Source organism: Pyrus communis, chromosome 16 (genome assembly GCF_041283825.1).
Source record: "Pyrus communis isolate YQ-2024b chromosome 16, ASM4128382v1, whole genome shotgun sequence".
NCBI classification, from domain to species: Eukaryota; Viridiplantae; Streptophyta; class Magnoliopsida; order Rosales; family Rosaceae; genus Pyrus; species Pyrus communis.
In genome coordinates, this window is record NC_142580.1 from 29212973 (window position 1) to 29285061 (window position 72089).

Consider the following 72089-nt stretch of genomic DNA (forward strand, 5'->3'; position numbering starts at 1 on the left):
ACAAGCCATGGAACTTCGGAATATGGTGTAACAAACTGGATTTGAGTTCAAATTCATCGGTCTTGCCTTGGGCAGCCGTGGGGTATTGGATACAAAGAGGCAATGCATTATCCAGACCCGAGGCCGAAAGCTCCTTGATGGTTCTATTATCTGCTGCCATGGCTTGTTCTTCTTCAAAAATCTGATCCGTGGGCTTTTCTTCTACACCTACTTCGTCTTCTTCAAGCCCAGGTTGTGGTGGAGGTTGTGGTGGCTCTTGTTGACTCCTCGTTCTCCTCAAAGTGCGTTCAAAATCACCGTCAAAGTCGGAGATGTTCTCTATAATAGGCCGAGAGCTACGAGTCATACACAGTACCTAAAAAAAAACAAGGAAACAAACAAACTAAGAATTTGAAATAAGAATGCACGAAAAACAAAATATAAAAATAAAGACAAAGGATTAGCAAAGTTGCTAATCCCCGGCAACGGCGCCAAAATTTGATGCGAGAATTACTTGACACTCAAATTAAACCCTCGTTTGACAATTGTAGTAGAATGGATAAGTGAGGGATCGTTCTAGACCGGGGATTAGGAGGGCTTGCTAAAACCTTCTAAATTGACTTAAAAACATAAAAACTAAATTAAAATACTCTTAACAAGACTACTATGACTCAAAATGGCTTTGAAAAACTCAAATTGTCTAAAACAATCAAATTGACTCAAATAGAAGCTAGAACTTGATTTAGATGAATTTGCAATTGTTTATGACTCCAAAAGCTTAAAGATACAAAAATAAAACAAATACGAATGATTAAGACTTAACAAAATAGGGGGGGAATTGTGGTTGGACGATATTAAATTAAAAAGACAGAATATAATTAAAGGCAAAATGTAAATATGAATGTGATAAAAATATGGATGATGGAATAGCCAAGGGGTTCTTCTCCACACATGTTACACTTGCAAACAAAATTGATTCTCAGTTGGTCTTTCGATAAGTTGTGAAACTCAATGCTCCAAGTTAATTAGATCCGCTTAGATTAACTTTCAGATTTCCCTAAATTCGTTGGATTGAATGGAATACGCATTACAACCAAATTATTCTTAATCAAAGTCCCTAACTATGGAATACGCATGATAGAGACATTTAACCAAGATCATTAAGTTCAACGGAAATCATAAACATCGACGAGGCATTCGTTACTATGGAATACGCATGAAACTTATGCCAAGAATTCGTTTAACGCGATTGTTTATAAGCAACCTCTACTACTTGTGAATATAAGTTCATAACGATTAGGTGAAATTCACTTATATTCTAGCGTCATATTTATGCATGAAAATTAAGCTTGCAATCTCAATGAACATACATAAATAAGTTATCAATCAAACAGTTAAACGAATTGAATCCACAACTTATGAAATTCCAACCAAACGTAATCAATTCAAAATGCAAATATAAATATAGTTTCGAATCACCCCCTAGCTAAAGGGGGTTTAGTTCCTCATAACTTTGAAATCAAAGAAACACCTAAACATTCCAACAACTCAAACGTGAATTGTATGAACGTTTAGGCACTCTTCTCTTCCCTTCTCATACGTACAAAACAAAGAGAATTAAATTTAAACTTTGAAATCAAAGAAACACCTAAACATTCCAACAACTCAAACTTGAATTGTATGAACGTTTAAGCACTCTTTTCTTCCTCGTTGTTGTAGCACAAGGTCTAAGGTGAGCTTTGGGGATTATGTGAATTGTTTTGGAGGGATGGGAAGTGGTTGGATAGTGGCTGCAATGAAGGAGAAAAACTGCACAGAAAATGGAAGTGTTTGTAACTGAAAATGTGTATGGAAGAGTGAATGAATTTTGAGGAGTGTTGGATGCTTATTTATAGGTGAAATGGGGGAACAAAAGAGGGAATATTGCAGCTAGGAGGGGATGAATGATTATGGGTGCATGTGTTTGGAATAATGAAGGGGGAATGTATGTAATAAAACAACTAGGAAAAGTTATGGAAAGTTGGAAATGGGAGTGGGAACTCACGGCATTGTTGGGTTGTTTATGGGAGAATAAATGTATGATAATGGCTAAATAATTAAAGGGAATGAATGGGAGTGACACTAGGTTGGTTATGCATGTGAATGCAAGGAGGAAAGCTGAAAATGCAAGGGAAGCTCACGGCACAATGTTGTTTTGCTTCTTGAAATGCATGTGAATGCATTTGAGTGTAATATGAAAAGAATGACTAATTAATGTATGTAGGGTTGATATGCATGTGAATTAGGTTGGAAAGAGGTGGAAGTGGAATGTTATGTAATGATAATGTCTTGTAAAGATGCTAATAAATAATGCATGTAGGGTTAGCTAGGTTGGCTTTGTTTGGGTGCATGTATGTTAATGGTGGTTTTGCATGTGAATTGATGGATTGTTTTTGATGGAATGGATGGTTCTTTGCATGGCTATAAGGGATAGAATAAGAGAGAATGGGCTAGGCCCTTTGTTTTATGTCCAAAATGAAAATAAGGCCTTCAAATTCGTCCAAACTTTGGCTCCATGGATAAGCTATCCAATCCATGCCCAAAAATGCTCCAAATGGCCTCAAAATGCACTTTCTTGCTCCCTAAGCCCTTAGAACCTGAAAACACACAAAAGAAGCATAAAGAACTAAAATAACTAAAGAAACATAACGTAAATGTACGAGAACAAGCCATTTAAGTCGCATGAATATGCTCCTATCACTACTTCCCTTTCAGTTGTCATTGAATTGCATAGCGTTTCACGATTTATCTCCGAATCCAGCCAATGTCTTGGTTGCTTGGATTTCTCAGAAACCCCTTATGTGATGAACCATATGAAAAGAATCGGTTTAAATCAAATAACTGTGAGATAAACTTATCGAATATTGACTCTTATCAATTGGTATTTTCTACAGGTGGCATGATGGGACAGTCCCATCAGAGTTCCATCGTGCTTGACGTGGGCTCCTCGCATAGCCATGTTTGCTATATGATATCAAGGTTTGATTTTCTGATGCAATTGCTATACACATTAACCACAAAATTTAAATACAAAACTTTATTATTGATTTTTGCATTATCTATTGGGAAATATCCATTCCCGTCTGTGCTTATAATTTTTTTATGCAAGGAAAACAAGCAAATAGGGAAATATTGTGACATCCCACATCATCCAGGGGAGTGATCTTTATATGTATATTCTCATCTCTACCTATCACGAGGCCTTTTGGGAGCTCACTGGCTTCGGGTTCCGTAGGAACTCCGAAGTTAAGCAAGAAGGGGGCTAGAGCAATCCCATGATGGGTGACCCACTGGGATGTTGCTCGTGAGTTCCCAAAAACAAAACCGTGAGGGAATGGTAAGCCCAAAGCGGACAATATCGTGCTACGGTAGTAGAGTGGGCCCGGGAAGTGATCCGCCCCGGGCCGGGATGTGACAATTTGGTATCAGAGCCTAACCCTGGCTGTGGTGTGTCGACAAGGACGTCGGGCCCCTAAGGGGGGTGGATTGTGACATCCCATATCGCCCAGGGGAGTGATCCTTAAATGTATATTTTCATCCCTACCTAGCACGAGGCCTTTTAGGAGCTCACTGGCTTCGGGTTCCGTAGGAACTCTGAAGTTAAGCGAGAAGGGGGCTAGAGCAATCCCATGATAGGTGACCCACTGGGAAGTTGCTCGTGAGTTCCCAAAAACAAAACCGTGAGGGAATGGTAAGCCCAAAACGGACAATATTGTGCTACGGTGGTAGAGCGGGCCCGGGAAATGATCTGCCCCAGACGGGGATGTGGCTGACGAGGACGTCGGGCCCCTAAGGGGGTAGATTGTGACATCCCACATCGTCCAGGGGAGTGGTCCTTATATGTATATTCTCATCCTTACCTAGCACGAGGCCTTTTGGGAGCTCACTAGCTTCGGTTTCCGTAGGAACTCCGAAGTTCAGCAAGAAGGGGACTAGAGCAATCCCATGATGGGTGACCCACTGGGAAGTTGCTCGTGAGTTCCCAAAAACAAAACCGTGAGGGAATGGTAAGCCCAAAGCGGACAATATCGTGCTACGGTGGTGGAGCGGGCCCGGGAAGTGATCTGCCCCGGGCGGGGATGTGACAATTTACTTCCCGGGCTCGCTCCACTACCATAGCACTATGGGCCTAGTCTTTCTGCTATCGTGCTCTCACAAGTGCTTTTGATGGATCAACTTTAGTATCTGATACTGGGCCTGGGTCACTCATTAATTGCTATAAGGGATCTGTAACTGCTTCAATTTGTGCTTGAACGGATACTTACTCCCATTTTCACCCCCTCGTCTGGTCAAGAAGAGACTGTGACTCTTCTATTACATTACGGAGAAGTCCATTCTCGTCTGGGATCGATCCCCTTTACTTTAGCCAAGGAAAGCGGGTCAGTTGATTGGCAAGCCGACTAGAATATAGGCGGTTAATCGGGGGAAAGCTATCGTCCAAGGTTCCCAGAATATGGATATTTAAGGGGTAATGGTAAGATCTTACCGAGTGTGCATCATATCAAGGTGATGGGCCGATAATGCAAATAGAAAACATCGTCTGGGAAAACCTCACGGCCTGGCGGTCGTCGTAACAATAATGACATTTGTCGATATGCCACCGCCTGTTTACTAAGATTATCATAGATTATTAATGCGTGCATTCCATTATCGCGGAAATATTCCCCCATGGCACAGCCAGAACCAGCGGCTTATTTTTTAGTAGTGCTATTAAATCTATAGATTGAAGGGCTACGCCCGTCTGTTTATCCGTTGCTCTGATCTGTCTGTCGTTCCTCTGTAGCATGCGGTCGAACCTACTTTAAAGATCCTGCAGCCCCCTATTCTTGCCGTGAAAGTGAGGAAAGGTTAGAAGCAGCATAGCCTCAAACCAGGATTGAGAGTTTTTCTTCATCATCAGCAGCTTATCTACCCACCTAAGACGGAACTATTTTCATAGAGAGAGAGCACTAGACCGAGAGAATATTATTAGCCAAAGTAGATAGGGTTCGGGGGAATAGGAGAAGGCTAATTGGAGTAAAAGGAAGGCTTGAGTTCTTTTGATTACTCTTCTGGCTTCGTCATGAGTAAGTTGGTGTTCAGTGTACCTGTTGAAGACCTTAACGTAAGTAACTTAGTGCTTCATAATACTCTTCTGGCAACCTTCTCCGAAGGGGAAGTCCCCCATCCTGCAGTTATGATCCTCCTCGCCCGGTTGCTCCGGCTCCTGCTCTTATCCCTGAAGTGGTTCGTTCCGGTCGCAGCCAAGAGGCTTTTTCCTCTATCTCTGGTGGAACCTTACGTAAATCCAGAGCTGATAGAAAGCTCTGGGCGCCAGGGCCAGAAATTTCATTGGACACGAGACGAGTTGGCATGGCCCGTCGAGTTCTGGAACTTAAGTCTTACCGTGAGGTTTCCCCCCATCTCTTAAAGACTTCTCAAAAACTACCAAAACGCCCTGGGTTAGGATTCCAAACTTGCCATATCCCTTAAAGCCCCGGAGCTCGAGGTCTACTTCTACCTAGATACATACAGCTTGCCTTACCACCATTTCAGAGCCAAGCCTCCCTTTCTGATAGAAGGGGTGAAAAAGATCTTTTTTTTTCGGATCGCCTAATTCAATAGCTCAAAAATAGGTGGAGTTCGCCCTTTGAAGCACATAGTTAAGTGTTGCAACAGGGGGGTTGTTCAGCGAACGGGAAGCAAACAAAGTCTCCATACCAACATCAAAGGCTTCGCATCTATCCAGAAGAGAGCCTTTCTCTATAGGGGTGCTAACGCTTTACTAATATAATATCAAGTAAGGGCTCTTCTTCTGTTCTACGAATCTAACTAATCTATACTACTACTAACTATAGTCAGACTGAGTCTTCTAAAGGGAACTAGCATAGTATGGTTTATATATTTTGTGCTACTAGAACCATAAGCCGCACTATACTTGCGTGAACCTCCTAAACGAAGTACGCTTTGGTGAGCGAGAAGCAGCCGGGTATAGGAGAAGGGGCGGTTGGCTTAGTAAAGATAGTCAATAGTTCAACTTGGTGGATAGTTCGCTCGGCTCGCAACGGACTTGTTCTAGTGGAAAGAGATTTCTCTCTGGAAAAAACACATAAGATTCGTTCGTTAGAGCTTCATCACTGAATAATGGTGGCTTAAACGCCCAACAACCAGCACAATTTCCCGCAATTCGGGGTCTTGGTAAGGAAGATTCAAATAAAAATCTAGTAGCTCCCGTTCAGTAGAAAGAATTTTAAAAGTTCCAATAAAGGGTAAAAACCCACTAAAAAAAAAAGTAAAAAGAGAAAACGGGTCGCCTGTAATAAGAAGAAAAAGAAGAGAGACTTGTTCTTGCTCTCCCAATTCAGGAAGAAGGAAGTCGTCGTTTGGGCTGGTCCAACCAAGAAAGGCATGGGGCATTGCTTGTTCTGTTAGGTTCTTAGTAGAAGTCATCTACCTTTTCTTCTTTTACTTCACGGTTTCCTTGATAGCTGGAAGTTCTCCAAAAGTATGAAAAGCTAGAGGACTTTGTACCATCCATTCCAGTGTGGTTGAATTCTATTCAACAGCCCAAGGACTTGGAGCGCATCTTTTGTTATTTCCACTGCTTGAAGTGATTGTTACGACCACGAAGAAACGACGAATCCCAACTACAGATATGTAAAAGCCAAAACTGCTAATGGCATTCCACCCAGCGTAAGCATCCGGATAATCTAGAATGTGACGTGGCATACCCGAAAGGCCTAAGAAATGCATTGGAAAGAAGGTCAGATTAACCCCGAAAAAAGTGATCCAAAAATGTATTTGCCCTAAAGTTTCAAGGTATGTCCGACCAAAGATTTTACCCACCCAATAGTGAAATCCTGCTTCCCCCGACGGGGTTGTGACAATTTACTTCCCGGGCCCACTCCACTACCGTAGCACGATATTCCCAGACCCGCTCCACCACCATAGCACGATATTGTCCGCTTTGGGCTTACCATTCCCTCACGGTTTTGTTTTTGGGAACTCACGAGCAACTTCCCAGTGGGTCACCCATCATGGGATTGCTCTAGCCCCCTTCTTGCTTAACTTCGGAGTTCCTACGGAACCCGAAGCCAGTGACCTCCCAAAAGGCCTCGTGCTAGGTAGGGATGAGAATATACATATAAAGATCACTCCCCTGGGCGATGTGGGATGTCACAATCCACCCCCCTTAGGGGCCCGACGTCCTCGTCAGCACAACACGGCCAGGGTTAGGCTCTGATACCAAATTGTCACATCCTGGCCCGGGACGGATCACTTCCCGGGCCCGCTACACTACCGTAGCACAATATTGTCCACTTTGGGCTTACCATTCCCTCACGGTTTTGTTTTTGGGAACTCACGAGCAACTTCCCGGTGGGTCACCCATCATGGGATTGTTCTAGCCCCTTTCTCACTTAACTTTGGAGTTCCTACGGAACCCGAAGCCAGTGAGCTCCCAAAAGGCCTCGTGCTAGGTAGAGATGAGAATATACATATAAGGATCACTCCCCTGGGCGATGTGGGATGTCACAAATATTTTTGTGTTCCTTAAATGAGAATGCAGCTATGTAAAATCTACTTAACTAATGGAAAGGACCTAGTGTTTGGCTGTGATAAAGTTTTGGTTGGTAAGGACCTAATGCGACTCATGTGAATCAGTTGCAGAATGATTTGAGTGTTTGAATTTCATCTTTCAAGCATTATCTAAATTGCTTGAGTGCTTCAATGTTTGAATTTGATCTTTCAAATTGTATGTGAATTGAAGTCCATTAGGGAAATTTTTATTAAAATGTAATGGATGCCTTTTGGGTAATAATGCATATCAAGACACTTGAATTTGTTGATTCGGATGTTTGAACACAGTTGAAACTCACTATGTTGTTTTTGCAGTTTGATTAGCTATTGTTAATTAGAGTTGGCTTCTTTTTTTTTTTAATGAGTTTAGGGCCAATTAACAAATCTATTGAGTGATTGGTAAGAGTCTAGAAGCAAACTTTTTGGAGAAGTTGATGTCATTTGGAGTAATCTGATAAAATTTGACTATCCTGGCCAACATATTTTTTGACTATTGACAACTTATTGATCATATTTACTGATTGCAAGAACTAGTTGCATTTGAAACTCGCAGCATTGCGCGGGTAATTTTTGTTAGTATATATCATAAAGTGTATGAGTATTGTGAATAGAATTATCAATTAGGAATGTGATTTTGTAAACTTAAAATAGAATTTGAGATTAAAATTATCATAGATTTGTATTATTTGCAATGCAAGAAAACCCATCAGAATTAATATAAATGAAGGTACAATGCCAAGCTGTGAGGACACAATTTTTATAGGCCTTAGTTTTTGTTAAGGTTCCCTTTTTAAAATTAGTTTCACACACAATTTTTATAGACATTGTTTACTGTCGAGGTTGTGATGGGGAATAACAGAATTAAGGAGATTCCTTGCGAATCTTGTCTAAATCCACGACCCAAATTCTGTTGAACCACCACCGCCGTCCGTCGAAGCCGATGACGACCATGAGGATAGGTCTACAGAGTACAGACCCTAAATTCAACACCACCACAGTAATATTTGATAGGGTGTAAAAATGTGTGTCAAACAACGTATGTCCCCAATACTAGCTCTATATACAAAAGTTATCAAAAATTATACTCTCCATTCCAGCTACTCCTTCACTCTAAGAAAAGTTGTAACATATTTCTGGTTGGCGGTGACATATTATTAAATACACAGACTTGGTGGTCCAATTTGATCTCACAGAAATCATATGTTAAGTCAGATTTCATGCATCAACACAGCGTGAAGGCAATAGAATGGATCTACGTTCATTTGCTACTCCTTTCTCAAGCTGATATTTGCCAACCGCCCATTGGGAGTGAACGTCTAACCTGCTTGCCTTAATCTCTACACAACCAATCACTTTAATACCTTGCTTAATTACAAGCTCGCGCTATACGCTTGACATTCAATTCTTAGTCCTCAGTCTTCAATCTTCCCCACCACCCATTCAGTCACCTTCTACGTAAATAAGACATTGTAACTTTCTTCCATTCACTTCATAACACTAATCAATTCAGCTAACCTATCATGGCCGCCCAACTCCTATGCGTAGCCGAAACCAATCAGTCTCCAATCGTTTCTCTTTCCCTCTTAAGCGATGAAATGTGCAGTTCAGTGTTAATTATAAAACACGAGGTTTAGAAAATAAGAAGCATAAACCTAAAAATGCAAAACAAAACTTTAAAGGACCCAAATGTTACTTTCCGTATCAAGTAATTTATTGTTTTTTTTTGGTCAGAAAAGAAATCTATTCTCTGGATATCTCAAATTCCACACCAATTGGTAAATGATCACTTGGGTGAAAGAGGTTTGGTAATCCACCATCCACATCAGAGGAATCCGGTCCCGGAAGCTCAAGAAAACTGACTGGTTTTATGTGGTCAGAAGGGGAAAAGAATATATAATCAAGTGTACCAGTGAATCCAGGGGTGCAATTTGTAAATGGCGGTTCACCTCGTGTATAAGCATAGGTGCTGCACAAGGGAATAGGCAGATCTTCTAGAATATCCATTGTTGGTGCAGATGAAGAGTTGCCTGAAATAAGGTACTGGTAAACCTGGAATACAAGAGAAGTTAGAACTGGGGGAAGTATTTTGCATGCACCAGGTCCCCTAGTGGACTAAGACAAAAACTGAAGAATCGGAAACAATGCAAACCAAACCAGTACAAGAGTAAAGTAGGTGAATATTAAGAAATTTGAGGGCATCAGACCTTATCCCCGGGAACTGAATTGAAGTCACCAGCCACAATCAATGAAGGAGTGCACTCAAATCTGTCAGATACTAATGTTTTAAATTGAGCCAAACGTGATAGAAGATATTTAGCTTGTGCAAGCTTAACGTCTACCCAGCTAGGATCCCTGAAGCATAAACATCAATGTCCTTAACAATTTGAACAAATAAAATATAAACCACACGTCTATATGCAAGAAGCATAAACACAACACCGCATAAAAGAGTAGGAAACTAACAATATAATAACAAACAACTTTACCAGTAAAGATGTGTGTTTGCCACAATAACAAAATGATTACAAGGATGTTTTAACTTGAATGCTGCCATAATTCCAACACAATCACGTCTTAGTCTGACACGAGGATCATTAGGATCTCCACGATCCTGAGTGGTCTCTACTATTGAACCTGAAGAGAGTGAAGAAAATGTCACAGTCGACCAAATCTCTAGTTCTGTGGAGAAAACTGTATCAAGACATAAGGAAGCTATGATCAAGATTAATAACACCAATAGAAAAAAACACAGAGCAGAAGGGAAAAAGTATTTAAAATGTCACCAACAATAAGAACATAGATAAAGTTGCAAATGAATGAGTTCCTCTAAATACTTGAAATTAAAGACATACCTATGCATTAGCATAAATCAAGATTCTAACATTTTAAACATTTGAGACGGTACACCATTAGCAACATGAATTCAGCAACAGATTAGATATTAAAACAGCATGGAAGTTACCATTTTTGGATCCGGCATCTTCATTTCCTGTGGCTTTCTTATCATTTGGTTTATCATCACTGGGTATATTTCCATCTTTAATTGAGTTTACAAGATCATTGTATTCTATTTTCTCCTCCAACACCAAATCTGCCCTGAAGGATGAAGGACAATTAAACCGGCAATTGAGATAGTCGTGCATTTAAATTTGAAATAGATTTAAATAGGTAACGCTCTGCTGCAAAGTTTAAAAAAAGTTGGAAAGAAATTATCCAAATTTGTCCCGATATCTATATGCCAATGCAGAGACAATGCTATGGGTTTTGCCATTTCATATGAGTCCACGACATGAACGGGACGGTTTAGTCGCTTCAGATTGAATTTTTTAATTTTGATAACAAACAAAACTCTATTAAACAAAGAAAACAACTAAAATTGTGTGGATAGGGTATCCACTAAATACAAGCAACTAACTAATGCATCAAGCTCTAGCTAACATACAACAAAAACCATAATATCTAGATAAGAACAGCTTTCCAATCTGCAAAGGTAGCAACGAAAAGAAATGAAATTTCCCAAGACTCAGAAGCAATCAAAGACCAAAATGCAGTCGGGAGCCTAGTGCTGCTCCCCTCTAAAATCTTTAAAATCCTTTTGTTCCTTTCCAATCACACTACCCAAAAATTTGAACTCCCATGCACATGATACGTCACTGGGGGCAAAGAAGTGGCCTTTGCAAGTTGAAATTCGCTCTCAAGTTTCTGTGGAGACCTACATCCCATTATAAAGAAAGGAACAAACTGACCACATTCTAACTATAGGAACACTATGCTATATTACTGCGATATTACCAATCTGTAGAGACATTGAAAAGTCATGAACAAAGTTTCCACTGCCAACTCTCGTCCCAAAAACTCCATTATCCACCACAAAAAAGACAGCAAGACACAAAAAAAGTTCAGACCTTGCTAAATGTCTTTCCAAAGGGTGATAAAATGAAACTTGTACTACTGGATTAGAATCCCTTTAAATTCCTGTCTACCTCATAACTGTTTCTAATGACATCATGTCATACAGGTTTACTGGATTAGAATCCCTTTAAATTCCTGTCTACCTCATAACTGTTTCTAATGACATCATGTCATACAGAAAAACCTCACCAGCTGAAATGTCCTTAGCCATTTTCCAAGCACTGCCTTATTTCTCTTTACCAAAACCTTACTCAAAACCTTGTCACACAAATTCTCCTCCAGCTAAGTTCTCCACCTTCCCTTACTCAAAACCTTGTCACACAAATTCCTCATCAATTGCTCTATTCTATTGGGTACTTGTGCTGGAATTTTAAAAACACAGTGCCAGTAGGTTAGTAAGCAGCTTAAAACCAAATCAATCAAAGTCAACCTACCTCCTCTTGAGAGGAATTCTTTCTTACAATCTTCCAATAATCTTTTTCACTTTCTCTGCCACCAGATCCCAACCTACCCGTGATTACCTCCTAGTGGAAGCCACAAGTATTTCAACCGGCTAAACAAGCCACTTTGTGTTCTCAAGCATCTATCCTGAAATTGAACCCTTCTCCTTGTTATTTTCCAGCACCGATTACTCACAATGTCTAACAACACTTTGAAGATGCTAAGACTTGCTCCTTACTTGGCGTTGTTAGATGTTAAATACTTGTTCTTTATTATTTTCATATTTTTCTTGATGGCTCATTCTAGTCAGTAAGTATGTAAATTATGCACATTAAACTGGGAAAAGGAGTCGATTTTTAACCTACATTTCGTGTTTATAAAAAATTCCACATCCGTCACGCTTTTGCCCACTTCTCTGAATATACGTACTAGAATATCCATTGCTCTCCATATTTCCTTTGTAAAAGCTGTCATACTTATCAACTTCCTGGAAAGAATTTTATATTGTTCAAAACAACAGGTTATATAAATGGCAAAGAAACTATTTATCTCCCCTTTCAAGAAAAGCAGAAAAATATAACAAAGAACATAAAAGGAAACCTGTAGACAGAAAAAGTCAGCTCCAAGGTTCTTTACAACACTCAAAATGGCCTGCGAGCGAGCTTTCCACCTATGGTAAGCATATTTCCAAACATAAAGGGAAAAACTCACATGTGAAAGACTTTATATAACATGCAGAAGAAAACATTACCAAAAAGGGAAAAACTCATCTATTTCTCCTGGAACTTTGCTCAATGTGTAGAATATTACTAAGCAATCCAGCCAAACATCAGAAGAAGGTAATTGACATCACAAAATTAGATGGGTAAAAAGGTAAAAGGTATGTTGTAGACACATGCAGTGTACTGATGTACCGTCTGGGCATGCCAAAACTTACTTTACATGTTGTAGACAACAAACCAAACCAACAGACTATCTGATACATAGGTCTAAGTTCCTGCTTATAATTCCATGTTCATAGCAGGTTAGCTTACGTGCTATGCATCACTATAAGCCAACATTATCCTAATGTTGCGCCAATTAAATGGAACAACTATTCTAATGTTGCGCCAATTAAATGGAACAACTAGTAATAGAGACTACTTATATCAATATAAGCTAACAATCGAGCAACTTATTCACAAAATGCTTAAGTTATGATTTATATTATACCTGAGACAGGAGGATGGAGAGTGTGGAAACAATGAGCTCTTTACGTACACCTGCAAATACAAAAAATAGAGAGATATTTTAGACAAACGGTAAAAATATAAAAATAACATTCACAAGGAATTCATATTCCGATATGTAACTTGTAAAGTACTTCCTCAACATCAAATGAATTAGGAAATATTACAGAATAACATTATAATAGAACCAACTGAAGCAAAATACAAGAAAATTAAATTTACTATTAACAATAAACATATCATTTAATGAAAAAATACAAAGATAATATGGGCAACATTGCATATAATCAACACATTCACTTCATTAATGATCACAAAACATAGAAAACAAACAATCACATTGGCATAGAAAGATAAAAGGAAGCTGGATTCAGTTGTAACATGTAATTTCCGTTTAGTTAAATAAAAGTTCATTATTATTTCATACACTTCTTTGTGGATACAAAGCGATAATCGAATACCGATTCATATAATAAACCCCAAAAGGCAAAAACTAAAACACGGTCAATTAAGCACGAAATCGGAAATTGTCAGAAAAAAAAGTGTGATAGTCATTCATACCTGAGCCAAAATGTTATATGACACAAGACTAAACCTGATAACTGCAAAATCACAATCATATAGAGAAGCTTACAGCAATTTTTTACGAACCTTATAAAACAATGTCCAAAAATTCAATGCCCAAAACAAATACAAAATAATGAAATGAAAACAAAGGGTAAAAGGGGTTACCATCAGCTTTGCTTATTGAGCAGATCTTACTCTCTTCCACACGAATAAATTTTGGGCATTTTGGTGATGGGGTTGAGCTCATTCTGCTAAAAGCACTTCTGCGAAAAGCACCCAATAAAATTACAAATTAGTCAGAGGAAAAAGAATACAAAAAGAAGATGAAGAAGAAGAAAAGGGAGAAGAAGGTAAAAGTGAAGCATTGACGTTACGTGGTCTTATTACTTATGGGGAAAGAGGGAATGGGCAGGCGGGAAAGGGCAGGAAAAGCCCTCAGCATTGGTACAAATAGAGGTTGAGAAATATGCGCAGAGCAGACGAGGTGTTCGTTAAAAGTCCGAAGAGGGAGTTGGGAAGGGCTCGAATAAAATAATATAGGCGGCGAGTCGGCGACGGCTGACTGAACACTATGAATCAATTGTAATTTTGGACCTTTTAACTCAAAAAATTCATTACTGAAATTGAGAATATGAATGCAGTGAAATATAAAATAAATATAATATAATATTTACGAGATTCGGTAAGTGTGTCTATGTCTTCAAAACAAGATAATAGGATTACAAAATAACTCACTATTTTCTCTCTTCTCTCTAGCCTAACTCATTCGTATTTTAATCTGCTTCTCGTTCTTCCTTTCCTTTCTTTCTCTCTCTTCTTTCTTTTCTCTCTTCCTTTCCTCTTTTCTTTCCTTTCCGCCGTATGTTTCTCACTTCTCTTCTTTCTTTTATTTTTCAATCTTTTATAGGCAAAATGTCTTACAAACCTACCAAACCAACTCTCTTTGACGATGTTGTAAATGTTTTTATCATACATTGTTGCTTATTACAATGAGCATTCACACCTCCATTTACAACAATTAGATTTGGTTTTTAAACTTGACAAAATATGGAGCATTAATCCTTAATTTCAACTCTTCTTGTTTTTCATTTATTTTTCTTACGTGACATGAAATGAGATTTACAAATTGTAATTAAATTCATTTTTTAAAGACAAAGTAAAATACAAATTATGCACCCACGAGGCTACAACTTCCCATTCTCTCTTCGTCACCTTCACCCGCAACGACCAAAATGCACGAGCATAATTGTTAGCTGCTAGAGTTGAAAAAGAAAATGAAAAAGAGAGAATCCTGAGCTTTGATTAATCGATTGCAATTGAAAGTAGCCAAAAGTGGCGGAGAAGGGTGTAGGTTGGGAAGTTGTGGAAAGGGAAAAAGGTGTGAGCCTAGAGAGAGGAACAAAAATATAAAATTTATTTGTTTATTTATTCTTGTGCTATTATAATGGTGTCTCTTCTCTTCCCTCTATATAAAAGAAGGCACAATTGGTGAAGCATTTTAAATGCCTAACAATGCCCTTTGCTTAGGTACACATTTTGTATCAGAGATAAAATGGTAAAATTACATAAACAACCACACCTATGGAGTTGTTACTTACTTCATTTTTCTGTTTCTTTTTTTTTAATTACTTTAAATCAAAACCCACGCCCCCCCCCCCCCCCCAAAAGAAAGAATTCTTTTAAGCCTTAAGGCATCTCCATAAATCAACTAAATATGGAGCCCACATACTCAACATCAACACACTAATGAAAATTTTCAGAGTCAGCACAAAAGAACTAATACTCCACATTTTGTATATTTTATGAACTTTTATTTTTGTGGACCAAATCCACAATTTAATTATAAACAATTGCTCCAATTTCCTATATTAAGAATTAAGGGGATGTAAAAAGAATAATACTTACATTCTCCCTTGAGGTGATAATTTCACAACTCAACTTACAAGTAACGTATTTTCACCGTACAAATTTCATAATCGGAATCGTCAACTTTTTAATCTTCATTCGAAGTTCAGCTCTGCAAAAATCATTTAAATCGGAGATCATTTAGTCTTTCAAATGTACCGAATCACCAATTGTGTATCAAGTAACATATTTGTGAAACCCCATCCCAAATTTAGTATATTTTCATATTTACGGACTTATGAAATTACCATTTTGCCCTTGAGTTGACTTAGTTTGACCGTCTCGTTGGAACGCGTAGTTTTACTTTTTCTAATTTATTCTTAACGTACTTATAGCCACGAACGCGTAGGCGCGAATAGATTCGGATTTATAACGAAGATTCTACGTTCGAACGTCGAACGTTTCCAAATATTTTTGTGTTTCGTTCTTTACGTTATTAATTTGTGAACCGTAGGACCCACTTAGGATTTTTGTCCCCTATCCTCTACCCAATCCGGATCCCCTTTTTAGATTTCCTCCTAACTCTCCCACTCTCTTTGATTGCCATGTGGCAACTCCCCCTCCCTCTTTTCTTTCTCTACTTCTCTCTTCTCTCCCCTAAGTACTCTCTCTCCCTCTCGCAGATGTCTCTCTTTGTGCTATCACCCCTCTAATGACACACACACACCAACCTTCGAACCCACGACCCACAGACACCAACCCTCGAACCCAGGACCAAGAAGGTAGCACCAAGGGAACTGGTGCAAGGGCTTAGACTTCAACGAGCCCCATGGATTTCAGACAAAACTCCTGCCGACTCTGGCCACCTCACAGCGTGTTGTAGGTACGAATCTTTTCTTCTCCTCCTAAGCTTCAATTTGATAGCTAGATCGCACCCTAGGGTTGAGTAACGAAGACGATCGGAGCTTGGGAAGCTCCGGTCTTCTCCTTCGTCAAAAACCGGGTCATACCTGACTTGAGACCCTAAACCAGGTCTTCTAGTCCAGAACTTTAGGCCGGGCTTTCAAGCCCAAAACCCGTTAGAACCGAAGCCCAAAATCCCTTTGAACCCAGGCCTTTAGGCCGTGCTAACTAAGGCCTTAGGCCCAATAAACCTAGGCCCAAACCCATTAAACCCAGCCTAGGAACCACAGGCCCAAGTGTAGAACCCCAAGCCCAAGCCCAGGACCCCAGGTCAAGGCCCAAACCCAGTCGGAGCCTAGACCCAACCGGCAAGTAGGCCTACGCATGGGCATGCATGAAGGCCAGCCAGTACCAGCCCATGGAGCACACGCGCTGACAACTTTTCCGGTGAACTTTCCGACGACCTATCTCACACGTGGCCGTCAGAGTCGCCACCTTGCAGCGGCGCGTGGGGGTACCTGAGGTCCCATCTTTATGTTTTTCAACGTCCTAAATCCGTTTATGACGTCCGTTTTCAGAAATTCAATTATTATGGTAGAGTTTTAATAATTGGACCCTTTATGCCCTTAGGTGCGATTATTAGCAGCATTTCCATCCCTCATATTTCGTATGGCCCTTCAACGACGAAGTATCTGTGAGTGGACCCCTTCTGAAATGCATATTTTACTATTAGAAATACATACATGAAAAGCATGATTTAATGGTTACGTTTTATGAAACGTTTTATGAGTAAATTAGATTTTATTTATTATGAGACATCATGCTTTACTGAAAATATTTTGGAATACCATGCTTTATCTATTTTCATATTCTTTGTAGTATATATGATGGATGATTGTATATTATGAAGATGTTTTGAGATATGATGTTTGAGCTACTGAGCTCTGTTGAGATATATGTACTTATGTTGGAAAGATTATATTCAATGTTTTTGTGCTTATCCAGTGATCACTATTCTGCCTACGGGCGATGATACTTATATTGGCTTCGGTCGGGTGATGTAGTGGCCTACGGGTCGGAAAATATTCATATATTTGGCCTACATGTCGGGTGATGTAGTGGCTTCGGTTAATTATGATACCACTATTTAGCACATTATATACGATATATGTTTTATGACAGGTTTTATGGCATGCTAGGGTTTTCGGAAAACCTATTACATAGTATACTACTGAGTTTTCGTAAACTTTGGGAATTAGTACGTTCATGAATAAATGTTTTAGTATTATATATATCAACTTGGTCCACTCATATTTGTTTTGCGCCCCTTCAAGACATAGTAACAAGGCATACGATCTGAGCTACTAGACATTCCCCTATCAGTGATATCATGCCATCCTCTCTGCTTTTGACATCACTTGTAATGGCACTTTCTGTCACAACTTCTGCTTGTATTTTGAATTAGATGTATGCTCTGAACATGTCATGCATTATCACTATCATTTTATTGACTGTTGAATATTATTATTATATTATTTTGGTAAGGTTTGTATTTGAATATTATATTGTATAGTTCGCACGAAATTTATATGCATGTTCCATATATTCTCGGCATATGCATTCATTAAATAGCTTGCATCACCCTCGGGTGTCGGCCAGCACGTGGCCATCCCGCTGTCCCCCAGACATCGGGATCGGGGCGTTTCAGATTGGTATTAGAGCATACTTAGGACTTCATTCTTCCATTTGGTAATCATAATCTTTCGTTCTTCTAAATCATGTTTGCCTCTTATCAGAATCATGGATCCTACTAGTGGGAATGTACCTCGACAACCTCGTTCTGGTCTAATAGGAGGAATTCAATAGTTGACCTCTGCTCTACGAAATACTCTTCCTGGGAGTAACAGGCCAAGTTGTACTTATATGGAGATTGCTCGTAGCCATGGCATTACAGAGCTTAATGTAGTTGGAGCTTGTGAGGAAGCTGAGGATTGGCTAGAAAACATGGAGGACACCTTAAAGAGTATGAGATGCCGAACGTCTGAATGGGCAAAATCGTTGGTTACTTTCTTCAGGGGAATGCAAGATATAAGTGGAAGTCAGTGACAGGTTCTCACCCACGTAATTCTTTGATGACTTGGGCTACATTCAGGAGATTTTTCAGCGCACACTTTTTGAGACCCGGTTATCAGCTGAGGAAGACACAAGAATTCCTAAAGTTTTACCAGGGTAATCTAAGTACTACAGAATTTGATAGCATCTTTCGACGGTTGGCAAAAGAACCTATGGGAACCAGCAGGAAATGATGATACAACTACAAATTGCTACAAATAATGACATTTGTGAGCTTCTGGCACCACAGAGGTATGCCTCCTACGCGGATATAATTGAGGTGGCTTTGAGGATTGAACAAACGAGGTGAAGTAGACTTAACCAGAATCATCCTTAAACTCATAATCAACCTCGGAACCAGAACCAACGGGGTCGTTGATTCCGATCCTGGAGTATGAGGGAGCTTTCTACTTCTTCTAATTCATTCGGCCTTAGACACTCTTAGTCGTTCAAGCGACAGGGTTAGGGTTTGGGATCATCTAGTGAGGGCTCAAGCAATGAGTTGGTGTGGCGATCTTTTAGCCATTTTAATCCAGGTGCGGCTAATACGGCCAAGTGTTACAGGTGTGACAGCTTTGGACACATAGCCCGTGATTATGCTACTCTGCATTCATCTAATGGTTTTGCTTCCGGTTCGGGTTACGGTGGGGGTAATAACCTGAGCACTTCGAATTACGGTGAGGAAATTATTCGACTACTCAGATTTATGGTGGGAGTAGCAATTCGAGTACTCAAGTTTCTACTTGGAGATAGCCGCAGTTTTCTGGTGCACCTTCGAGCATTCGTGCTTAGGGGAACCGAGCAAGTCGCAACAACCAGGGTCTTAGGACTCGTGTGGCCCGTAATAGTGGTTCGGGACGTCAGGCTCATGGGCGCATCAACGCCATGACTCAGCAGGAGGCAGAATAAAAACCTAGAGTCATCATTGGTACGTTACTTGTTTAGGGTAATTGGGCTCGTGTTTTGATTGATTTGGGTGCCACTTATTCATTTATATTGTCACAATTTGCACGAGTTATTAACCCACAACCTACATCACTTGGTTTTGATATGTTCATACCATTGCCACCTGGAGATCTCATTTGTGCACAGTGAGAGTTAAGGAATGACCAATTATTGTCGAAAGGGAACTTATGGAGGCCAATTTAATTCCTTTCAACCTTGTGGAGTTCGATGTCATTCTGGGAACAGATTGGTTATCTAGGCACAATGCCTATATCGGATGTAAAGAGAAATTGGTGACCCTTGATCGGCCTGGACGACCAGCGATCCATTTCAAGGTGAGCGACAGATCTTCCAGAATAATATTATTTCCGCTATCTAGATGACGAAATTACTACATAAGGGTTGTGTAGGATTCTTAGCTATGTGCTAGAGATATGCCAGTGGTGAATGAATTCACCGATGTATTTCCAGAGGATTTGCCAGGGTTACCACTTGCGAGGGAAATCAAATTCACCATTGATCTACTTCCAGGCACTAACCCTATTTCATTGGCACCATACCGAATGGCACCAACTGGGTTGAGAGAATTGAATATTCAACTTCATAAGCTTGTGGAGAAAGGTTATATCCAGCCCAGCATGTCTCCTTGCGGTGCTCCTGTATTGTTTGTCAAAAAGAATGATGGGTCAATGAGAATTTGCATCGACTACAGTCAACTGAATTGGCTGATGGTGAAGAACCATTATCCTCTGCCTGGATTGATGATCTGTTTGACTAGTTAAGCGATGCTCAAGTGTTTTCTAAGATTGATTTTCGTTCGGTTTACCACCAGTTGCTGATCCGGAATGAAGATGTACTGAATACTACTTTATGTAATAGGTATAAACATTATCAGTTTCGTGGCATGCCTTTTGGATTGATGAATGCACTTGCAGCTTTCATGGATTTGATGAATAGAGTCTTCAGACTGTATCTCGATCGGTTTGTGATTGTTTTCATTGATGACATCCTGATCTACTTCAAGAGTAATACTGAGCACAAGAAATATTTGAAGTTGGTGTTGGAGAAGTTGAGCAAACATCAGCTGTATGCAAAGTTCAGTAAGTGTAGATCAGTTTCCTTGGGCATATAGTTTTCGCTGAGGGAATTAGTGTGGAACCTCAGAAGATTTCGATAGTGTCTATGTGGGAGGAATCCAGGAATGTTACTGAAGTGATGAGCTTTATAGGGCTGGTTGGCTATTGCCCACGTTTTGTGCAGGATTTCTCGGAAATCGCCCCACCTCTCACTAAGTTAACCTGGAATGGGGTCAAATTCGAATGGGATGAGAATTATGAATGGAGTTTCCAAGAGCTTAAGCAGCACCTTACTCAAGCCCCAGTCATTGCTCTTCCGAACGATGGCGATGAGTTTGAAATGTACAGTGATGCATCCTTGTCGGGATTGGGTTGTGTTTTGATGCAGCATGGGAAAGTCATCGTTATGCTTCCAGGCAGCTCAAAACCCACAATAGAAACTACCTAATCATGATCTGGAGCTCGGAACAATGGTTTTTGCTCTAAAAATCTAGCAACATTACTTGTACGGTGAGAAGTGCCACATCTTTATTGATCATAAAAGTTTAAAATATGTCTTCACCCAAAAGGAATTGAATTTGAGGCAGAGAAGATGGATAGAACTCATTAGTGACTACGATTACACTATTGAGTATCATCATGGTCAAGCCAACGTCGTAACAGACACTTAGCCAGAAATCATATGGACAGCTTACTTCTCTTTGAGCTATCCATGTTCCGCTACTGTTTTCTCTTTGAGAGACCGGCATTACCGTGACACTAGATTCACAGGGAGCATTGTTGGCACATGTAACATCCCACATCGACCAACGGAGAGGGGGTGATATGCCTTATATGTACATGCCCACCTTCATATAGCACGAGGCCTTTTAGGGACTCATTGGCTTTGGATTCCATCGGAACTCTGAAGTTAAGTGAGTTCAGGCGAGAGCATTCCCAGATGGGTAACCCACTGGGAAGTTCTCTTGTGAGTTCCCAGAAACAAAATCGTGAGGCTGTGGCTGGGTCCCAAAGTGGACAATATCGTGCTACGGCGAAGTCAAGATTGGTTTGTGACAGAATGGTATCAAAGCCACTCTGTCGTGTGGTACGAGTGTGTCGATGAAGACATCGAGACCCTAAAGGGGGTGGATTGAAACATCCCACATCGACCAACGGAGAGGGGGTGATGTGCCTAATATGTACATACCCACTTTCTATAGCACGAGGCCTTTTGGGAACTCATTTATTTCAGATTCCATCAAAACTCCAAAGTTAAGCGAGTTCGGACGAGAGCAATCCTAGGATGGGTGACCCACTGGGAAGTTCTCGTCTGAGTTCCCAAAAACAAAACTGTGTGGGAATGGTAAGCCCAAAGCAAACAATATCATGCTACAGCGAAGCCGGTCTAAAATGTGACAGAATGGTATCAGAGCCACTCTGCCAAATGGTGTAAGTGTGCCGACGAGGACGTTGGGCCCCTAAAGGGGGTGGATTATAACATCCCACATCGACTAACGAAGAGGGGTAATGTGCCTTATATATACATGCCCACCTCCATAAAGCACGAGGCTTTTTGGGAACTCACTGCTTCGGATTCCATCGGAATTCCGAAGTTAAGTGAGTTCGGGCTAGTGCAATCCCAGGATGGGTGACCCACTGAAAATTGCTCATGAGTTCCTAGAAACAAAACCGTGAGGACGCGGCCCAAAGCGGACAATATCATGCTACGGCAGAGTCGAGACTGGGATGTGACATCACACTTCCAAATTAGTCATGTTTTGGTGGATTTGGTTCGGGAAGTTCAAGAGCTCAACCAACATTGTGCAGACTTAAAGGAATAGGTGCGGAATGGTTCTAGGCGAGATTTGAAAATCCAGAAAGATGGAGCCTTAGTGATGGGAAGTAAGTTGTTTGTGCCTAAGGACAATGAAATGGTGAAGAAGGAAATTCTGGATGAAGCCCATATTTCGGCTTATGCCATGTATTTGAGGAGTACAAAATTGTATCACATTATCCATTCATTCTACTTCTTGTATGGGATGAAACGGGATGTGGTAGATTATGTGAAAAGACATATAATTTGCCAGCAGGTGAAGGCGGACATACATCACCATGGATTTTGTGTATGGTTTGCCGAGCATGTGGTCAAGGTTTGATGGCATTTGGATGATTGTGGATCGACTAACCAAGATAGCTCATTTCTTACCTGTTCGACTGGCCTACACACTAGAGAAGTTGGCACAGTTATTCATTGATAACATTGTTAAACTTCATGGTGTACTTGTCACCATTGTTTCGGACAGAGATCCAAGATTCACCTTCAAATTTTGGAGAGTTTTCAATGATGCCATGAATACTTAGTTGTTGTACAACACTGCCTATCATCCACAGACCGATGGTCAATCTAAAAGGACAATTCAGACTTTGGAGGACATGTTGAGAGTGTTTGTTCTCCAGTGGAAGGGTAATTAGGATAGCTATTTGTCATTGATTGAGTTTGCCTACAACAACAGCTACCACTCCAGTATCAGCACTGCACCATTTGAGGGGTTGTATGGGAAGGCGTGTCAAACACCTTTGTGTTAGACTGAGGTCGATGAACGAGTTTTAGTAGGGCCAGAAATTGTACATTTGAACGAGTAGGCGCGAACTGATTTGAATTCGAATTTATAACGAAGATTCTACGTTCGAACATCGAATGTTTTCAGATATTTTTATGTTTCATTCTTTACGTTATTAATTTGCAAACTGTGAGACCCACTTAGGATTTTTGTCCCTTATTCTCTACCTAATCCGGATCCCCTTTCTGGATTTCCTCCTAACTCTCCCACTCTCTCTGACTACCACATGGTAGCTCCCCCTCCCCCATTTTCTTTCTCTCATTTTCTTTTCTCTCCCCCAAGTACTCACTCTCTCTCAGCTCACACTCTCTCTCATTTTCGCAGATCTCTCTTTCTGTGCTCTCACCCCTCCAACGACACTCACACACCAACCTTCGAACCCATGACCCACAAACACTGACCCTTGAGCCCAGGACCAAGAAGGTAGCACCAAGGGAACTAGTGCAAGGGCTTAGAGACTCCCGCGAGTCCCATGGATTTCGAGCTAAACTCCGACCGACTCCGGCCACCTCACAGCATGTTGTAGGTACAAATATTTTCCTCTCCTCCTAATCTTCAACTTGATAGCTAGATCGTACCCTAGGGTTGAGTAACGGAGTCGATCGGAGCTTGGGAAGCTCCAGTCTTCTCCCTCGTCAAAAACTGAGTCATACTCAACCCGAGACCCTAAACCAGGTCTTCCAGTCCAAAGCTTTGGGCTGGGTTTTCGACGACCCATCTCAACGTGTGGTAGTGCATGGGGTTACATGAGGTCCCCCCTTATGTTTTTCAACGTCATGAATCCATTTATAATGTCTATTTTCAGAAATTCAATCGCTATGGTAGAGTTTTATTAATTGGACCCTTTATGTGCTTAGGTGAGATTATTAGCAGAGTTTCCATCCTTCCTATTTTGCACGACTCTTCGACGACAGAGTATCCGTGAGTGGCCTCCTTCTAAAATGCATATTTTACTATTAGAAATACGTACATGAAAAGCATGATTTAATGATTACGTTTTATGAGTAAAATAGATTTTACTTATTATGAGATATCATGCTTTATTGAGAATATTTTGGAATACCATGCTTTATCGATCTTCATGTTCTTTGTAGTATATATGATGGATGACTATATACTATGAAGATGTTTTGAGACATGATGTTTGACTAACTAAGCTCTGTTGAGATATATGTACTTATGTTGGAAAGACTATATTCAATGTTTTTGTGCTTATCTAGTGGTCACTGTTCTGCCTACGGGCGATGATACTTATATTGGCTTCAGTCGGGTGATGTAGTGGCCTATGGGTCAGAAGATATTTATTTTGGCCTACGAGTCGGGTGATGTAGTAGCCTACAGGTCGGAAGATATTCATATATTTGGCCTACGGGTCGGGTGATGTAGTGGCCTACAGGTCGGAAGTTATTCATATATTTGGGCAAAAGGTCGGGTGATGTAGTGGTTTCGATCGATTATGATACCACTATTTAGCACATTATATACGATATATGTTTTATGAAAGGTTTTATGGCATGCTAGGGTTTTCGGAAAACCTATTACATAGTATACTATTGAGTTTTCATAAACTTTGGGGGTTAGTACATTGATGAATAACTGTTTTAATATTGTATATATCAACTTGGTCCACTCATGTTTGTTTTCTGCCCCCTCAGGATATAGGAACGAGGCATACGATCCGAGCTATAAGGCATTCCCCTACTAGTGATATCATGCCATCCTCTCTGCTTTTGAAATCACTTGTAACAACACTTTCTGTCACACCTTCCACTTGTATTGTGAATTAGATGTATGCTCTAAACATGTCGTACATTATCATTATCATTTTGTTGATGGCTGAATATTATTATTATATTATTTTGGTATGGTTTGTATTTGAATATTATATTGCGTAGTTCGCGCAAAATTTATATGCATGTTTCACATGTTCTCGGCATATGCATTCATTAAATGGCTTGTGTCATCCTTGGGTGTCGGCCAGCACATGGCCATCCCACTGTCCCCCGAACATCGGGATCGAGGCGTGTCAATATTAATGATGAACCGGCCATTTATTTGATAGATTTGGATGACTAAATGACCTCAATTTGTTTTATTTTTTGGTAAGGATGATCTTTAAATGAAGACTAAAAAAATTGTACGGTTCCGTTTATGAAATTTGTACGATGAAAATACGTAATATCCAATGTGGAACCATGATTTTTCATGGCCAAAGTAAGGCTGATCGGAATACAATTACCTCAAAAGTCCGATCATAGACTCAATAACTTTGAGCGAAGCTGGATTAACGGAGCAATGGTGCCACCCTCATCCTATTCTGAAGTAGTGGGCGAAGTTCGAGCTACTTTGTCGAGATTGACCATTATTGTTCTGCAAGACGTATGGAATCATCAAGATCCTTTGTATGTCTTTGAGTTCCTATAATGTAGGAATCAGCGTGCACCACAAGTAATCACACTTAAAAATGATGCAATATCTGCTTTTAGATATCCTTTAGGATTCTCCCGGCATTGTACAAGGATTATATCCTAAAAAAGACTCTATCTCAGCTAGTATAAATACACTCATCTAAAGTTCATCATGTGTAACGCAATCATCGCACTCTAATTCTCTTGCCCACTTCTTGAGTCTTATACTTGCTTACTAACTTCAGCATCGGAGAGCCTTTGGCCAGCACACTCCCCCTTGTCTCAGAATTGCTCACGGTTATTTTCTGCTTGGATTTATGCCTTCACCATTCGCGACGATGAGCGAATTTGATTCCAACAATTGATGCTTTTAGTGAGAGTGAACTCATATTCCTCTCGACCAAATCACTTTACACCTATGGAGATCCTTCCCAAGCAATCATACTGCAATTGCACAATCTCCCCGCACGGCGCTAACCCTGATAATGGTGGAGTTTCTGCGATAGACCAAATGGGAAGATTTGATAGAGGTATGTCTATCTTTGGAAAATATTTGAGAAAACCCACTAGCCAAAGAACCGACAAGATTCGCTGATCTAAAGATGCAAGTGAAAGAACTTAAGGATGCCTTCTCTTGTTTTAAGGAGGCATCGATCTAGGCAGCACCTACCAAAATCCCAACAGTAATTGTTAATTTCAGTCAAAAGGCATCACCTTAACGACCTCCTCCCGAAACACAATGAAGAAAGTCCAGAAGGCTTTGAGGTCTTTATCTTACCCAGCATTTCAGGGAAGAGATACTTCCCGGAGTCAACTGCATATCCAGGGAATAGGAATATCTGTAAAAGAAACTCAGTAATAAAGGAAGGTGGTGTGCAAGAAGCAACAAACGGTGACTTCCATCAACAAACCCCTGATCATCAACTCTAACATCTTGATGTTCTTTGGTCAAGACTTGCAAGATGTTGTCCCCATGACAATGCCTTTGCAATCAAGATATAGATTTCCAATACCTTAGTTAGTCGGGTTTTGGTGGACAGTGGATCAGGGACCCTATCCGGTCCCTAGGAACGATGAAGCTGGCAATTCAGGAAAAACCTTACTACCATCTAGTGACCTTCCACGTTATCGATTGTTCGACTCCCCATAACGCCAATCTTGGCCGGAATTGGCTACACAAGATGAAAGATGTGTCATCGACTTACCATCTGTTGCTCATTACCTTGCTTTGGATGGGGTAAAAAATATAAAAAGAGATGGAGTGGCAACATGTTGATGTGTTTTCGAGAGTATTAACATGATCCCAAAGGGAGAACGGAGCTTCAGCGCTCCCATGGACCAATCATCATAGCACTCACAGCCCGGGGGTCAACAAACAAGTTATAAGGAATTCGACCTAGATCTTTACTCCTAAAGAGACAGCATTCCGAAGTCAAAGGCCGATCAGGACACTATGTACATCAGCCTTGATCCTAACAAGCCAGAGCAGAATTCCAAGATCAAATCAAAACTAACATATCAGGAGAAAGAATTGTTCGCTAATTCATTATTTGAGATGATTATGGGTGCCTTATTGTTGCGGGAACAAGATGCTTAGGAGAAAATACAATTTCTATCGCAAAAGTTGTTGGCCTTAAAGATGCTAGGATTATGGAGTGAAATAGAGAATTTAAAAACATTCGTGTTGAAGGAGATTCCAAGTTGGTCATTGATGTAGTCATTGGGAGATTTGTGATTCCGTGGAGATTCAAGAATATTGTTTTGGATATCAAAAACCTAGCAGGGTCTTTTCTCAGTATCTCTAGGAAGTATATTTTTAGGGAAGCTAATTTTGTTGCAGATGCAATTACTAGTGTATGTTTCAGTAGTCCAAACACTCTCATTTGAGATCATACTATCCTTTCTACTGCAATCCAAGCTCTAAACTTTGATCGCAATGCAATTGGATGTATTCAAGGCTTTTCTCTTAATTAAAGTTTGTTTTGGAGCAAAAAAAAAAAAAAAAAAAAAAAAAAGAAATTGTGTGCATGATAAAGAAAGTCTCCCTCATGAAAAAAGCTCTCTTATAATGTACAATAGAAAAAAAAGTACGTAATACATCTTTTGAGGGGTATAGCGACTGTGAATAAAAAAAAGGCCTCTTGCGCTCACGTTGTGTGTGCAGAGAGGCTAGGTCAAAATTGATCAATATGCATAATTGGATCAAATCAAGCATTACATCAAGATTTTTAAAAGTTATTTTCCATATTTACTTCAAAAGACAAATTTGTCATTAAAATAAATAATAGATTATCCAACCCTAAAACAAAAAAATCAATGAACATTAATTAACAAAAAAATTAATTTGGGTTTTTTTTCCCTAAAATGTGCATTGACTTGGTCTAAATCAAAATACTATTTGGAAGGGGCAATGTAGTTTACATTGTGTGTTTTTTGGATCTAAATCAAAAGACCATCTGAATGGAGCAAAGTATGTAGTTTATGTCAAATTATCACTAACAAGGTAAATCCGGCAACCTCGTTCTTTGTCATCAGGATGATAGTTCATTACAAAGAACACAACAACATATCGACCCCCATAAACAAACACATATATAAACATTACGTCGATTGAGTAGCCAAGATTAGTAATAGCATCTACAAGGAAATTGGCATCTCTAAAAATACGGCAGCATGAAATCCATGTAAAACTAAGTACAAAGAAGCAGATGTTAGCAATTATTAGTTTAGGACATCAAGGAATCAAATTACGACCGTTCTTTCTTCTCTCCAATTCATATCTATTTTGTTAACTCGGAAAACTCTAAATCGTAAAACCTATTGAATATTAAATAATAATAAATAAATAAATGTTCTTTTGGTAATCTGATGATCAAGAAATGTACGACAACCCACAACTGAAATTGATATCAATGGAGATAAATTGATTTGGTTTTGATGTTTTAATCTCAACCCTTGATACAAATCAAAAGAACTCCACACGAGATCACCCAACATTTGCGCATGTGGTAATTAGCCATTATGCTTGCATGTTAAATAAAAGTAGACATACGAAGCCCATTCAACCGAACTAAACTGAACATGAACATGACACATTTCTACTAAAATCAACCGTTAACAAACTCAGGAAACATCCAGTATGCACAGAATTTGGGATACAACAATGGGGGCTCTCCTTTCCTCCGTTTCCCTCTTGCTGGAGGTGATGCTGATTGCACGTAGTTCAGTCCATTTCTAGTAAAGTTTAACATATATAACATTTTGCAATGAGAGCAATCAATGGCAGGGCAGCCATGATGATACACGCATAAAAGGACTGAACTTCCTAAAAGATGATACAAACATTTCTTATCGTTGCCTCGAAAAAGCTTTGCTCCGTATTTGTTTGTCCATAGGCCTTCAGAAGAAGAGTTAAAAATCACCGTCTCAGTTCTCTGCAGGCGATGCATCAGATCTACAGATATCCCTGCGACAGAGTGGGCATACCCTGCATACAGCATACCAGTTAAACTAATCCGGTAGAAGTAGCATCAAAATATGAATACAAACTGAAAACGTCAGCAACTAGAGGCACTGATACTTCCGGCACAAAAAGTTAGCTTATCAGTAAAACCAGTTAAGCTTATTAGTTCGTACTTATATTAGTTAGAGCGGTGGCACGAGGAAACAAATGGCTCTTATAATATCAATGGTTTTCGATAAGATCCATTTCAGAAATAAAATATCCTGAGGCATCCTTTGGAAGTATTACATTTAAAATTCCATTCTATATTGTTAGGCCAAAAGAGGAAAACTGGCTGCTGCAACAAGCATGAGAATCAATTACCAAGAACTGGGAAAACTCTAAAACTTATCATGGAAACAAAATAATGGAGCTAATCAGTGTTTCATTAGGTGCAATAAAAAAACCAGACAATCAGTGGCAGTGAGATACATAGGACTTGTGTTTCCAGAAAAAAGATTTGAGCAATGAGTTCAAGTAGAGCTCAGAGAGGGAAATGAAAAGGTAAATCAAAATCAGAAGTTATCTCCAACTATAAAACATACGGGGGAATAGATCAGTAATTAATGAAAGATAAAATCGGAGAGTTACTGGTCAGTTAAATATATCAAAACAAGCAAATTTTGGCCATCCAGCAAACAATGGAAAGGAATTTTCCTTTTTTTACAAGTTTTGGACCTAGGACCTAAACATTTTACCCACTCTCCCAATGCCACCTGATCTAAAGGTCTGGGGTATAATATGCATTCTCACCATCCGTCTGGTTAACTTCAACATATTACCATGAATAACCACCATTTTCTAATTCAAGCTTACCCTACCAATACCATCATGTATCAGACCACCAAGTACTACCATGCGAGCACTACTACTAAACACGCAAAAAGCCAGAAGGACAATTTATCTTTTCCAACCCAACTAGTATACTAAATTTAGCAAAACCACTTTCAACAGTATCATGGCCAGAACATATAAAGTATATTGCAAAAGCACTCATCGTACCATGTTATTCAGGTCAATAAAGTATGTATCTGTTTAAAATGGTCATACTAGAAGATTCAAAAGCAGAAAATTTATTCGAACCTGTGAATCTCCTTGAGCCACTTGTCAATACAAGTTTTATGAAACTCATGATGGCAAGGCAGTATTCTCATTCTGTCTCCTTCTTCATACTCCACAAGGCATATGTAGCATCTGTTGCATTACAGGATACGCAAAGCAAAAGTTATTAAACTCATTCCATATTAAAGAGATGCAACTTGCATTCATTTTCTTAACCTAAAAAATGCCATTTTGGAAAGAAAAAAAAAAAAAAAAATCAAACATAGATATCGAATTCATGTTATAATTGGCCCATAAAAAATTGTCTTTCTAAAGACACTTCCTTTTGCTAACCAAGAGAGATGATGTACCTCCAACAACACACATCAGATTATAAATTTAATATCAACGCACACATGTATATTACATCCACATGTTTACACACAATGCTAACTAATTTTCGGTACCATTTCTAAAAGCTAATGTTAAGTCAAGTAGAGATGAACAAGGAAAGATAAAGATATTCATAACCCAAAATGTATAAACCATTGCATTAGGAACATCCTCTCAATCCACTAATTGACAGTCATCTGGATGCTCACGGATTGCAAATTTATTGTACTATTTTTAGGTTGCTTGAAAATCTTATCCATTCTTGCAATTTATTTCTTGTAGAAAAATGAGAATAATCTAAAACAAGGATGTAGAACTCGACTCAGGAGGTTCAAATATTAACTGCAAGCCAATATGCTTCTTGAAATTTTGAATGCTTTTCAAATAAGGACAGATACTGAGATTCCACATATGGTTAGGCACTCAGGAGCCGCTCAGCACTCAATAATGCTGTATTTATAGCTGTTTTCATGCTTGTAGTGATTTAGAATGCTTTTCAAATATGGATAGAAACTACTGGGATTCTACATATGGTTGGGCATGTAGGAGCGGCTCAGCACTGAACAATGCTGTGAAATTAGCTGTTTTCATGCTTTTGTTCCAACTCCATAAATCAAAAACCAAGATAATAACCTTAGGTATTTTTGTTTGAACTGGACTCTCTGAAGAATGAAACTTGCACAGTTGTGCTAGACAACCCAAAATGTTATAATGCACCTACAAGTGATACCTAATTTCCTAAACTGTTGGCGTCAAACACTAAACCTAAAATACTGTGGCTTTGTCTATGTTTGAGTCAACATGAAGTGATGACTATGATAAGAAAAGAAGCATGTAACCAAAATGACCAGAAGTTGGAAGTTATTTTTTAATTTATATACACACACACAAGCTTGACTCTCTTATTAACTAGCACTACGAAAATCTATGTTAAATTCTCAAATAGTTTGTTCAGTGATTAAAGCAACTAATGGAACAGATCTCCTTGGCTAAACATTCACTTGCATCTCAAAAAGCGCAAGCAGATAAATTCTTGTACACTGGCAACATACTGAATCAGGTCAGCAACTCCTTCAAAGATACACAGTGAACTGAATGCTGAATATTAGATAGACTTGGATACTTACTGTGCAGCCTCCTCATACTGATCTTTTTGCAACTTCGAAAACAATTTGACAGGCAAAGATTCTACAACTTCATTCGGAGCAGGAACAGATCCAATTGAAGATACAGAAGGCCGGGAAGATAAAACCACGGATTGCTGGTGAATTTCATCCAGAACCTAATTAAATTACGTCCAAACTGTTCAAGTTATATAATTAATAAGGAAACTGAACGACAAAAAGGTAATCACATATTAACATTACCTCAAACAAAGCCTCAGCTAACATAACTATTCTTGATATGCTAGCCCTAGCACTGTTGTCATCATTTGGACGGGCATCTCGATTACTCGTACGACACGTACAACGACCTGTTCTCTGTTGACCAGATAAGATACAAGACCTCTCATGTCCAGACGTGTTTTCGAAGCGGCTCCCCAACCGCTGAAGTGCACGAACCTACAAAAAATAAACATGTGCATCAGCAAACCAAAAAGTTTCACAAGGTAATTAAGTAAATTATAAATTTATATTAAGAAATATATGAGAGAGGAAAATGTATCAAGAACAGATTGTAAGTTTCAGTGCTCCCTTTAACAAAGTTCCACACAAGTTATACCTATAAACTAACCACCAGGAACAATGGGCATAGTAATGTCCATAAGGGGCAGCCAACTGGTTGGTGCATTGGATTAGCAATAAAGGTAAGGTTGCAATTATTAAACATCCGTTTAGAAGATTATGAGCCTAAATGCTATTTATTATTCTATTCAATCTCACTCAAAGCACCAAAAATTACTGTGTGAAAAAGAAACAAACCTGAGATCGTATTCTTCTCCTCCGCTCTAGGAAATTTGATCTGTGTTCAAGTAGATCATGATACCTAGCTTCTCTTGGTCTTGATGTTTCCACTCCATAGTCTTGAATGCCAAACAATGAACTAGACATATTAGGAGAATAACCAGACCCATTTTCAGAGTTTACAACATTACCTTCAGGTTCCAAACTCCGTGTATCATCCCTCTGATTTGTATCTCTCACTTCTTGTTGCAAAGAAGAAAACGTTAAATCAGATAATGATGATCGACGAAGTACCCTGTCACGAAGTCTTCCAACACTTAAGGTTCTGCTGAAACGAACATTCCGTTCAACAGGTTCCCGAGCTCCTGAACGCCTATCAGAAGGTCTTGTTCTGTTGCTCCCTATTTCATTATGAATTCTAGTAGAACACAAGTTTACACCAACCCCCATTATTGCACTGTTAGCATTTCTACCAACAGCACGTCTAGAAGAATTTGTTTGGCTATCTTGCAAGTGGTCTGAAAAAACAGATCCCAGAGTATTTAATTGTACATTGCCAGAAGTGTGGTTATAAATATGTGTTGGCATCCTATTAACCCTTGATTCTGGAAGAAAGCCATTGGCTTGTTGGCTTTCATCTGTATCTATCAAACTGCTAGCAGGCCTTGCATGTAGATGAAGCTCATCCTCATTGTTCAGTATTGTGAGACTTGTCGAAGATAGAGGATAAGACCTGGATGACCCTACACTTGTTGCTCGGCTCAACCTAAAGCTTACATTACCTGGAATGAAGCTAAAGCGAGAAAGGAAACGACTTGAAGTGTTCAAAGTTGGAGTAGCAGAAGGTTGGGCAGAGCTGCTAGCAGTTATGGAAGCAGTATCAGTGATACTAGCCTGAGCCCATTCATTCAGCTCAACATTTGGAGTTATACAAGGCATTTCATCAGGTTGTTCAACTTTAACCTTTCTGAAACATTCAATGTTTGCATGATCTGGCTCTGTGTCATTCAGGCTTGCACATGGAGCATTATTCCTGATTTCTTTGTTCCGATGATCACAAACCTAAAGCATGAGTCCACTTTAGTTCCTTTAATAATTTGTGGCCAATTAACACCAGCCATATAGATAGATAAAAATTTCAAATGACAGCGTACCAGAAACATTTTCCAAATACCTATGTTTGGTAGCAGGGAAAATATAGAAGTCTTGTATCAGGAAAACAGAAGCAACCATGAATAAAGAAAATCCCATGTGAAAAACCTGCTACTTTTTTAACGGTTAAAGGTTTACAAGTAAATGTGATTCCTGGTTTATAAAATACCCTAAATGTACGGCAGGCATGCTCCTCTTTGAAATACATCTTTGGTGAGAAAATTTTCCATAGTACAAATGGATATTAGGATTCAATATATAGTTGGGTTTCATTCCAGAGTTTCTTCGCTTGCTAACAAGATAGAAAAGCTAAAAGATTTGATGTCGGTGAACATTTTTTAAGGGTTAGGAGGTGTAACATTTAATAGATTTCCAAAGATCACATACGAAGGTTACTAACTTACTACAAATCTATTCTTTAAGATTTGGGTTAGCTTTCGAAAGCCATTATATTTTCCTGACAGTTCTTACATAGGTTGTTGACAGGGACGGTGGTGGGAAAGAAGGACGACCTAGGTTGGAATAACAAGGACTGCTAGGTTCTAGACAGATTCTCATCACGAGGAGAGATCCTCTCATGCAAACAATATTTAGTCCTACTAGCGTCACATCCAAAGTGTTCAAAAAGTGCACTACCGTAGACAACTGACACGTGGTAAACTAGTTACATGAGAGAATCTCTCCATCACGAGGCCTAAATACAGCCGAGAGTAGATGTGTATTGGAAGTGTTGCTAAAAGTAGCCACCCTTAACAATGCAGCCTTGGACAAGATTGCTACATTATTGATTTGGGAGGGAACTTTCTACATGGGAAAAATTAATTCAACTTCACAAGAGCTGAGGCAAAATAACCAAAGCTTAATTAACAAAATCCTGCTTTTATTCCCGTATTTTCGCTATATAACGAAAGCAAACCAAAAATAGTTTAACAATACCAAGTTGAAAACATTTATTAGAACGAAACGCAACTCTCCGATCTTCTTTCCATCATTTTAACACTCTTGTACAAACCTTGACACCTATATACTTACTGTCCAGAACCACAATTATAACTTCTAAAGCATTTATTTAATTAACATGTATATGATTTTAAAAAAATAGTGTAAGAAATAATTAACCTATTATCCTGAAAAATAGTTGAAAATTATTATTAATTTCTTTCTGTTGCTAATAAAATGAAGTAAGATTAAAGATTGTGGTCCAAACGCCAACGAAAATTCAGACATTCATGCTCAAACTCAAAGAAAATTGAATAAAAATTCAGAATACAGGGGTAAAACAGGAATTAAATTCAAAAAGAAGAAGAAAGAGGGACCTGGTGTTCATTGTCGCAGTCGTGAGATCGAGATTTGGTTCTAAGTCGCAGACAAGATGACGACTTGAATAGTCGGCGGCATTTGGATTTGGATCGACGCCTCCGGTTCCGGTCATTTCCACCAAACGACGACGTCGAAGAAGGCAATGCCGACGACATCGTCGCTTTGCTGCCGCCCGATCCCATCTTCTTCCCTCCGTCTGCCCAGGCAGGCTCCACTACTCCAATGCCCTTGGGACTTGGCCCTCCAAATGTGATTCAAATGACATCACTAACCACGCATGTGAGATCTGGATGCATGGAGCGGGAGAAGATTGGGTTTTTATCACTTTTTGATTTTTTCTTATCGATATAAAAAATTGATAAATTTAGAGAGAGGGGAGCGAGAAGAAGTTCTACTTACTTGCAGAGGGAGGAGAGAGAGATGGCAGATGTGGAACTTTTGGAATGATGTTTTAGTGTGAGTCGCTGACAGACGACTGACTCGTGTTTTTGAGAGGACGACATCGACATGAGATGATGAGAGCAGAGAGAAGAGACAGTGGCGTTCCCTCTGCCCCTTTTTGTGGGATTCAAAATACAAAATCGGTTTTTGCCGTCCGTTTATTGGTGTATTTCTTTTATTTGTAGATGAGAGGTCTTAAGTTGAATTTGAATTATATTATTACTAACTCATTATAACGCTAAGCTCACATTTCCTATAGTACATATATCGTTTGTTCAAAAATAAATAAATTAGTTATCACCCCAACTAGATTGGATGCTTCTTCTTCACCCTTAGGCTTTGGGCCTCGCGTCCAACCCCACTTCTCTCTTTCCATCCTTTTTAATCTCAATTTACTACCTAAAGTTTTTTAGTTTTCAACATTTGGTAATGAAATTTTTTTCATTCCAATCTGGTATTTAAAGTTATAATTATGTAACACTTTCATACATCCATTAAGTTTTCCATTAGAACACCCACTAATTGATGACGTGGTGCGCACATAGACAATAACTGGGTGTCACGTGTCAATCCCACGTGGATATTAAAAAAATTATAAATAAATAAAAATCCTTATTGACCCACTCGTCTCCTACCTCACCCCCATCCCTTCTCTCCTGTGCAACCCGCACCCATCTGTTCTCTCCTCCACAACCCGCACCCACTTCTTCCCTCTTCACCTACCCGATCCACCTTATCCCTCTCATCCACCCTCTTCACCTCCCCTCCTTTCTCTCTCCCTAGATCAAGCTGCACCCAACCCTAATCCTCAAAATTTTATTTGCCCCAATTTTGGGCATTGGATCGAGTTGACGCGGAATGACTCAACTTCGGGCGGCTAAAGTTTAGAATTGGAGGCCGAACAAGAAATTTGATGGGGGTGTTGAGCCAGGTGTCGAGGATCTCAACGCCGGAGTCGGCGATGACGTTAGAGTTGTTGATGGAGCGGGATTTCTAGGCGTCGAAGGGGGTGAGACAAGTGGTGGCATGCAAGTGAGTTACCGGAACGAGAGATGTTGCAGCGGGAGGAGAGAAGGAGGTGATGGGCTTTGTTTGGCCTTCACCTTCGTCCCCATAAATGGCCGATCATTGTCCCTTTTTTTTATTTAATTTTTTTTAATTGTTTAATTTTTTTTTTAATTTTCACTTGGACCCTAATGATACATGATGCTTAGTCATTGTCCACATGGGTATCACATCACTAGTTTAAGGCTAACTTACCAGCCAACTTAAATGATGTATGAGACCGTCCCAAAATTAAGACTTGAGGAATGACTCTGTGATGAAAAAAACTTCATGCACAAAATGTTGAAAACTACAAAACTTTAAGGTAGTAAACTAATATTAATCCTTATTTCTATTTGGGATAAACAACATTTTACTACCTCAATTTTGGGTCACCCAATAATTTGATATTTCGTGTTTGGAATATTACAATGTCATATATCAATTTACAAATTCGTTGCAATATTAGATCACCATCACATATTCCGTCAAATTGTCTGTTAATTACTATCATGGCAGGCGCGAGACCCACCCCTTCTTCCAAGTGTATTGAGATATTAATTAATGAAAGATTTTTTTTTTCTTAACAAAATTAAATTAATGAAAAAAAACTCTCCCACTCTTCTCCCTCCAATCCATCTTCTTCGTCCTCTCTCTCTCCACCCATCTTCCCCGTCCCTCTCTTTCCACCATCGACACTGGCAGCGAGCTCTCCTGGCTCCGCTGCCAAAAATCCCCAAAAGTCAACTCTGCTTTCAACCCACTTGCATCCAAGTCATATTCCCCGTCTGCTGAACGATGACCCGCGACTTCCCAACGCCCGTTTTCTACGACCCGAAAAAGCTCTGCCAAGCCATTCTCTACTACTCTGACGCTTCCTCCATCTAAGGCAGCCGTCGCATTGAACAACGAAGAGGAAACCCAGACAACCGGGTTAATGGACATGAACCGCGGGTCGAGCAACGTGGAAGATGGGTGGGAAGAGAGGGACAGGGAAGATGGGTGGGAAGAGATGGACAAGAAAGATGGATTGGACGGAGAAGGGAGAGAGTTTCTTTCATTAATTTAATTTCGTTTAGAAAAAGGAAAAATCCTTCATTAATTATACTAGTATATGCATATACATTTTATGTATATGAACATCATTTTGTGTGTATGAACACTTTTTATTTTTATTTTTAAAATAAGAAGGAAAGAGAGAGAGAGAGAGAGAGAGAGAGAGAGAAGGTGGGTGGGAGTGGGGATGGAAGGTTTTCGTTTTTGTTTTTTTTAATATTAGATATATCTTAACATCATCTATAGATGATGTTTCAATAAAAAAAAAGTAAAATTTGGATATTTGAATTACATATTGCCCATCATTTTTTGGTGTGATAGAAAACTAAATAATATTTTCACTTTCTTTTAATTGACAAAAAAGGTTCTATTAGTAGATAGTTTAGATTTAATTAATATCTCAATATGCTTGGAAGAAATAGTGGGCACAACGTTTGCTAAGTCAGCAATTAACAGAAATATGTAAATGAGGTCTAATAATTTGTAAATTAATGTCTGACATTGTAATCAGTGAAATCGTAAAGTGATATATGACATTATAATGTCCAAAATATGTGATACTTAAAGTTGAGGTGATAGAATGTAATTTACCCTTCTCTTTTATTTTCTCCTGAATGAATTGAAATTTAATTCTAAACTATTCAAGTTTGACATCCATATTTTCGTTCAACATTTATTAAATTTATGAATTATTTAATGCAAGCCAATATTAGTATCAGACCTATAATACAAATCTGAGCTCACAATAATCCATTTGAAATTCAAGCTTAAAAATTAGGAAATAAAAGCGTCATTTGATTTTCAAAAAGATGCGGTGCTTGAATACCAGAAAGTATTTTTGCTCACTATCCTGAACTATGATGTATGCTCACCATCTATCTAATCATCTGTCACGTATCTTTTTACTTAATTCTAGTTAACTTTTACATTAAATGTTACCTTTTCAATTTTGAAAAAAAAAAATAACCAAGGTTAAGTGTAAGGACACGTCACAAATGATTAAGTGTATAGTGAGCAAACACCATTGTTTAGGGGTGATAAGCAAAAATGCTCCATGAATACTATCAAGCAGCATAACACAAGAAATAAACAAAAGACACGTGCACCAATTCGATCTCTTAAAATTCTTTCTTTCTAACTATCATGATACATTAAGTGTTTGGTAATTATTAATTATCAATAAACACGATATTACTACTAAACACTACTCATGCACATGTGATGCCCTAGACATACTTTGCGAATGTAACGCTAAAAATTGGTATGGTTATCAAAAGACTTTGGCAGTCAAATATGGTGACCATGGACGCTTTGAAATGGTGTACTTAACAGTAGAAGATTAAGTGGTTTGCCGGGCTTTCTTTTTAGTATATTGTTTTTTACCCTTTTGGTTTTTAGACAATAAACATTGTTTTCGGCAATCCTCTTGGTAAACAATCTATAAAAACAATAAAACCCCATTAGTAAGTTCTTAAAGAGATTTGTGATATGTCCTGGATCTGGGATGAGGTAGCCTCCCCTCCCTGCAAAACTTTTTTTTTTTTAACATAAAAAAATAAATAAAAATAAAAATAAAAATTGTTATTTAATCATAAAATCTGAATATTTATTGTGAAACAAAAACTAATGAAATTTGTTCTTACACCAATTACGATTTCAAAGTCATTATACACATTACAAGCAATTTGAAAAAAAATAAAAAAATAAAAAAGAAAAAATAAAAAAGAAGGTGATATTAAACTATCAATCAAATTCACTTGAATTCAAGTACAAATTTAATTGGTGTCTCTAACATTATTTGTTAATGTGGAGCACTTTTAGTCTCGCATAATAGTGTAGGCCGAGAAAGAGGCCACGAAAAGCCCAAGGTAAAGTCAAAGCCCAAGGGAGATCAAAAAGCCCAAGGAGCTTAGAAGAGAATACTCTCAAGTGCTAAAGTTGGCCCCCGACTAGCTCAGCCTGACTGAGATATGTAAAGTGTTTTCGAACCACCAAAGGCACATGGGAAACCTGACAACTTTATAGTGCAAGGTTTCAGGGGCAGGTCCACTCAGATGTCAATCAAGTCACTTGGCAACTCGCAATCAGGAGTAGAGGCTTAGGGTGAGACTAGGCCTGGCAATTCTTGACACAACCCAATAATCCGATACGACACGAAATTAATAGGTGTTCGGGTCGACATGATAACGAATCGGGTCGTTATCAGACAACCTGATAAGCACCTGTTAAGATAAAGGGTTGGTTCGGGTATACACGTAGGTAACACGATACACGATAAGCAAAATATTAATTTAATAATTTTATAACCCTAAAAAATACTATAATTATATATATATATATATTTATTAATTTAACAATTTTATACCCCTAAAAACTATAATAATTATGTGTATATATATATATATTAAATTAAATATTAAAAATTGGTGACCATTGGATCGGCTTAAATATACATACCATTCAATTTCTTAAGTGTTATACGTACAAAATAAATAAATTTAAATCTACTTAATAAATATATATATATATACCATTGAGTTTAATGGGATACGAATTCTAGGAAACTAATTTCAACGATTCAACCGTCGAACTTGTTTGTATATGCTTCGAGATCGCATCAGAAAAATCACAAAAAGCAAACATTTAGAGATCAAGTAACTGGACAAAAATTTTCGACGGTTATCAACAAAAATTCACGCTTTAACGGTTATTTTAACTCCGATTTTGATGATTTTTTTACAGCTACACTCCTTGAACCTATATGAATACAATGAATGAACTCGATCTTCAATTTAAGATATTTACACTGGTGGATTATGTTATAATTAAAGAAAGTATGAATAAACTCTTTAAGTGTTAGTGAATCTATTGTTTTGATGGGATACGCATTCTACGAAACTAGTTTCAACAATCCAACCGTCAAACATGTTTGTATATACTTCGAGACCGCATACGCCAAAAATTGCAAAAAACAAAAAAAACATTCAGAGATCAAGTAACGGGACAAAACATTTCAACGATTATAAATGAAAAATCACAATTTAACGGTTATTTTAACTCCGATTTTGATGACTTTTTGCAACTACACTCCTTGACCCTATATAAATACAATGAAAGAATTCAATCTTCAATTTAAAATATTTACACTAGTGAATACCACAAAATCTTATGTTATGCTTAATGAAAGTATGAATAAACTCTTAAGTGTTAGTGAACCTATTGTTTTGATGAGATACGCATTCTACGAAACTAATTTCAACGATCCAACCGTCACACTTGTTTGTATATGCTTCGAGATCGTATACACTAAAATTTTCCAAAAACAAACATTCAGAGATCAAGTAACGGGCAAAACTTTTCTACGGTTATCAACAAAAAATCACGATTTAACGGTTATTTTAACTCCGATTTTGATGATTTTTTACAGCTACACTCTTTGACCCTATGTGAATACAATGAATGAACTCGATCTTCAATTTAAAATATTTACACTGGTGGATACATCTCATGTTGTACTTAATGAAAGTATGAATAAACTCTTAAGTGTTAGTGAATCTATTGTTTTGATGGGATACGCATTCTAGGAAACTAGTTTCAACAATCCAAACGTCAAACATGTTTGTATATACTTTGAGATCGCATACGCCAAAAATTGCAAAAAACAAATACATTCAGAGATCAAGTAATGGGACAAAACTTTTCGACTATTATCAACGAAAAATCACGATTTAACGGTTATTTTAACTCCGATTTTGATGATTTTTTTACAGCTACACTCCTTGACCCTATATGAATACAATGAATGAATTCGATTCTCAATTTAAAATATTTACACTAGTGGATATCACAAAATCTTATGTTATACTTTATGAAAGTATAAATAAACTTTAAGTGTTAGTGAATCTATCGTTTTGATGGGATATGCATTTTACGAAACTAATTTCAACAATCCAACCGTCAAACTTGTTTGTATATGCTTCAAGATCGCATACACCAAAAATCGCAAAAAAAAAAAAGATTAAGAGATCAAGTAATGGGACAAAACTTTTTTACGGTTATCAACGAAAAATCATGATTTAACGGTTATTTTAACTCCGATTTTGATAATTTTTTTACAACTACACTCCTTGACCCTATATGAATACAATGAATGAATTCGATCTTCAATTTAAAATGTTCACACTAGTGGATACCATAAAATCTTATGTTATGATGATCAATGAAAATTGAGGATTTTGTAAAATGAATAATGACACACCCCGACCGAGATCAGGGCGTGCTGGCCGTCACACAGAGGTGACGTAACCATGTGCACGTGCGGAAGCTACTAAGATAGTAATATGAAAAGTAAGAATAATTTAAAACTAGCATACAAAGTACTAAAACAAGTGCTAGCGTAAGTGAGACACAAGTTTAGAGCAAGTCTACAGCAGTCCAAAAGAAAAGATGCGACAATAGTACACCCGAAGGTGACCCTACGCTGGTGAGTATCTATCAGAAAAGCCGGGAGAACCCTCTGGGAAACCACCGAAACTGCTAAGCAACTAGAACCTGGAGGGGCGCAAAACAAAAGTGTGAGTGGGCAAAAACAAATCTTTTCTAAAACCGTTTAGTAAAACACAATCTAACCCCTCGCCGTAAAACCTGTATACTTCCCAGAAAATAAACATATATACGTATGTATATAGATGTGCCAAACATGCTCAAGGGTATGCCAATCATGCTCAAAAATATGCCATGTCGGAACCTTATAATGAAATGCAAGTGCTCAGGTATAAATCATATCAATAACAAATAATCTGGCAGTCGGAGTCACCTAACGTGACCTATACGGCTGCATATAGAGCTCAAATCTCAAACTCAATAACTGAACCTGCCCACGAGTCGGAACCACCTAAAGTGGTCTGTACGACAGGCCTGGGTGTAACATATATATACGCTCTAGTGCTACGATCACGTGAAGGCTGTGCGAATAATCGCGGGTCACCTACGAGTTGGAACCACCTAAAGTGGTCTGTACGACAGGACTGTGCACCTAACTTGGATCTAAGCTGAGCGTGTGGTGCGGGAGGTGAACATCACGTGAAGGACTGTGCCCTACTCTGGGCGGGAGCACTAACACCGGGGGTGCAGGTTATCAGCTCTCTAAGCATCTTAAACTATTACTGAATGTAAATATGAATACCACTTACCTGGCACTTACCTGTGCGTCCACAGCACCCAATATGCATATGTATATATATATATATATATATATATATATATATATATATGCAACTACTAATGCATGTGATGATGCATAAAGAATGATAATATGGTGCATGGCATAACACAAATAACCCTTTTTAAACCATTTATGGGAATATAAATGTATATAGGTATATATGGAAAACCAAAAGCCCACTCACTGGTAAGTGGAAGGGTCGTAGCCCCCCTGCCTCGAGTGACCACGCTCGTCCTCGGGATACGTATCACCTATACGCGAAACAACTACAAAAACGTTAATTTTAAAGCACATAACCAACTTCTCGTAATAACTTCTCATACATTGCTCAAATTGGACAAATGAATATACCAACGTGCTCTACACAACCTCAGGATCACAACCATATTTTTAGAAAAAATTTCCACCGCCACACGCGCCCCCACACGCCGGCCAAGGCACGGCCACACGCGCCGGCCACGCACAGGCACGTGCCTGGCACGCTGACGGCGTCAACTGACGCCGTGAGGAATATTCCGTTAGTTCTAACGGATTCCGTCAACGGCGTCAGGAATATTCCGTCAGATTTGACGGAATATTCCGTCACCTTCTCCGGCGAGCCTCCGGCGACGTCGCCGGCGCCGTAAAACTGGAAAAACTTCAAATCGTGTTTTCTCACTCGATTCTCAACCATTTTTCACGATTTTTACACCAAATTGAAGCCCTAGACTAGTAGAACAACGTTATACAAGTTTCAAGGGCTAAAAATCACTAGATCATACCTGTCCACACAAACCAAAACCGGCCAACTTCGAACCAAGCTATCCCGACGTCCAAATTCGTCCAACTAAGTACTCCGAGACTCCTTGTGACACCACCAAGCTACCTACGAGCTTAAAAATCCCAAAAACATGCTACAATAAGTTTGCATGAATAGTACTCAAATCGGAGCTTGTGAAATCGACGTGAAAACGTCGAAGTTCTCACCTGAAAATGGTATGGTTGCACTCGCACAAGCTTCACGAGTTCGAAAATGTACTTGGTTCCTTCAATGTGTCGACGTTTGAGTGAGTTGTGTGTTTGTCCGTACGTTTATGGTGAATGGGAAGGGAGAGAGAGACACGGGACAGAGACAGAGAAAAGGATAGAGACAGAGAGACAGTGAAGGTGAGGGTGTGTGTGTGGCCCAGCACCTGCCAACACCACACCAAGTAACCAAAAACATGACGGAAACGAACTAGGGGTAAATTTGTAATTTCACACGTACGTTTTAGATAATTTCGGGACGGGATGTCATAACCTACCCACCTTAATAGAATTTCTTCCCGAAATTCAAAACAACCCCTAGTGGTCAAAGAACAATCTAGGATACAAATCCCTCATCTGATCTTCTGTCTCCCACGTAGCTTCCTCAACCGAATGATTCCTCCACAGAACTTTCACTAAGTTCACCGTCTTGTTCCTCAGAACTTTCTCCTTCCAATCGATGATCGTCACCGGTTCCTCGTCATACGTCAAATCTGGATTAATCTCTAACGGTTGAGGAGGTATCACATGAGATGGATCAGCAACATAATGTCGGAGCATAGACACGTGAAAAACGTTATGCACTCTAGCCAACTCCGGAGGCAACTCCAACCTGTAAGCTACCTCACCAACTCGTTCTGTGACCATGTATGGTCCGATGTACCTGGGACTCAACTTCCTCTTCTTTCCAAATCGCACGACACCTCTCCATGGTGAAAGCTTCAGAAATACCCAGTCTCCGACCTCATACACTCTGTCCGTAGCATGCCAATCTGCTAAACTTTTCTGCCTGTCCTGAGCTGCTTTCAGGTTAGACTTAATTACCTGAACATTCTGAGTAGTCTCCTCAACAATCTCCGGACCCACTAAGACTCTTTCTCCAACCTCTGACCAACATAATGGAGTGCGACAAGATCTACCATGCAATGCCTCAAATGGTGCCATGCCGATACTCGAATGGAAACTGTTGTTGTAAGCAAATTCCATCAAATCTAACCGCTGGTGCCAAGCATCACCGAACTGTAACACTGAAGCTCGCAGCATATCCTCCAACGTTTGAATGGTTCTCTCTAACTGTCCGTCTGTCTATGGATGATACGCCGTACTGTAAAGTAGTCTCGTGCCCAAAGCTTCCTGAAAAGCCACCCAAAACTTCGATGTAAATCGTGGATCACGATCCGAGACAATACTCACAGGGACACCATGGTACTTCACAACCTTCGAGATAAACAACTCCGCTAAACGGCTCAAAGAATACTTCTCTCTCACTGGAATAAAATGTACCGATTTAGTGAGCCGATCAACGATCACCCAAATGCCGTCAAAGCCATTATGTGTACGCGGGAGCTTGTACACAAAATCCATAGTGATATTTTCCCATTTCCACTCTGGAACGGGAAGCAGCTACAATAACCCAAACGGCTTCTTCCTTTCTGCTTTAACCTGCTGACAAACAGCACACCTGCTCACATACTCGGCTATCTCCCTCTTCATACCCAGCCAATAATAAAATGGTCGAATGGTATGGTACATTTTAGTAGCTCCTGGATGCATGGCGTAAGCCGAGATATATGCTTTATCGAGAATTTCTTTCTTCAACTCCACATTATTAGGCACGAACATTCTACCCTCTAGCATCAACATGCCATCCGAATCACGAACTCTGAGGTCTCTTCTCCTTCCTTGATCTCGGGCTTGAATTAATTCTTGAGTCTCCCGATCAACTACCTGAGCTTCAAGCACCCGATCAACAAGTATTGGTCTAACTTGGAAATTAGCGAGTAACGCCACTTCTCGATCTTCTGCCTCTAACCTCACTCCCGTAGCACGCAAGTCCGCCAAAAGAGGAATACGACTAGCGTACAACGCATTAATACGGCCCTGTGACTTCCTGCTAAGTGCATCAGCCATTACGTTCGCACGACCAGGGTGATAATCAATCGTGCAATCGTAATCGCTGAGCAACTCTAACACCTCCGTTGATGAAGATTAAGTTCCTTTTGAGTAAAGAGATACTGAAGACTCTTGTGATCTGTAAAGATCCTGCATTTCTCTCCGTAAAAATAATGTCTCCACAACTTCAACGCAAAGATGATAGCGGCCAACTCCAAATCATGTGTAGGGTAATTCAACTCATGGGGTTTCAACTGTCGTGAAACATAAGCAATCACCCTACCATGCTGCATCAATACACATCCCAGACCATTCAAGGAAGCATCGCTATAAACCTCGAAATCACCACTATCGTCCGGGAGTGCCAACACAGGTGCATGAGTGAGACAATGCTTCAGCTGCTGGAAACTCTGTTCACACCTATCATCCCACTCAAATTTAACATCCTTCCTTGTTAACCTCGTCAGTGGCAAGGCAATCACCGAAAAATCCTTAACGAATCTCCGATAATACCCCGCCAACCCAAGGAAACTTCTCACATCGGTGACGGTTCGCGGTTGCTCCCAACTCTCCACAGCTGCAACCTTCTGAGGGTCCACCAAAATACCCTGAGCAGAAATGATGTGCCCCAAGAACGCAACTTGATCTAACCAGAACTAGCACTTGCTAAACTTAGCATACAATTGGTGTTCCCTCAACCTCTTCAACACCAAAGTAAGATGTCGAACATGTTCCGCCTTCGACTTAGAATACACCAGAATATCGTCGATGAAGACAATGACAAATCTATCCAAGTAAGGCTGGAACACCCGATTCATTAAATCCATGAAAGCAGCTGGTGCATTCGTCAACCCAAACGGCATAACCAGAAACTCGTAATGACCGTAAGGAGTCCTGAACGCCGTCTTAGGGACGTCATCCCTACTAATCTTCAGCTGATAGTACCCAGACCTCAAGTCTATCTTGGAGAACACATAAGGACCTCGAAGCTGATCAAACAAATCATTGATACGAGGCAATGGATAACGGTTTTTAATCGTCACCCGATTCAATTACCTGTAGTCGATACACAGCCTCAAAGTTCCATCTTTCTTCCTCACAAACAATACTGGAATGCCCCAAGGCGAAGTACTAGGCTGAATGAATCCCTTATCCACTAACTCCGGCAACTGAACTTTCAATTCCCTTAACTCCGCGGGAGCCATACGATAAGGAGTTAAAGAAATAGGATTAGTACCTGGAAGCAATTCAATAGTGAACTCCACGTCTCGATCTGGGGGTAAACCAGGTAAATCCTCGGGGAATACATCAGGAAAGTGTCTGACCACTCTCACGTCCTCAACTCTGTTAGGAACAGCCTCATCTAGCACCACATGAGCTAGGTACCCCTGGCAACCCTTAGACAACAACTTTTTCGCTCGCAACGCTGAAATAACGCCGTGTCTCACCCCACTCTGCTCACCCACGAAAGTAACCACAGGTAGTCCAGGATGGCGAAATGTAACTACTTTCCCGTAACAATCAATGTTGGCACGATAGAAGTGCAACCAATCCGTGCCCAGAATAACATCAAAGTCAACAATATCTAACGGGATAAGATCGGCTGACAAAACAACACCCTCTACAATCACTGGACATCCTGGGTACACACAATCTACAACACATCTCTCTCCTCTAGGCATAGCGAACTCTAAATCGTACCCTAGAGGTGTGGGGTGAGGTTGCGTCACTTGAGCAAATGTATGAGAAATAAGGGAATGTGTAGCTCCACAATCAATTAAGACTCTAGCAAAACAACCAAGAATGTTTAACGTACCCATAATCAAGTCTGGGTTGTTCTGAGCGTCCTGCAGGGAAATATTATGAAGACGCCCCTGGCCCTGCTGACGTCCGCCGCGGCTTCTACTTGCCTGAACACCGCGACCCTGAGCACCACGCCCCTGACTGGGCTGACTCGACTGTCTCGAAGACCCTGCACTGCTGGTGGCAATCTCACCCTGCTGATACTGTCCTCCTTGGTACCACTGAGAACCACCTACTGGAGCTGGAGGATACGGCATGTAGCCGCCAGAATACTGAGGATAGCCATCCTGGGAATAGGGATCCTGGGGATACTGATACGGTCCCGGAGCATAAGGGACAGCATCACCCTGATAGTGGTAAGCACCACCTCGACCTGCCTGGCCGTAGCTACTCGGACCCTGGATCTGCTGGATCGGTGCATGTGGTGGCATAAAAGTCTGCTGCGGTTTCTGCTGCTGACTCTGGGGACAATTTGCAGCTCTATGTCCCACCTGTCCACACGTGAAGCAACCACTGCTGCCACGCCTACACTCGCCGAAATGCCGGTTGTTACACCTGCGGCAAACTAGGGCTCGGCCTCGGCCACCATCACTCTGCCTCTGGCCTCTATCACCACCAGAAAATCTACCTCCACGACCCTGTCCAGTGGCACTGAAGCCACCGCTAGAAGAACTAGAATTAGCGCTACCCCTCTTGAAGTTTTGAGTCTGACGGGGCCCGAGCGACGCTTGACCTTTACCCTTGTCATCTTTCTTCTGATTGCCGTCTTTCTCTTCATCACTGTCGCTCGACATATTCTCAGAGTCCTCAATCCTCAACAATATCTCGTAGAAATCCTGGTAGGACTCACAGTGTGTAGTAGTCGCCATAGAACGCCACCTCTTCCTAGTACCTAAGCGGAAACGACGAAGCATCTCCGCTGGATTACCAGCAACGTCAAAATGGTAGCGGGACAGATCAGTAAACTTGCGATAGTACTCATTAGCCGTCATCTTCCGCTGCTTCAACTCGGTGAACTCCTGCTTCTTACGATCAATGTACTCAGGAGGCACAAACCTCCTCTTGAACACATCCTTGAAAACGTTCCAATCAGTCCTCTGAGCTGGAGTCAACCGACGAAGCTCCTGCTCCCACCAGGCTGCAGACTCCGTCTCCAGAAACCATGAGGTCGTCTCGACCCACCTCTCCATAGGAAGGTTCCCCTGATTGTGCAACACACGAAAAGTCTTCTCAATGTGCTCTAACCATCGCTCTGCGCCCTCGTGACCCTCATTACCTTTGAACTTATCCAATTTCAGATTGTACATAGTCTCCAGAGGAGTCCTCTGGGGAGGGCGGATAGCTGTCTGAATAGCGGTGACAATAGCTTCCCCCATCTGAGTAAAATCGGGGAAACTAGACTCATCAGAGCGACGTGGTTCCCGACGAGGCGGCATAATTCTGACAGAAGACACCAAAACCATTAGAATACTCACACAAAAGCACAGGACTACCAAACCTAAGCTCTGATACCAAACTGACACACCCCGACCGAGATCAGGGCGTGCTGGCCGTCACACGGAGGTAACGTAACCATGTGCACGTGTGGAAGCTACTAAGATAATAATATGAAAAGTACGAATAATTTAAAACTAGCATACAAAGTACTAAAACAAGTGTTAGCGTAAGTGAGATACAAGTTCAGAGCAAGTCTACAGCAGTCCAAAAGAAAAGATGCGACAATAGTACACCCGAAGGTGACCCTACGCTGGTGAGTATCTGTCAGAAAAGCCAAGAGAACCCTCTGGGAAACCACCGAAACTGCTAAGCAACTAGAACCTGGAGGGGCGCAAAACAAAAGTGTGAGTGGGCAAAAAAAAATCTTTTCTAAAACCGTTTAGTAAAACACAATCTAACCCCTCGCCGTAAAACCTGTATACTTCCCAGAAAATAAACATATATACGTATGTATATAGATGTGCCAAACATGCTCAAGGGTATGCCAATCATGCTCAAAAATATGCCATGTCGGAACCTCATAATGAAATGCAAGTGCTCAGGTATAAATCATATCAATAACAAATAATCTGGCAGCCGGAGTCACCTAACGTGACCTGTACGGCTGCATATAGAGCTCAAATCTCAAACTCAATAATTGAACCTGCCCACGAGTCGGAACCACCTAAAGTGGTCTGTACGACAGGCCTGGGTGTAACATATATATACGCTCTAGTGTTACGATCACGTGAAGGCTGTGCGAATAATCGCGGGTCACCTACGAGTTGGAACCACCTAAAGTGGTTTGTACGACAGGACTATGCACCTAACTTGGATCCAAGCTGAGCGTGTGGTGCGGGAGGTGAACATCACGTGAAGGACTGTGCCCTACTCTGGGCGGGAGCACTAACACCGTGGGTGCAGGTTATGAGCTCTCTAAGCATCTCAAACTATTACTGAATGTAAATATGAATACCACTTACCTGACACTTACCTGTGCGTCCACAGCACCCAATATGCATATGTATATATATATATGCAACTACTAATGCATGTGATGATGCATAAAGAATGATAATATGGTGCATGGCATAACACAAATAACCCTTTTTAAACCATTTCTGGGAATATAAATGTATATAGGTATATACGGAAAACCAAAAGCCCACTCACTGGTAAGTGGAAGGGTCGTAGCCCCCCTGCCTCGAGTGACCACGCTCATCCTCGGGATACGTATCACCTATACGCGAAACAACTACAAAAAGGTTAATTTTAAAGCACATAACCAACTTCTCGTAATAACTTCTCATACATTGCTCAAATTGGACAAATGAATATACCAACGTGCTCTACACAATCTCAGGATCACAACCATATTTTTAGAAAAATTTTCCACCGCCGCACGCGCCCCCACGCGCCAGCCAAGGCACGGCCACACGCGCTGGCCACGCACAGGCACGTGCCTGGCACGCTGACGGCGTCAACTGACGCCATGAGGAATATTCCGTTAGTTCTAACGGATTCCGTCAACGGCGTCAGGAATATTCCGTCAGATTTGACGGAATATTCCGTCACCTTCTCCGGCGAGCCTCCGGCGACGTCGCCGGCGCCGGAAAACTGGAAAAACTTCAAATCGTGTTTTCTCACTCGATTCTCAACCATTTTTCATGATTTTTACACCAAATTGAAGCCCTAGACTAGTAGAACAACGTTATACAAGTTTCAAGGGCTAAAAATCACTAGATCATACCTGTCCACACAAACCAAAACCGGCCAACTTCGAACCAAGCTATCCCGACGTCCAAATTCGTCCAACTAAGTACTCCGAGGCTCCTTGTGACACCACCAAGCTACCTACGAGCTTAAAAATCCCAAAAACATGCTACAATAAGTTTGCATGAATAGTACTCAAATCGGAGCTTGTGAAATCGACGTGAAACGTCGAAGTTCTCACCTGAAAATGGTATGGTTGCACTCACACGAGCCTCACGAGTTCGAAAATGTACTTGGTTCCTTCGATCTGTGAACGTTTGAGTGAGTTGTGTGTTTGTCCGTACGTTTATGGTGAATGGGAAGGGAGAGAGAGACACGGGACAGAGACAGAGAAAGGGATAGAGACAGAGAGACAGTGAAGGTGAGGGTGTGTGTGTGGCCCAGCACCTGCCAACACCACACCAAGTAACCAAAAACATGACGGAAACGAACTAGGGGTAAATTTGTAATTTCACACGTACGTTTTAGATAATTTCGGGACGGGATGTCACAAATAACATGCAAGCTTTAAGTTCCATTCGCAAGCTTTAAACTTTTCAGAAAGGCTTCACAACCTTGAAAACAAAAACTCTTTCATTTTGCATATCCTTGCACATTTAATATTTTGCAATAGACTAGTAGTGTATGGATGTTTGTTTATTAGGCTCTTATTTTTCAGTGTAGATGTAGTACTTAAACGACAAATGTGTTTTAATATTTTGAAGTAATATTTATGTGGCAATGTGTGGTATGTGCAAATTTAAGAAAAAAAATATATTTTTCTTAAGGGGTTATAACGCGTTGGGTAAAGTGACTTGACCTGTTAAGGACTCGTTAAGATAACGGGTGTGACACGACACGACCTGTTAAGATAGTAGGTGTTACACGAAAATGACACGAACACGACCCGTTTGCCAGGCCTAGGCGAGATGTAAAGGTGGTTGGGACGGTGCTTGAAGAGGCGTGGTTGGATAATCGAGACCAAACAAAGTCTTTCGGCACTCATCACTTTGAAAATGCATGCCATTTTGACTAAGCACCTATCAATTCATCGCCGAATACCTAGTCAACATGTGAAAAAGTGTCAGTACGCGTGTCTACATAGGTGGCGCATTAAATGCCAGATTGGGGAAACCCAAGGCTAGGGGAATTCATTAAGGGCCTTTATAAATGGGTGGGAACCTCTAGTTAGGGGGTCAAACAACCGGGAGAAGAGAGAGTTCATGTAAATTGCCAAGCGATATTTGTAGTCTTGAATTCATAACAATTCGAGTAACATAATGGATGTAACCCAGTTTTGAAGGATGAACCTTAAATCTCTGAGTCTATTTTTATTTTAGTCCATATCCCAAGGTCACCAAGGGTTTATTATTTTAATTTGTTAACCTGGATTGAGCGTTAACATCATAAATATAAAAAATTCCATTTTAATTCCTACGTCAACATAAATGAAATGCTACATATTTGTTAGAATTTATCAAAGGAATACGTCCTATCATTGGGTTAATTTCACAAAGATCCCCGAGGTTATCCTTGGGTTACGTTCAAGAAAAAGAATATCGGGCATCACTTGCAAGAGATTTATGTCGCATAATTCTGCTCGAACCTTTTAAATAATCAGATGCTTTCTCCCTCCCTTTTATTCGATGCCACTAAATTGGCTAACAAAAGGCGATTTTGTGGTTATAACATTCTATATTAATTGTCCAAAGGGGAGTTTCGAACAAAAAACGTATGAATAAAGACCAAAAACTCTATCAACTAGGATACGTAACCTTGTATTATTGTTTTTGGTCTAGCTACGCGTATTAGAATTTGAATGTACAAAAAATTGATTGAACAGTTGCAATTCAAGGTGATCCGGACCATCCATTTTTCTACTAGGATACGTAACTTTCTACCATTGCGTTATAAAATTCAGATTTCAGATGGTTTTATGAGGCCTATATCATTCAATCAATTTAGATAGTTTTTGGGGCAATACAGCGCTAGTACGGTTGGTATTAAAAGAATTGCAAGGTACCAGAGAATACCACGCTATCTGCATCTTTTTGACAAGGTTACATATTCTTTCGACTTAATTGCCATGCAAACTGATCAACAGCGGCCATAGCACGAGATGCTGAGCCAATAGAACCATCGTACCTGCACAATTGAATGATAATTCACAAATGATCATACATATCTTGAAATTCACGTCCAAAACCCCGTCCGTTGTTTAGAGTAAAATTAAAGGCAGTATGTGCTTACAATCCAACCAACAGAAATGCTGCTGTTTGCATAACGATGGCACCTTCACCAGAATGTTTTGATGTGTTCATGCATCTTGCACAGAACCAATTATCATGAATTGATGTCACCACATCTGTCATTATTTTAGATCCAGCAATATATACCACAATTAGATGTCAAAACTAGGTGAGGTGAGGTCTACACTACTATAATTGGTAAACTAACAAAGATTCATACACGATCGAATCCTTCCTGGTATGCATATATGAGCACTTCTCATGAACTGATATGATAACATCTATCATAGTACCTGCAATGTTTATTCTATTATATTTTTTCTTTTCATTTCCGTCATCGGTTTTCTGTTCTCATAAACACCCAGTTTCTTGTAATGAAAGAACGCACATACGGTTAACAACAAAAAAACACACAAAGTTCATATATTGAAAACCTTACTGTCAAAATTCATCACAACTTTTCAGTTTTCAGTACTTCCATACAAGACCACTTCAAATTCCTTAATAACAGAAAGCAAAATCATGCCCCTCCTCCCAATCCTCCAGTTAAGCAGACAAATATTAGGAATTGTGATTGCACATTGCACCCACAGGAAACACTTACATTGGTTTGTTCCAATAACGAAGCTCTCAGTCTGCAGCTTGTCACATTTGATGAAATCAACGAATTGACTCAATTCGATTGGATTCACTTTTATTCCTTCCTCTTCAGCGCTGCATGCATGCAATCAACCTTCAGGTAGTGTATCCAAACAGAACAACATGATAAGCATGACAAATTTTAAGTAAAATTCTCTTTTCACCTAAACCAAGCATCCAGTCCACAGAATATAAAAGCAACAATAGATGTGAAGGTGAATGTTCCGTTCCGTTCCGTATCATATACTTCAGAAAGAAGGAGCACATAGGAAATATGACATGCTAAGTGAACGTATATATTTTTCATGCAGGGATCCATAAACAAGTCATGAGCAGGATCAAAATGAACTGGAAAAATAATGCCACATGTGGATCAGAAAATAGAATCACATGTGTGAAAAAGGTGGACAGAAAATAAGGATTCAGAACGTCAAGGAGAGCCTGATTTTAATCCTTATACCATCAGAAGGAGAACAGTCAGATGTTCAGAACAGATAAGAGAATTTGCTGATCCTTGCATTCCTCCTTCAACGTTCAAAAGTTTCATTAAGACTACAGTTTGTGTTAAGAGGACGGTTATCCTCTAAATAAATCCAGAAACAGCTAAATTACATCCATAGTGCCTTACTCTTAAGTATCTGACGTATACCCCTAAACCCTATACCCCTATACTTGAAACATCATTTACATACTCCCTGCTTTTTATCTTTCTCTGGATGTATATGTAACAACAGCAACATGTAGCATAACCAATTTGCACATATCGACCTCCAACAAGAATCCAATACTGATAAGAAGGGACTGGGGAGTATCTAACATCCAATTTGACTGTTAAGCAAATGCACTATTATACTAAATTTCCCAAGAAATTCCCCCCACATTTCTGCATTGAACAAGGTATTTTAGAAGTCCTATAATAAATATTTCTACAAGTCCCTAAAATTTGAACTGATGAAATTCTAATAATGAATAGGAGTTGAAAAGCTAAACTAGTCCTAGCGTGTAACTTTTTTATTTTGGAAAATGAAATTCGAGCACGTAGTACAACACTACAACTGAATGTTGCCCTCTCGGTAATCTTGGGGATATCTTGGCCATAACGTATTCAGATATGAAACCAAAATTAATCATCTGCAATGGCTGCAAATTGTTATTTAAGGCACATGAATTTAAGAATATTTTACCAAAATGCAGGCGGTTCAACTTCAAATCAAATTTGAGAAAGGGAAAAAAATTGAGTTACTAATGTTGAAGAGGGTAAAGATGATCAAGTCAACAAGTCAACTCATATGAACCCCCAAAACTTAAGCCGTGACTTGGTGTCTGTCAACTCATATGAACCCCAAAACTTAAGACGTGACTTAGTGTCTGCATGAGATTGAGCAGACTAAAAATATAAACATGAAAATTGAATCAAACCTATGTCATAACCCTTGCAAAGATACAAATTTTCCTTGGAATCAAACAAAGATAGTTCTCAAAGATGAAACCAAAAAATTGGAGGAAATGTGAAGTCGGGTAGTCCAGCACCACAATGAAATTTAGACTATAGAGAAGAGAAAACAAATTCCTTAAATGCTACAAATATGAAAGTTCCAGAAAGTATAATGCCAACTTTGTGAAAAGCCGATAGATACAGCATGACACTCCCATTGACAGAGAAGAATATCATGTCTTGTGCGGCTGTGCCAATTCTTTTATAATAGACACACCTAAAAAGATGCTTTTAACTCGATCGTTCCAGAACAGGCACACAGACACTTATCGAGGTCATCAAACCCGGGCTTTATTAGTCTTGTGGTCTTGAAGAAAGTAAATAACAAAATTCATAGATAATAATCAACCCCTGCTCATGACACTAGCAAAAGTTTTACTAAACACATCTTAAAACTCAGGAGTCCAATATTTGCACCAAATGGAACCATTCTTGTCAAACACATTATCCTTCTCCTTCTATCGCCTCCTGTTTATTTTATGAAGATAATTTATGAGACTAATTGACAATGACTAAACCCTCAATCCACCATCAGCTCAATCTCTGGAAGAAATTGGATAAACAATGTGGATTCGAACAAAAATTTCGAGGACGAAGTTATAAATCGAATTCCATTTGGACAATCTGGAACACAAATTCATAAACAAAAAACAGAAGACAGAAAACAAAAGCAAAAAATTAATGGAATTGAAAGGAACATACATGGTAGACAACAAGCGAGATGGTCCAGTTGGGTCGTAGTTGATGAGTAAAGCTGCTTTTAATGGCTCATCTGCAACCATTTCAATTCAACGCTCAATGCCATGAACGAAAACCAATATATAACGATTCAGCCCAGTCAGTAGGAGAACCAATGTTGAGAGGAGCTGCTTTTAGTGACTCAGGACTCACCAGGAGAAGCAATGTTGAGGGAAGCCCACTTGTCCCAAGCTTTATGCACAAAACCCCAATCCATTTCTCGCCTCCTATGAAGTGGTGGCGAATTGCCCTCCCGGAGCAGGAAACGGAAGCTCCGGTGTTTCGCCCCAATTCGTTTGAGTGACAGTTCGGAGCGGCTTGAAACTGTTTTCAGGAATCGATTCCCTCTTTCGACGCAATTCGACCATTTCCACCCCTAAAAAACCGCAGACAATAGACAATTAATTTTCAAAAAATCTCGAAAATTTTGACATTTAACGATAAGGGTAAAGTAAAAGGTAAAATAAATAGTATGAGGATTAATTTTTTAATGTAAAAATGTGATTTTTCGTTAAAATAAACAATATTGAAAACTTTTTGTTAAAGATCCCTTAATTTTTTATTAATTTATTTTATTATAGCTGATGTCAGTCTTTTGTTTTATGGCTTAAGAGTTAGGTTAGTCTATTTTTGCCTAGGTGGGCAGCTACGCTCCCCCAGAGCCCAATGGATTGGAATGGGGTGGACGAGTTTTAGGAGGAGGGAGGAGATTTAATCCACTATCACCTAAGGAATTTGAGAGGGGTGAAAGTGCTCTTAAATCGGTGCTGCTCCCGTAAGATGACAATTTTTAGTTTTTCTGTTATGTTAATTAGTGAAACCGGAGTTTTTTTAATATCTTTGGGTTAATACTTGAAATTTTTAATCCAGAAAATTTAAATTTTAATCCAAAAATAATTTTTCTGCTTCAACCCTTCTAAGTTAAATTTTTAACCCAAGATTATTAGATAATGAATTTAGACTAATTTTGCTACCACAGTAAGAAAGTAAGTGCAGAAACTAAATCTGTGAAGTCAAGTGTGATTTGAAAATGAACAAATTAGAATTAAAATGAAATTGAAATAAAGATAATTAAAAGTGTTTAAAACAACAAAGCTTAAAGCAATAAATTTATAGCTTATTTATTAATCCGTAATCAAATTGAGAAAAATTGAATTGAAGAGGAATTGGAATGAGGTGGAATCCGAATCAGATTCCTATTAAAGTTGTTTACTAAAACTATCTGGAATCGGAGTGCAATAATGCATATTCTATATTAACTGTTTACCAGTTCACATGAATCAAAATCAAAAGCAATTTGATTACTACAATACCCTTGTACAAAATAGATATAAATTTTTTTAACTAATTAATAATACAATTATTTTGTATATATAAAACTAATACAATTATTTATCCTAAAAAAGCCTTTAATTACCATATAAAAAGCCTTTAATAATACAATTATTTTGTATATATGACACTAATACAATTACTTTAGTCTAAAGAAAGCTTTGAAATTGCACCATACAAATGAAAAGTTTTTGAACCCCAATTTCACTCTATTTACGGACATGCCATTCCCCTAAGGATTTCACCTTTTTTTTTTTTTTTTTTTTTGCATGTTTAGTTAATGGCCTTTGTAGGTTTGGGCTGTGACTGGGTTGGTGGGTTTTTTTTGTGGTTGGGTTTTTTGGATGGAGGGCCGACATGGGCAGGCCTAGCCTGCAACGATGCTAGTGAGAAGAGAGGGGAGGTGTTGTGTGACGCGAGAGAGGAGAGAGAGAGGAGGAGTCGTCTGATGGCAAAGAGAAGAGAGAGGGGTCGTGCGATGCCAGACAGAAGAGAGAGGAGGACTCTTGAAGGAAAAATTGGAGGAGAGAGGGAGGGGTAGGATGAGCAAAGCAATAAGTAGGGCTGCTCAGAATTTGGGTTTTGTTTTTTCTCTGTGAGCTCTGCTTAGAGAAACGGTGAGGCAGGAAGGGACGCCTAAACCTAGGGTTGGTTTCAGAGATTTGGTTCCAGTTGGAAGCTATCTCTGCAAGCATTGATGAGGATTTCTCCCAGCTGGCAGCTTGAATTCCTTTCAAAGCTAAGCCTAGTTTGGTACTGAGGTGATTCTGAAAAAACATGGCTAAAGAAAAGCTAGGAGCTTTTTTTATGTTTGGTAAACATTCAGTTTCAACTTTTTTTTCACAATTTTAAGTGAAAAAAAGCCAAAAACATAAAGCTGCAAAACTCAGCTTTGAAAAACCAGCTTTTTTTTTTCATATTTGTTTTACATAAAAGTTTATCAAACACTATAATATTGTTTTTTTTTTCTTTTCAAAAACAGTTTTACAAAAAAGTTTATCAAACACTCTGTTGCTTTATTTCACAGCTACTTATTCTCACAACACAGCAGAAGTAATTTTTTTTTCAAATTACAGCAATACCAAACCAGCTCTAAGTGTCCCTTTTGAACCCAATTTTCCCTTGTTTCACTGTTTCTGGTTTGAACCTGCTTAGAAACCTGTTTGTTTTCTTGCTTTGTTTTATGTTTGGTTATGGTTCGGTTCTTCAACTTTTAGCTGGGAGTGCAAGATCTATTTTTAAATTATTAAATTGGGACAAAAAAAAAAAACAGATATTTTGTGCTGCTTTCTTCACTGTCTAATAATACCACTTCCTCTTCATTTCTCTTTTTCTTCCTGTTGTGTTGGTCTTTTAGTGTTATAGCTTTTCTGCAGAAATCAAACTGTATGCATTTTGCCTCTTTTTGTTCATTACCCTATTATTTGTTGTTGTGCTAACCTTGTGAATCAAATGCTCAGTTTTTTTCTCCCTCTAAAATACATTATGCATCTGGTTTTTGTTCATTCACATATGATGCACTGTGAATCGTTTCCTAACAAATCTGTTGAGATATGTTATTTTTGGTATGAAATTATGGTTGCTGTTGTTAGAAATAGATTTAATTTTTTAGTTTGGTTTGATTATATCTTATGTCTTTGAACAAGCATGCTTTTAAAGTTGCTGTAAAGTGTTTGTCATCGTAAACATGATCATCAACTTTGGCTTTCAATGCGTTTTGCATGAGAAAAACAACAAATATATTGGTCTTCAAAACCAGGGTTTAGGGTTGACTGCCATTCGATGTATAGAATTTTACCCCTTTTATTAGTTTTTTTAATATTTCAATCCTCTTTCAGAATACTAATCCCTAAACTTATTAAATTTATTGACCATGTGATTTTTCATTCAATCCCGAAGTTCGTATTTCTCGCATTGGTGTTGGGTGCAGATTACTGGTGGTCAGCTTGCTAAAGCATTGCATTTGGGTGAAGGTATTTGACATTCCTGTTTTAAACTTTTCAGTTCCTTTCTGTGATTTGAATTGGAACAAAATCAGTAAACAGAATAGACTAATTTACAATATGTGATTTTTTGAAGAAAAAAAAATTATTTTTTAATTGAGCTCTGTTTTAACTTTTTTGTATTTGTGCTTGTGTGTGTGTTTATGTGTATATCTACGTGTGTGTATTTTTCTTCCTGTTGTGTTGGTCTTTCAATGTTATAGCTTCTGCAGAATTCAAACTGGATGCATTTCCCCCTTTTAGTTCATTGCTCTATTATTTATTTTTGTGCTAGCCCTGTCAGTTATCTATCCCTTTAAAATAAATTATGCATTTGGTTTTTGTTCATTCACATATGAAGGACTGTGAATTGTTTCCTAACAAATGTGTTAAGATATGTTATTTTTGTTAGAAAATTATGGTTGCTAGTATTAGAAATACATTTAGTTTTTCTGTTTGGTTTGATTATAGCCTATATCTATGAACAAGCATGCTTTAAAAATTGTTGTAAAGTGATAGAACAAATATGAAAGTTTAGAAATTAGCAAATTGGGAGCTTTAATTTGTGCTAGTAATTGATCCTTGCTCAAGAAGGTTCCATCTTTCATTTCACTCATCTTAGAATCTACAAGATCATGAATTTTGGATCAGAACGAAGATTATGTGCAACTATATGTATCAATATATACCTAAGTATATGTCTAAATATATGTATAGGCATTTATATAGCTATATCTATATGTGTGAGCATATATACAGGTGTATGTATATACGTCTGTATGCATCTGTGTGTGTATGTACAAGCCTATATGTGTATGCATGCATGCATTTGTATATATGCATCTGTTTGTGCACGTACATGCATATGTATAGTTATACTTTATAGTGGCTGCCTATAAGCATGTTAGAAATTCATAGTGGCAGAACTTTTGCATGCTGCACACTATGACCTATAGTTCACAGTTTTGTAAATTATATAGCAGATGCGTGCATGCGATTTGGTTTGGGGTTCTAAGAGAGAGAGCTTTAGGGTATCAAGAGAGGATTTCAAGGATTATATTTCGGGTTTGATTTGTACGCTTTGCAAGGACAGACAGATGGAACAAGGGTGAGAAAAAAATGGGAGGATTTGAAAGATTTGGTTTGCGGTTCTGACAGAGAGAGGTAGGAGGTGTCTAAGAGAGGGGATTTCAGGAATTAGGTTTGGGTAGGATTTAAGCGATTATATTTGGGGTTTGATTTGTCTGATTTGCACAGAGAGAGAGAGAGAGAGAGATGGAAAAAGGGTGCGAGATAGAGAATGTAAAAGTTGTTTTTAGCGGCCATTTCCAGGGATTTGTTTGCCTGCCCTTAATGGATAATGTGTTGGTGTGTGTCTATGTTTGTTGTCTTGGTGTATGTTCTCTTGCCTGCACACGGATGGTTTAAGATGGGCATCCGCAAGTATAAGTTGAGACACCCCAGTGAAGATTTCCCACCTCCACTTGGCTTTTGACAACACAACTGAACTTTTTCTACTTAAACCATTGAATTTTGGCTTTTGTTTTTTGTTGCCTTGATTGTGGTTATCAGAATTTGTTGTATCTCTGTGTACATGTATGTTTGTGTACATGTAAAAAACCCTTTAACTAAACATGTTTTTACAAGTATGTCAGTTCTTCGTTTTCTTTTCTTTTTGGAAAGCATCACTGAACTTTGATCACTCAGTTTGACAAACAAATATATTCAAGTTTTCAAATAGACTTTAAATTTATCCCATGAATTTTTTTCTTTTCTTTTTCTTATTGGTATTGTCATACTGAGAAACAAAGTATAATAGTCTGTGTGATGCTTTAATAGGCTGGATTACCTTAGACGCTAGCCTTCCGTAACTGCCTTGATTTATGCATGATGAAACTAATTTACTTTAGAATAGATAATTTTTCTGGTTTTCTTACTTGCAATGTTTTTTCAGCATTACAACCTCTCTGCAAAAATGCATTTTATGTGTTTTGCCTGTTTTAGTTCATTTTTCTATTGTTTGTTGTTGTCGTGGTCACATTGTGAATGGAATTCTCAATTATCTATTCTTGCAGACTACATGATACAGCTATTTTTTGTTCATTCACAAATGATACCACATGCTTGAAATTTTTATGTCATCACTTTGTTGGTTATTTTGTGTGTTCTTTCCGATTACTTTACTTTTGGTTATCGGTGTCTGCATCATGGCTTTTTGTTAGTGAAAAGCCAACTAAATTTGATGGTTCATAGTCTTACAGAGGGCTTTTAAACAAATTTGATTTGGGTTTCTGTTTGTGGCATTTTGTTGGGTTCAATGTGAGTGGTTTTCTTAGGGTTTACTAACTTTAGTTACTTAGGGTTTAGTAACTTTACCTTGTTCACTTATGTGTTAGAATTGATACTCAGAAAGCTTGAATAAATGGAACTGTGCTAGGGCTCCTTTGATGTACTTCTTGACTGGAGGTTGAATACAAATACTTTTTGCCTCTTTTGATGTCTAAAGTTAGATGCTTCAGTGGTTTATTGAATTCTGCTAGGAATGTAAAAAATTGGATATTTAGTTTAGCTTTCTTGATGTCTAATTTTCATTTCCCAAGACATTGATCTAAATTAAGGGTGATTTAGTTTAATTTGCTTTGCTTTTGATAGGGTATCATCTTAATTTGTGGTTTAGGCATCAATAATTGAATTTTTAGTTGCATAGTATCTAAGAGAGTCGACTTTTGCATTACCATAGTCTATCACTTTGTTAAATTGTGGTTTAACAACATTAACATCATGTATCACTTTAGTTTCTTCATTCGTGCAACAGTGCTTCCATTCCGTTACTAAATTAGCACTAATGGATTTTCGATACTGTTTCTAAGCTATTATTTTCATCAGCACTTTGTTAATTAGTGCTAATCGATTTGCTAGATTTGTTAATATCAAAAATTCGGATCGTTGGAGGGACACTTTGGGTTTTGAGGTATATTTATTTACAATGCTTTTTACATTATGTAAACTGTCAATTTTACAGTTATTTGGTAAATTAGATATATAATTTAATTGGGTAAATTATACTTTATCACCTTAGGTTTGAGGTCTATTGCAACCTCATACAACATCTTCAAAACATTTCACTTTCGTACCTTAAGTATTATTTTATTTCAATGTAATACATCAGTTACATTTTCCATCTATTGATCCGTTAAGAGTTGACATAGCTGTTACATTTGTGCCACATGGCTGTCAAATTTGTGCCACATGAAATTTTTTTTTTTTTTTTTTATACATTAAAAATATTATAATAATTTACCTATTTAAAAAAAAAAAAAAAAAAAACCTGAAAGCCTAGAAACCCATTCCCTCGACCACCTCCCTATCCTCCACTCTCTTTCACCTTCCCTCCCATCCAAAAACCTACCCCATCCCACCCCACCCCCACCTCCCCCGCAACACCCCCCACCCCATAAATTTGGCAGCCACGTTGGTGGTGGAAACTAGTACTTTCCGTTCGACTAACAACTTTCGCTCCTCTCCGACGTATAGAATTCTAAGTCAGATCGATGTGGATCCTAGAGCAGTGGGCCGACCTATGAGTGAATACACAACTGCGATCCCGGTCGGGCTTGAATCGGAAACGACACCAAGTTGGAGATTGAGATCCTGGACGAATGAAATTGGCATCTCTAGGTTTCTTGGGCGATGAAATTGGTGGCGGTTTGTGTTGGGTTTGTGGTTTGTGGATGGAGATTAATGGCAGCTCCTTCCAGGCGGTACTGCAGACGGGGCATGGGAGGAGGTTGTTCTTCTTAACGTGGGTGGAGATGCCGGCGAAGTGGAAGGAATGGGAGCACTCCGCCGTAAAAATAGCGGTGCCCTGATCACACTCTGTAAGCAGATTTCGCATCTACTCTGCAAAAGGAAGGAAAAAGAATCATCACTTTAATGTTTTTGGTACTAAAAGTTGAATTTTTTTTTCTCTCTTTTTTATTTTATGTTTATTTAAAAAAAGGAAATTATGAAAAGGGGATTGTGGAAAAAGTGTTAGATTATTAGGTTGGTGGAGGTAGTGGCTCTATCCACTACGTAGACTTAGGGTTGTTGTTGTAAGTAGTTTTAACTGCATGACTGAATAAGCCCTAGCTTTTAGGGATCAATAGAAGTTGTTTTCCTTTTGACTTAGTCATATACCACGTTTAGGTTAATGTTTAACGTGGGTTGCATGTTTATCTTCTCCTCCGTTTTGTAAGGCTTATATAGCCTATTTATTCTATGATTAATGTTATGCGAAATTCCTCCCAGCTTACAAAGTTCTCATTCGACAAACACTTGGATTTTACATTTGGTATCAGAGCCCCCACCTGGGGCTCCTGATCAAAAGCTTGAGAGACAACAATCTTTTGAGTGCAGAGGTACGAGAATATGGCAGGAGAAGGAAGTGGTTTTATGCAGGCATCTATTCCAAAACTGGATGGGCACTATGACCACTGGGCAATGCTTATGGAAAATTTCCTACGTTCAAAGGAATATTGGAGTCTTGTGGAGCATGGAATTCCTGCAGCAGCAGAAGGAGCTTCACTTGTAGAGGGACAACGGAAAGTGCTCGAAGATCAAAAGTTGAAAGATCTGAAGGCCAAGAACTATCTGTTTCAAGCAATTGATCGAGCTGTCTTGGAAACAATCTTGAACAAAGATACGGCTAAGGAGATTTGGGATTCACTGAAACAGAAGTATCAAGGGACTGCTCGAGTTAAACGAGCACATCTGCAGGCACTTCGAAAGGAGTTCGAGATGCTTCACATGAAGACAGGAGAAACTGTAAATGAATTTTTTGGTCGAACTCTGACCATCGCCAATAGGAGAAGGATCAATGGTGACAAGTTGACGGATGTAGAAGTCATTGAGAAGATCTTGAGATCAATGACTCCTAAATTTGACTATGTGGTTTGTTCCATAGAGGAATCCAAAGACTTGGATATTCTCTCAATTGATGAACTGCAAAGTAGCTTGTTAGTGCATGAGCAGCGGATGGTTGGACATGGCGTAGAGGAACAAGCACTAAAGGTGACCTATGAAGAGAAATTTGGAGGAAGAGGACGTGGTCGAGGAAGCTTTCGTGGAAGAGGTAGAGGAAGAGGTCGACAGAACTTCGATAAGTCAACGGTTAAGTGCTATAATTGTCATGAATTAGGGCACTTTCAGTATGAGTGCCCTAAGAAGGACAGGGAAGCCAAGGCTAACTATGCAGAGGCTAGTGAAGAGATGTTGCTAATGGCGTATGTGGATACTCAGGAGATCAAAAAAGACATTTGGTTCCTCGACTCGGGTTGCAGCAATCATATGTGTGGTAAGAGGGAGTTGTTCTCTGAATTTGTTGGAAGTTTTAGAGAAACTGTGAAACTAGGAAACAATACAAGTATGGCTGTCTTGGGGAAAGGAAATATTCGACTACAAGTGAATGGCATGACTCAGGTGATCACAGGAGTGTTCTATGTACCTTCTTTGAAGAATAATCTGCTAAGTATTGGGCAGCTTCAGGAGAAAGGTCTTGCTATTCTCATTAAACACGGGAAGTGCAAGATCTATCACCCTGGGAAAGGACTAATCATGGAGACGGTTATGACTACAAATCGCATGTTCATTCTTACTGCTCAATATCAATCCAATGATCAATCATGTTTCAATGCCCTCACAGATGATCCAGTTCAGTTGTGGCACTGCCGTTATGGGCACTTGAGTATTGGTGGTTTAAAGACTCTACAACAGAAGCAGATGGTGAGTGGACTGCCTCAAATAAAGGACTCCTCAAGAGTGTGCGAGAATTGCTTGGTAGGAAAGCAACCGAGAGATCCGTTTCCAAAAAGAAGTACTTGGAGAGCATGCCAAATCCTACAACTCGTCCATGCAGATATTTGTGGACCGATCAAACCTACATCCAACAGTAAGAAAAGGTATCTCCTCACCTTTATCGATGATTTCAATCGCAAGACTTGGATCGACTTTCTAACTGAGAAGTCAGAAGCCTTTCGAACTTTTAAAGCTTTCAAAAGTCTAGTTGAAAACGAAACTGATGCAAGTATTAAAAGTTTGTGCACGGATCGTGGTGGGGAGTTCTCATCACATGAGTTTGATGAGTTCTGTGTTGAGAATGGGATTCAAAGACAATTGACAGCAGCTTACACGCCACAACAAAATGGAGTAGCTGAGTGTAAGAATTAGACTATCATGAATATGGTACGTAGCTTATTAACCGAGAAGAACATACCTAAGACTTTTTGGTCAGAAGCAGCAAACTGGACAGTTCATGTGCTCAACAGGAGTCTCACAGTTGCAGTTAAAAACAAAACACCTGAGGAGGCATGGAGTGGTACGATACCATCTGTAAGTTATTTCAGGGTTTTTGGCTGCATTTCATACGTACACATTCCAGATAACAAGATGACCAAGCTAGATGATAAAAGTAGGAAGTGTGTGCTACTTGGGATAAGTGAAGGATCAAAGGCCTATCGGCTATTTGATCCAATCTCGCAAAGGATTCTAATCAGTCGTGATGTTCGATTTGATGAGAATAGTAGCTGGGATTGGGATGAGCATCATCATGAAGCTGTCATAGCAGATTTGGAATGGGACGATGAAGCAGATAAGGAACTTGAGGCTGATGAAGTTGACAGTCAGGGATGAGATGAAGATGGACCACATGGAAATGGAAGTGAAAATGGAGATGGAAGCGGCACAAGCAACAATAGTGGATCAGATGAAGTCTCAGAAGCAAACATATCCAGCCCATTAGAAAGAAGACCTAGGGCTCCACCAGTATGGATGAGAGATTACGTGACAGAAGATGGATTATCTGAGAAGACATGGTGCATTTGGCTCTCTTAGCAGACAGTGATCCAACTTATTACAATGAAGCTGTGAAGAGTGCAAAATGGAGGAAAGCTATGGATGTCGAAATAGAAGTTATTGAGAGGAACAACACTTAGGAATTGACAGATTTACCTCAAGGAGGGAAGACAATTGGAGTTAAATGGGTCTACAAGACTAAACTGAATGAGAATGGAGAGGTGGACAAGTACAAGGCACGACTGGTGACTAAGGGGTATGCTCAAGAATATGGAGTCGATTATGTTGAAGTTTTTGCTCCTGTGGCTCGGTTAGATACCATCCGAGTTGTTGTTGCACTTGCTGCTCAAAAGGAATGGACAATCTATCAGTTGGACGTGAAAAATGCCTTTTTACATGGAGAAGTTGATGAAGAGGTGTTTGTAGAACAGCCACCTGGATATGTGCAGAGAGGTAAGGAGCAGAAAGTTTACAAATTACGGAAAGCTTTATATGGACTTAAGCAAGCCCCTCATGCTTGGTATAGTCGTATAGAAGCTTACTTCTCGAAGGAAGGATTTGTGAAGTGTCCCTATGAACACACTTTATTTATCAAAGGTGGAGATGGAGGTAAAATTCTCATTGTTTGTCTTTATGTTGATGATCTCATTTACACTGGCAATGATGAATGCATGTTCATTAAGTTTAAGCAGTCGATGATGAATGAGTTTGAAATGACCGATCTTGGTAAGATGAGATATTTCCTCGGAATTGAGGTATTGCAGCAGGTAGATGGAATATTTATTTGTAAAAAAATATATGCTTAGGAAGTGTTGGAAAGGTTTAAAATGTAGAACTGCAATCCAGTGCACAATCCCATTGTTTCAGGCACCAAGCTAACAAAAAATGTAACTGGTGAGAAGGTTGATAGCACCTTCTATAAACAGATCGTGGGAAGCCTCATGTATCTCACAGCCACTCGGCCGGACACTATGTTTGTGGTAAGCTTAATCAACAGGTTCATGGAGAGTCCAACAGAAATGCATTTGGCAGCGGCAAAGAGGGTTTTGAGATACTTGAAGGGCACGATCAACCTTGGAATTCTTTACAAAAAGGGAGGACACACTGAGCTCAGAGGCTATTCAGATAGTGACTATGCAGGTGACTTAGATGATAGAAAGAGCACATCGGGGTACTTGTTCATGCTAAGTTCAGGAGCTGTGTGTTGGTCTTCCAAGAAGCAGCCTGTGGTCACGTTATCAACAACTGAAGCCGAATTCATAGCAGCAGCTTCATGTGCTTGTCATGCAACCTGGTTGAGGAGAATAATGAAGGAATTAGGTCAAGCTCAACAAGATTCTACAACGGTTTTCTGTGACAACAGTTCGACAATAAAGCTCTCCAAGAATCCTGTGATGCATGGCCGAAGCAAACACATAGATGTACGATTTCACTTTCTTCGTGAAATGACTAAGAACAAAATCGTGCAGCTGGTTCACTGCAACACTCAGGAGCAAGTAGCAGACATATTAACCAAACCTTTGAAGACTGATGCTTTTCTGAAGATGCGTGGGCTTATGGGAGTATGCCTGGAACCAGGTGTAAACTGATTGCTTAGCAATAGCAATCAGTTTAAGGGAGGAAATGTTAGATTATTAGGTTGGTGGAGGTAGTGGCTCTATCCACTACGTAGACTTAGGGTGTTGATGTAAGCAGTTTTAACTGCATGACCGAATAAGCCCTAGCTTTTAGGGATCGGTAGAAGTTGTTTTCCTTTTGACTTAGTCATATACCACGTTTAGGTTAATGTTTAACGTGGGTTGCATGTTTATCTTCTCCTCCGTTTTGTAAGGCTTGTATAGCCTGCTTATTCTATGATTAATGTTATGTGAAATTCCTCCCAGCTTACAAAGTTCTCATTCGACAAACACTTGGGTTTTACAAAAAGATGCTTACTTTGGAGAGGCGTAGGGTGGACTTGAGGAGGGAGAAGTTGGAGGGGGATTGTAGGAACGATGGGTTGGAGCGTTGTAAGTGCAAAAGCAATCTAGGGCTGTAGCTGCTGGGGTTGCAGGGGAGGTTGGGGTGGGGTGGGTTTTTGGATGGGAAGGGAGGTGAAGAGAGTGGAAGAGAGAGAGGTGGTCGGGGGGAATGTGTTTCTGGGCTTTCAGTTTTTATTTTATATTTTATTTTTCAATAGGTAAGTTATTATAATATTTTTAATGTATAAAAAATTAGTATTTTGCCACGTGGCACAAATTTGGCAGCCACATCAACGCTTAACGGATCAATGGATGAAAAATGTAATAGATTTATTATATTGAAATAAAATAGTACTTACGCTATGAAAGTGAAATATTTTGAAAATGTTGTACGATGTTGCAATATACCTCAAACCTGAGGTGGTATTTTACCCAATTTAATTCAAAAGGATGAGTTGCCCTTCACTTTTGTTAAATTACATAGTTTAATTGCTTCCCCTTTTTTCAATCCATATGTATCTTCTTCACTATCTGATAATACCACTTCCTCTTCTATCATTTCCACCTTTATTTATATAACAAGTTGCTGCACTGAGTTGAATAAATGGTTGATACATTTGGTTTCGTATTTATTGGAAAATGAAAAATGGAGAAATGAGAACACAATCATATATAGCATTGCTTATTTTTCTTCCAAATCAAATATGTACCCATGGTGATGAGGGCGACATCTAATTTAGTTTGACTGTTCCCATTTCTTTGAGTTTTTAAATTGCATTTTTTTAGCCAACATAGTTTTCTAAGTTCGTTAGAATTTATGGTGTTTTTTAAACAAGTTTTAAAAGATCGTGGTCATTTTGATAAATTAAAGTTTTAAGATATCATCATTCGTTTAACACATATGAAAATTAAGCTTTTTCATATTTAGAGTTTTAAATTATCATCATTCTGTTCAAATGCACCATTTTTTTTTTCTCCCTTCTCTCATCTTGCAAGCACTCATGGTGTCCATTACCCTTTAATTTCGGTTAATAGAGGTTTTCAAATTTGTGATGGTTATTTTCGTATTTCTATAAGTTTTGAGATTAAAAAACATGTGAAAAATGTCACATCCCGGCCCGGGGCGGATCACTTCCCGGGCCCGCTCCACCACCATAGCACGATATTGTCCGCTTTGGGTTTACCATTCCCTCACGGTTTTGTTTTTGGGAACTCACGAGCAACTTCCCAGTGGGTCACCCATCATGGGATTGCTCTAGCCCCCTTCTCGCTTAACTTCGGAGTTCCTACGGAACCCGAAGCCAGTGAGCTCCCAAAAGGCCTCGTGCTAGGTAGGGATGATAATATATATTTATAAGGATCACTCCCCTGGGCGATGTGGGATGTCACAAAAAACCACATTAGTCTCTAAGTATAAATCACATTAATCAAATCATAGCTAGGAAAAAAAAAACATCGAATCAACTGTGGTTTGGTTACATTGTGACTTGAATTTATTTACAAAATTGTAATCCTTTTAAAATTTTTGAAAAGGGCACGTTAAAAGACCAATATTCTTAAAAGCAACTTGAATGCAAATTAGCCCATGAGTAAAAAACCACCAGCAAAGATTATGGTGATTGACGAATTTAAACATGAACCAACTTTGAGAGTCATACTTGCCCATTGTTGATTTTCCAAAGCATGCCACATTTGAAACTTTGAATTCTTGAGTTTATACAAATTTATTTCTCATTAGTTAATGCTTAACATTTGCCTTATTGTTTCGAGATTAGAATGAAATCATTCTAATTTTTTGCTGTATTTTAATATGGGATTTGGAATATAGTTTGTGTGACAGCTCGTCCTAATTTTTGTACCGTTAGTGTGAAATGACAATTTTGCCCCTGGACGTTAATTTAGCGTTGTTGGGTGTTGTTTGAATTGTTTTTGTTTGTGGGCTGCCATTAGGACCGCACAACACACACCCTCACACCCATGGACTCTCTCTCTTCTATCTCTCTTGAATTTTCTTTCATTTTCGTCCCTTTCCTTTGCAAGTGCACGGACCACTTCCATCCAACCATTTCAAGTATGGATCGTGTCTATTGTTGGTGTTTTTGGACTCCTTTCGAGCTTAGGAGTCAATTCGTGGTGTTGGTTGGACGTGAAACCTTCGAAAACCCGAGAACTCAGTTTTGGTGCACTGTTCATGCACACGCGATCCTGAGGTTTTTAGAAGTTTCTAAGGCGCTAGGGAGCTTTAGGACGTCTTCACAAAGCTTGGGGAGTAATTTTGAAGTGTTTTGGACATCGGGAAGCCCAATTTCAGGGAGTTGCAAGTTTGGCCGGAATATCGTGGGTTTTTCCGACGAGATTCCGTTGGTTTTTGGTCCCAAAAGTGGTAAGGTTTTGTTCTACTCGTTGTAAACTTCATTTTTGGTACAAATTTCATGGAATTTGGTTGAGAAATGAAGAAGATATTAAAGGTTGAAGTTTTTCCTAGTTTTCGGCAAGAATTCGAGTTGCAGGCGGCGGCGCTGACAGCGGCGACCGGTGAGGCTCACTGGAGAAGGAGAAGAATATTCCATCAGAGTTAACGTAATATTCTAACGGCGTCAGGTAACGACCGTTAACGTCTGTTAGGGTTTTAACGGAATATTCACTAACGCCGTTAGGGTTCCACATGCGTGCCAGGCAGGTGGCGGCACGTGGAAGGTCAGAAAATTATTTTAAAAATATGGGGATGTTCGTGGGATTAAGTAGATCACGTTGATATATTCAAACACCCCAATTGAGCAATGTATGAGAAGTTATTATCTAAGGTTGGTTATGTGCGTTAAATTGACGTTTTTATAGTTGTTTCGCATATAAGTGAGGACTATTCGGAGGATGAGCGCAACCACGTGAGGCTCGGGGCTTACAACCCTTCTATGTATCAGTGAGTGGGCTTTTGGTTTTCCGTATATATCTATATACTTGAGAATTTTTCCAGAAAATGCAATTAAATGTTTATATGTTTTAAAATGCCATGCATAAGTGTTTGCATATTTACTTATGCATTAGTTGTTGCATATGTGTATGCTTTGGTGCCGCAGACGCTCAGGTAAGTCAGGTGAGTATATTGTTAGTGATAGATGTGGTGTTGTTGAGATTGAGTTATAGCTTACATTCCTGCACCTCGGTGATTGTGCTCTGCCAGAGTAGGGCCTAGCCTTCATGTGATCGTTCACCTCCCGCACTGTAGGATCACCTTGGATCTAAGGTAGGTGCCAGCCTGTCATACAGACCACTTTAGGTGGTTCTGACTTGTAGGTGACTTGCGATACTTCGTACAGCCTTCACGTGATCGTAGCACTAGAGCGTATTTATTTACACCCAGCTTGTCGTACATACCACTTTAGGTGGTTTCGACTTGTGTGCAGGATATTGGTTGAGGAGCTATAGTTTCGGTCGTACAGGTCACTTTAGGTGACTCCGGCTGACTTATTGGTATCACTGGCATATTATGATTTGTTTTATCTTACTTACTTGATGCGTATACTAATTGTTTAGATATTCTGACACAACATATTTCTGGCATGGCATAGTTGAGCTTTATTGTTTTTGAGCATGATTTGAGTTACGAGTACGTATAATATTTTCTGGAAAGCATATGGGTTTTACAGAGAGGGGTCATTACTTGATATTGAAATGGTTTAAAAAAAAAACTTTGTTTTTGCCCACTCACGTTTTCTGTTTTGCGCCCTTCCAGGTTTTAGGTAGCGGGGACATAGGTGATAAAAGAGGCATCGAGGCATTTCTGATAGAGCACCCTCCATGTAGAATTTTTTGGTTATCACTTGTGTAGTGTTTGTTTATTCTGGACTACACCTAGGATACTTGAACTCCTACTTTGCATTTTCCTTCTGTGTTTGTCACTAGCACTCACTTGATCTTTTTATTGTAAATTATTTTATCGACTTAATTTTCATTCTTTTGCTTCCGCTTTGTGCACTTGACTACGTCACCCTCATGTGACGGCCATCACGCTCTAATTTTTGGATTGGGGTGTGTTAGTTTGGTATCAGAGCCTACGTTTGGCAGTCCTGCATTATTTTGGTGTTTTTTGTTAGAACTATGCCGCCTCGTCGAGAACTATGTCGCTTAACTGAGCCTAGTTTTCCCGATATAGCTCAGTTGGGGGAAGCTATAACTCATGCAATTCAGTCTACACTCTGCCCTCCTCAGAGGACTCCTCTAAAGACTATGTATAATCTAA

General features: G+C 39.3%; 4 protein-coding genes across 10 annotated transcripts; all 4 read right to left on the bottom strand.

Annotated features, from left to right (window-relative positions):
* Window positions 1-9134: 9134 nt before the first annotated feature.
* On the bottom strand, window positions 9135-14599 carry LOC137731420 (DNAse I-like superfamily protein). 4 transcript variants are annotated; one of them, XM_068470528.2, is made up of 10 exons: window positions 14099-14599; window positions 13890-13987; window positions 13719-13759; window positions 13141-13190; window positions 12529-12598; window positions 12294-12415; window positions 10538-10671; window positions 10062-10209; window positions 9780-9927; window positions 9135-9624 (listed from the first exon to the last, which is right to left on the bottom strand). In XM_068470528.2, the coding sequence occupies exons 1-10, from the start codon at window positions 14164-14166 to the stop codon at window positions 9316-9318; spliced, it is 1188 nt and encodes a 395-aa protein (XP_068326629.2). In that variant the 5' UTR covers window positions 14167-14599; the 3' UTR covers window positions 9135-9315. The 4 variants fall into 4 exon arrangements, with proteins under 4 accessions (XP_068326629.2, XP_068326631.2, XP_068326630.2 ...); XM_068470530.2 differs by having other exon boundaries at window positions 14112-14583; XM_068470529.2 differs by having other exon boundaries at window positions 13890-13984; window positions 14099-14536.
* Window positions 14600-28687: 14088 nt separating this feature from the next.
* On the bottom strand, window positions 28688-35521 carry LOC137732013 (uncharacterized). Of its 4 annotated transcripts, none has more exons than XM_068471294.2 (7): window positions 35328-35521; window positions 34925-35214; window positions 32475-33518; window positions 31920-32114; window positions 31680-31834; window positions 30202-30312; window positions 28688-29103 (listed from the first exon to the last, which is right to left on the bottom strand). In XM_068471294.2, the coding sequence occupies exons 2-7, from the start codon at window positions 35108-35110 to the stop codon at window positions 29043-29045; spliced, it is 1752 nt and encodes a 583-aa protein (XP_068327395.2). In that variant the 5' UTR covers window positions 35111-35214; window positions 35328-35521; the 3' UTR covers window positions 28688-29042. The 4 variants fall into 4 exon arrangements, with proteins under 4 accessions (XP_068327395.2, XP_068327397.2, XP_088544124.1 ...); XM_068471296.2 differs by having other exon boundaries at window positions 31680-31813; window positions 35328-35503; XM_088687998.1 differs by lacking the exon at window positions 35328-35521 and having other exon boundaries at window positions 32475-32575; window positions 32648-33518; window positions 34925-35251.
* Window positions 35522-42873: 7352 nt separating this feature from the next.
* Window positions 42874-48830, bottom strand: LOC137714295 (uncharacterized). Its single transcript, XM_088688374.1, has 2 exons — window positions 47408-48830; window positions 42874-42944 (listed from the first exon to the last, which is right to left on the bottom strand). Exons 1-2 carry the CDS (start codon window positions 48828-48830, stop codon window positions 42874-42876), a joined length of 1494 nt encoding a protein of 497 aa, XP_088544500.1.
* A 3695-nt stretch (window positions 48831-52525) lies between these two features.
* On the bottom strand, window positions 52526-56130 carry LOC137732482 (Profilin family protein). The gene is made up of 5 exons (XM_068471796.2): window positions 55897-56130; window positions 55708-55777; window positions 53476-53585; window positions 52873-52987; window positions 52526-52767 (listed from the first exon to the last, which is right to left on the bottom strand). The coding sequence occupies exons 1-5, from the start codon at window positions 55958-55960 to the stop codon at window positions 52683-52685; spliced, it is 444 nt and encodes a 147-aa protein (XP_068327897.1). The 5' UTR covers window positions 55961-56130; the 3' UTR covers window positions 52526-52682.
* Between the last annotated feature and the right edge of the window lie 15959 nt (window positions 56131-72089).

Bases quoted from the DNA above. Each gene is read 5' to 3' on its own strand.
- LOC137732482 (XM_068471796.2), bottom strand. From the start codon at position 55,960: ATGGATTGGGGTTTTGTGCATAAAGCTTGGGACAAGTGGGCTTCCCTC. The intron at 55,778-55,896 runs GTGAGTCCTGAG...AAATGGTTGCAG, and splicing joins CCTCAACATTGCTTCTCCTG to ATGAGCCATTAAAAGCAGCT. The intron at 53,586-55,707 runs GTATGTTCCTTT...GCATGCATGCAG, and splicing joins TCTCGCTTGTTGTCTACCAT to CGCTGAAGAGGAAGGAATAA.
- LOC137732013 (XM_068471294.2), bottom strand. From the start codon at position 35,110: ATGGGATCGGGCGGCAGCAAAGCGACGATGTCGTCGGCATTGCCTTCT. The intron at 32,115-32,474 runs GTTTGTTTCTTT...TATTTTTTGTAG, and splicing joins GGAGAAGAATACGATCTCAG to GTTCGTGCACTTCAGCGGTT. The intron at 31,835-31,919 runs GTAATGTTAATA...TAATTTAATTAG, and splicing joins TAGCTGAGGCTTTGTTTGAG to GTTCTGGATGAAATTCACCA.
- LOC137731420 (XM_068470528.2), bottom strand. From the start codon at position 14,166: ATGCTGAGGGCTTTTCCTGCCCTTTCCCGCCTGCCCATTCCCTCTTTC. The intron at 13,988-14,098 runs GTAACGTCAATG...TGCTTTTCGCAG, and splicing joins CCCATAAGTAATAAGACCAC to AAGTGCTTTTAGCAGAATGA. The intron at 9,928-10,061 runs GTAAAGTTGTTT...TTTATGCTTCAG, and splicing joins GCAAACACACATCTTTACTG to GGATCCTAGCTGGGTAGACG.
- LOC137714295 (XM_088688374.1), bottom strand. From the start codon at position 48,830: ATGCCGCCTCGTCGGGAACCACGTCGCTCTGATGAGTCTAGTTTCCCC. The intron at 42,945-47,407 runs GTACGTTAAACA...TTTCGCGTATAG, and splicing joins CAACCCAGACTTGATTATGG to GTGATACGTATCCCGAGGAC.